The sequence below is a fragment of the Mauremys mutica genome, chromosome 15 (assembly GCF_020497125.1).
Source record: "Mauremys mutica isolate MM-2020 ecotype Southern chromosome 15, ASM2049712v1, whole genome shotgun sequence".
Classification (NCBI taxonomy): Eukaryota; Metazoa; Chordata; order Testudines; family Geoemydidae; genus Mauremys; species Mauremys mutica.
This window is the reverse complement of record NC_059086.1, coordinates 31,331,387-31,400,350: the sequence shown is the minus strand read 5'-3', so window position 1 is coordinate 31,400,350 and position 68,964 is coordinate 31,331,387. Positions and strand designations below refer to the sequence as shown.

General features: G+C 54.8%; 4 protein-coding genes across 5 annotated transcripts; 2 read left to right on the top strand and 2 right to left on the bottom strand.

The window, feature by feature from the left end:
* The first annotated feature begins 4,010 nt into the window (after window positions 1-4,010).
* LOC123350543 (olfactory receptor 2D3-like) lies at window positions 4,011-4,964 on the top strand. The gene has a single exon (XM_044989174.1). The coding sequence runs from the start codon at window positions 4,011-4,013 to the stop codon at window positions 4,962-4,964; it is 954 nt and encodes a 317-aa protein (XP_044845109.1).
* A 5,848-nt stretch (window positions 4,965-10,812) lies between these two features.
* THAP7 (THAP domain containing 7) lies at window positions 10,813-16,272 on the bottom strand. Its single transcript, XM_044989303.1, has 5 exons — window positions 16,144-16,272; window positions 14,990-15,069; window positions 14,224-14,379; window positions 12,256-12,393; window positions 10,813-11,706 (listed from the first exon to the last, which is right to left on the bottom strand). The coding sequence occupies exons 2-5, from the start codon at window positions 15,067-15,069 to the stop codon at window positions 11,073-11,075; spliced, it is 1,008 nt and encodes a 335-aa protein (XP_044845238.1). The 5' UTR covers window positions 16,144-16,272; the 3' UTR covers window positions 10,813-11,072.
* A 9,800-nt stretch (window positions 16,273-26,072) lies between these two features.
* On the bottom strand, window positions 26,073-35,997 carry LOC123349980 (epididymal sperm-binding protein 1-like). Its single transcript, XM_044988316.1, has 9 exons — window positions 35,931-35,997; window positions 34,658-34,876; window positions 33,572-33,736; window positions 32,703-32,858; window positions 31,700-31,864; window positions 30,135-30,299; window positions 28,476-28,640; window positions 27,310-27,478; window positions 26,073-26,244 (listed from the first exon to the last, which is right to left on the bottom strand). Exons 1-5 carry the CDS (start codon window positions 35,995-35,997, stop codon window positions 31,719-31,721), a joined length of 753 nt encoding a protein of 250 aa, XP_044844251.1. The 3' UTR covers window positions 26,073-26,244; window positions 27,310-27,478; window positions 28,476-28,640; window positions 30,135-30,299; window positions 31,700-31,718.
* A 17,051-nt stretch (window positions 35,998-53,048) lies between these two features.
* On the top strand, window positions 53,049-54,989 carry LOC123350411 (E3 ubiquitin-protein ligase TRIM7-like). 2 transcript variants are annotated; one of them, XR_006573758.1, is made up of 3 exons: window positions 53,049-53,196; window positions 53,301-53,956; window positions 54,228-54,989. XR_006573758.1 is itself a non-coding variant. In XM_044988991.1 (2 exons), exons 1-2 carry the CDS (start codon window positions 53,073-53,075, stop codon window positions 53,816-53,818), a joined length of 642 nt encoding a protein of 213 aa, XP_044844926.1. In that variant the 5' UTR covers window positions 53,049-53,072; the 3' UTR covers window positions 53,819-54,989. The 2 variants fall into 2 exon arrangements, 1 of the variants encoding a protein (XP_044844926.1); XM_044988991.1 differs by having other exon boundaries at window positions 53,301-54,989.
* The last annotated feature ends 13,975 nt before the right edge of the window (window positions 54,990-68,964 follow it).

Genomic DNA, 68,964 nt, shown 5'->3' with positions numbered 1-68,964 from the left:
TGCTTCGAGGCGACTTGATCTGAGTCTGTAAGTATCTCCATGGGGAACAAATATTCAGTAACGGGCTCGTCAACCTAGCAGAGGAAGGGCTAACACTGTCCAATGGCTGGAAGTGGAAGCTAGACAGAAGGTGCAAATTTTTAACTGCGAGGGGAACTCACAACCGCCACCAGTTCCCAAGGTTTGGTGGTGGATTCTCCATCACTGACCATTTTTTAATCAAGATGGGCTCTTCTTCTAAATGATCAGGCCTGGGAATTATCTTGCGGGCTGTTTTCTGGTCCATGCTAGAGGGGAGATGGGATTAGATGGTTCCAACGGGTCTGGTCTGGCCTTGGAGTCTATGGACGGAGACCGAAAGAGCTTGGTAAAATGCAGGCTGGGAGAGGACGCGACTGCTCCCTATAAATATGCCAGCGGGGTGAACGGCAGGGAGGGAGAAGAGCTATTGGCCCACAGACAAATGGGGACGAGCTGGCCAGGAATAAACAGAGGCTGGAAATGAGAAGGACGGAGAACCTCCACCAGAGGGAGGTTCTGGGATAGGAGAAGTGAGGGGGCAAACAACCAAACTGGTTTGAAGGTGGAGCGTGATAAATTCACCGAACAGGACACTAGGACCGTCGGCTATCGCAGGGGCTGGACTCGCCCCAGGAGCTCCTATCCTACATGAGCCGTGCTGCCGAGCCTCCTGCTGTCTGGGGTTTCTCTCAAAGGCCCAGGCACTGGGGTCGGGCAGTCACAGGAGACGCTTGGCTTTCGTTTAAATAAAAGAGTTGGCTTCGGACCCTCCTAGTTGAGGAGTGAAGCTGGGAATTGTGGCCCAAGCACAAACCTTGGAGGGAAAAAAACGACTCGCCGGTGGTTCCTTTGATAAAACCAATCTCCTGGGTTGAAAGCCCACCGGGGGATCGTTCTGAGGTCTGGCTCGTGAGTTTTGCCTGCCTGGCGTGTGTGAGACTGAGGAGATGCAATAAAAGGTGCATTCATAACCTGGGTTACATAGAAATGCAGCCAGGACACTCGGCTAAACAGGGTGCTTGGTCCTGCCACAAGTGCAGAGGACTGGACTTGATGACCTCTCGAGGTCCCTTCCAGTCCTACAATTCTATATGTGTGCATGAGCGATAGATAGCTCAGTGGTTTGAGCATTAGCCTGCTCAACCCAAGGTTGTGAGTTCCACCCTTGAGGGGGCCATTTAGGGATCTGGGGCAAAAATCTGTCTAGGGATTGGTCCTACTTTGAGCAGCAGGTTGGACTAAAACCTTCTGAGGTCCCTTCCAACCCTGATATTCTATGATCATTGTTACTGCAAAAAAAATCATGCTCCTAGTATGTTACCCCCAGGGACCATAGGCTTGAACTCTGGTCATGCCTGCCCTGTCTTCACTAGCCCATGCTGGCTAAACCAATCTAGGAACACCCCTGCAGTGTAGATGTATCCTAGGGTGGCTGGAGTTTGATCAGAGCTACTAACCTGTGTTAAAAGCCAAGTGGCTGCATCTTCATTGTTATTTTAACCTGAGTAAAGTTTGTGGGGCAGAAACTCATCAAGCTCTGCTTTGGTTTCTTGCCTTCACCTCTTCCTCTTGCGAGGCTGCTCCAAAACCTGCCTGCTGACGGGGAGAAACCTGCTTCTGGTTTCCAGCCTCAAGTGGCTCCCGGTCAGTGTATCCTCATTTGCCCTTGGGCCACATCGTCCTTCACAGATTCATAGACTCATAGACTTTAAGGTCAGAAGGGACCATTATGATCATCTAGTCTGACCTCCTGCACAATGCAGGCCACAGAATCTCACCCACCCACTCCTGTAAAAAACCCCTAACCTATGTCTGAGCTATTGAAGTCCTCAAATCGTGGTTTAAAGACTTTAGGTACAGAGAATCCTCCAGCAAGTGACCCATGCCCCATCCTGCAGAGGAAGGTGAAAAACCTCTAGGGCTTCTGCCAATCTGCCCTGGAGGAAAATTCCTTCCCGACCCCAAATATGGTGATCACCTAAACCCTGAGCATGTGGACAAGACTCACCAGCCAGCACCCAGGAAAGAATTCTCTGTAATAACTCAGATCCCACCCCCATCTAACATCCCATCACAGACCACTGGGCATACTTACCTGCTGATAATAAAAAATCAATTGCCAAATTAATTGCCAAAATTAGGCTATCCCATCTTACCATCCCTTCCATAAACTTATCAAGCTTAGTCTTGAAGCCAGATATGTCTTTTGCCCCCACTGCTCCCCTTGGAAGGCTATTCCAGAACTTCAGTCCTCTAATGGTTAGAATCCTTCGTCTAATTTCAAGTCTAAAATTCCTAGATTCATAGATCCCAAGGCCAGAAGGGACCAATGTGATCATCTAGTCTGACCCCCTGTATAACTCAGGCCAGAGAACGGCCCCGAAAGAATTTCAGGGAAACATCCAGTTTGAAAATTGCTAGTGATGGAGAATCCACCAGGCCCTTGGCGAGTTGTTCCGATGGTTAATTACTCTCCCTATTCCAAATGGACGTCTTGTTTCAAGTCTGAATTTGTCTAGCTTCAACTTGCAGCCATTGGACGGGGTTAGATCGTTGTCTGCTAGATTGAAGAGCCCGTTATGAAATATTTGTTCCCTGTGTAGACACTTATAGACTGGGATCAAGTCCCCCCTGGACCTTCTCTTTGAGTTCCTGGAGTTTATCACTCTCAGGCAGGTTTTCTAATCCTTGAATCATTCTCCTGGCTCGTCTCTGACCCCCTCTCTGATTTATCAGCCTCCTTCTCGAATGGTGGGCACCAGAACTGGACACCGGATCCCAGCGGTGGTCGCCCCAGGGCCAGATCCAGGGGTAAAATAACCTCTCTGCGCCTACTTGAGATTGCTCTTTGCGCACCCCAGGATTGCACTGGCTCCTCTGGCCATACTGGGAGCTCGTGTTCAGCTGATTAGGCGCCATGACTCCCCCAAATCTTTGTCAGCATCCCTGCTCCCCAGGAGAGAGCCCCCCACCCTGTGCGTACAATACAGCCTTGTTTCTTTGTTCCTGGACGTCTGCATTGACATTTAGCCATATGAAAAATTCCATATCAGTAGCTTGTCCCCGTCTGGGCGTTCACCTCGCGGATGGATTGATAGACCAATCGGAGCCCCTCTCAGCCTGCATTACAGCCTAAACGGGCCCCGTTCTGCCACTTCCTTCTCGGGAGATCATGGCACCGTCCCCTGCTCATCTCAGCTCCTGTCCGGTCGGAATCCTCCTTCTCAAACGCGGGGGAGTTGGACACAGTATTACAGATGAGGCCTTACCGGTGTCTTGTCCAATCGTTGGAGGCTTCTGAACATCCCGTCCTCAGCTTCCGCACAGGGCTCCATGACCAGCAAATAGCTCTGGGCAGGCAGGGGAGGTGGGATCTGGGATGGGGCACAGGAGCTGGTTATACAGGGACCACTCAGCTGGTGCTGAGCTGCAGCCACCTCTGGGGTGGAGCGCAGGGGCTCTTTAACACCATAAAGCAACGCTACGGCAAGAGTTTGGGACAAGAAGTGATGGAGAAACCAGCCGAGAGTGCAGAGGGCTTGGCTAGGAATCTGGGCTGTGTGTGGGAGTGGGGGTGGGGGACGGGATGTTCCAGGGGATCTTTAATGACCCGGAAGTTTAAAAAGATTTGACAAAGATATTTCGCAAGTGCAGGATAAGGAAGGAGGGTGGGAAGAGTGGGAGACTAGCTAATAGCCCAGTGAGTAGGGCATTTTCCTGTGTGGGGGGCACCCCATGTACAGATCCCTGCTTGGAGTCACCCCTGACAGCAATGGGTGCAGGGCTGGATTCTGATCTCAGTCCCCCTGCGGTCAATCCGGAGTCACCCCTGAAATTCAGATTGACCCCAGGGGGCTGAGATCAGAATCCAGCCCTGCTCTCCGTGCAGTCAGGTGTGACTCTGGATTGACCCCAGTGTAGCCCAGCCCGTTGAGTCCGCCTCACAACCCGGCCTATGTTATCTCCCTGTTCTCTCTCCTTGCAGGTGGATGGAGGCGATGGGGGATGAGAACCGCACCTCGGTCTCCGAGTTCATCCTGGTGGGTCTGTCTGGCCGGCTGCGGACGCAGCGCCTCCTATTCGCGGCCATCCTGGCCACTTACCTGGCCACCCTGGCAGGCAACCTGCTGATCGTAGGCCTGGTGCGGGCCGACTCGTGCCTCCACACCCCCATGTACTTTTTCCTCAGCCACCTCTCCTTCCTGGAGATCTGCTACACCAGCTGCACCATCCCCCAGGCTCTGGCCCACCTCCTGACCCGCAGCAAATCCATCCCCTTCGCTCGCTGCGCCGCCCAGATGTACCTCGCCCTCTCGCTCGGGAGCACCGAGGCCATCCTGCTGGCCGCCATGGCCTACGACCGCTTCGTCGCCGTGTGCTGGCCGCTGCGCTACGCCGCCGTCATGGGGCGGGGCCGTTGCTGGGCGCTGGCCTTGTCCTCCTGGGCTGCGGGGTTCCTCCTCTCAGTGGTCAACGTGGCCTGCACTCTGCGGCTGCCCTTCTGCGGGCCCAACTGGGTCAACCACTTCTTCTGCGAGCTGCCGGTGGTGCTGGAGCTGGCCTGCGCCGACACGCGCCTCACCGAGGCCGTGGTCTTCGGGGCGGCTGTGTTCATCCTGCTGCTCCCGCTGGCCGTCATCTTGGCCTCCTATGGCCTCATCCTGGCCTCTGTGCTGCAGGGACAGGTGGCCGCTGGGCGACGCAAAGCGTTTTCCACCTGTGCCTCCCACCTGGCTGTGGTGGCCATCTTCTACGGCACCGTCATCTCCATGTACATGAGGCCCCGCTCCGGCGCCGCCCCCGACCGGGACAAGCACATCGCTGTTTTCTATATTGTGGTTACGCCGGCCCTCAACCCACTCATCTACACCCTGAGGAACAAGGAGGTCAAGGGGGCCATGGCCAAGCTGATGCACAGGGCCGGATTGACCAAGAAGTCCTAAGTGTGGCCAATAGGCCACGCTACCCAAATGTGGACCTAAAATGAGGAGGCACTTGGGACATGTTGTGAGGTGAGAGCTGGTTGGGAAACAAGGGCATTTCCTCAGAACATTTCTGTCTTAATTTTCTGCAGTGGGGGGAAAAAAAGGATTAAATTTTTTTTTGCCTAAATTTTCCACAGAAAATGTCAACAGAACTGAATTTTTAAATTTTTTGTCTGAAGTTTCCACAGAACATGTTGGCAAGAGAGAAAATTTGTCTTTTTTCCCTAAATTTTCCACAGAACACATAGATGGAACCATAAATATTCCTTTTCATCTACACTTTCCACAGAAAATTTCAGTGAAAGAGAAAATTTTTGTTCCTATCTAAACTTTCCACAGAAAACATCAATTGAACAGAAATTTTTCATTTTCCCCTTAATTTTCCAGAGACAATAGCATTTGAAGTGAAAAATTTTCAATTTTGGTTACATTTCCCACAGAAAATATTGATGAAACCGAAGTGTTCTGTTTTCAGCTAAATTTGTCCTCAGAAAGTTACCTTGAAAGTGGATTTTTTTTGTTTTCTCTGACTTTTCCACAGAAAATTTCAATTTTGCTTGGTGAAAATTTTAATACTGGAAACTGTCAGCCAAATGGTGAAAAAATTTTCACCAAATGATGAAAATTTTTGGCTAAAACCCCTATTCAATTCTGAAATGCCATCATGTTGCCTTGTGTGTCCATTCTCCTCTATAGGTTTGGCTCTCTCGTTGGACTACATCTCCCATGAGGCACTGTGGTCTCTCCTCTTGGAGACAGAGGTGGTGCATCATGGGAATGCTATGCTGTAGTTCATTGGGGAGATGTAGTCCAAATGGAGAGCCCAGTCTATAGAGGAGAATGGGGACATGAGACAACCAAACTACAATTCCCATAAGCCATCACTGCAGCTTATGGGACTCACTGAATCAAAATATTCCATTTTCCAAGCAGTCATGTTTTTGCTGAAAAAAATTACATTTCACCAACAGGCTCTTTTGGTGAAAAAAAAAAGTTTCAGAGGAAAAAAACCCAACAAGTTTCTGTCTAAAAAAATCACTCGATGAAAAACTTTCTCCCAGCCCTAGTGCGACGCTGAAACACCGCGAGCCATAGGCGAAAGGTCCCCTTCTTTGCAAACAGCTGTCACCTGAGACCAAACACATCGTTAAGGATATTAATCCAGAAAGTGTTATGAGATAAGTACCTTCAGAACACTCATAATTTGTCAAGATTCAAAATCGTTGCGAGATGCATGTACAGGTGACATTTAAGGGATAATGTTTTGATCTTGACCATATGCTTTACGGACTTGGAGAAGAAATTAGACCTCAGGAGGATAATGTCTCGGTGACGGCCCGGGGAGTTGTCCCCCTCCTGCTCCCCCTCCTTAGCCAGTGATGCAATGCAAGACTTAGTCGTTTAGCCTTGCACAATATTAAGATTTTAAACAGGAAATCACTGGAGGTCAGTGCAAACTATCGAATGAAACCACCGGAAGGTTAAAAAAAGGAACACTGCCACGAGGCAGAGGTTTGCCCTGCTGGTGAATAGGATCAAAAGGCTGTTTTCGGCATACCACAGAGGGAAATGCACTCTGGATGCATTCACAGAGGAAATCCCCAGGCAGCTCTGCAACAGACTGAACTTTTATTTGCACGGAGGGTGTTGGGGGGAAACTTACTTTATTAGCAAGGAAAGGAAACTAGCTATCAGACCCTTCACGCCCTGTGATTTTGCTGTGTGGTGTAACTGTTTCCACCACTTCCTCGCATTCCTAGCTAAATCTTTACTTCTTCCTAAATAAACCCGCCTCTGTTGCATTGTCAGTGCTGTGTGGTTTACAGGAGCGGCGGCTGAAGGCAAAACTGGGGCAGGCCTGGGGGCAGAGGATCTGGAATTTCTATGAGTAGCCTGTGCCAGGGGCTGGATATCAGAGGGCAAAGGGACTCAGGGTGCTCCTGTTATCATGCAAAGTGAAATCGGGGTGGGCACTGCCCAGAGGAGAGTCCTTGGGTGGTGGAAGGGCTGGTGGAGTCGAGATGAAACCCGGCTACCATGAACTATCCCCTTTTGCTAGAGTTGGGTCACAGTGCTGGGCACCCCGAGACCTATCACAGATGTGCCCCCTTCGGTGTAGATAACCCCCAGGGCCAGGACCCGGACCCCTCCATTCCGGATCAAAAGAGTTCCCATCAGTGACATGGTGTCATATGGATGCAACTTTAGGACCTTGAACTGAGGGACAGTTGTCTGACCAAGCCTTCACAGGAGCAGCCTGGGGCCCCGAGCTCGCTGTCCCCGATTCCCAGCTCGGCTCTGTGGGAATTCTTGGATGCTGGGAAACGCGAGCTGGGTCTCTCAGCTGGCAGATGGTGCTGAGAGCTGGGTTTGAGTGCCAGCCCAGCCCCTCAATCTCTCTGTGCCTCGCTTTCTCCTCTAGAACGGGGATGCTGATGCTCCCACGCCTCTGCCTGGTGCATGTCAACTGGGGCAGAGACCATCCCTCACATGGCGTCTGTGCAGCTCCGTGTAACGCTCCTGCTCATCCAGCGAGGGCTAAGCCAGGGCAAGGTCCTGGGGTGGCTCTGGGTTCTCGGTTGCTCTACTGACATCGCTCTGGATCCGACTGCCCCCGCCCTGTCCAGTTCATCAGCCTGGGCTGCCGAGTGATGGTGACCTAAAAGGAGCTACGGCCGACTGACCCTCTGCTGGGGGTCTGCTCAGTTGACTCCTGCTGGGGCCAATGGGGCTGGATCCCCAGGTAAAGACGCCAACCTTGCTCTGAGACATTGAGGGATGTTTTGGGAAAAACTAGGAGGCTGCTTGGATCTCTCCCCCACCCCGAGAAACCAGGACCTCTCCCACCCATCCATGGCCTGGGGAGAGGGGGTGTCTGGGTTCTCCCTGGTTGTGCCTGACCCACACCCCAAACAGGAAAGGGAGGTTCAGCCCCAGGAAAGATGACCCCCTATGGTACCTACTAGGGAGCTTAATGACCTAGGCCAGTCCCAGGCCTGGACTGCTCTCCAGGTACGTTCCTCCTGGTTGTCTACCTTCTCCATCTCTCATGCTGGGGCACTCCGGGTGATGCTGTCCAACTGAGGCAGTTACAATGCCCCAAGGAGCCAGTGATTCAGGTGGGGAATCCAGCAGGGCCCCCCAACCCATTCAAAACTGCCGGGGCTCGCCCCCCCCCAAGCCTCCCTGCACAGGCCACCCCCGTGCCACAGAGAAGGCCGCTGCAGCCGTGGCACTATTTGCTGCGCTTGCTGGGCCTCAGGGGTGGTGAGCAATGGGGGGCATGTTTTATAGACACACAGAGAACACGTCGGTGCTTGTGACAGTTGATTTAGGCCTGAATTCATCATTTCATAATTCCATGTAAAAAAATCCCACGGCTGGTGTCAACCGGCCCCGATTCAGTAGGGCCAGATCCACAGCTGGTGTAACCCAACACCGCTCCGTTTGCTAGGGGGATTGACACCAGCTGGTTATCAAGTCCCCCCCGTACTCCATCTTCGCTGCCATGTGGCCCGTTTTATCTCCCAGCTGGGAGCTCAGCTGCGCATTCGCAGCAGTTCTGGTGCTTGGCCTGTCAGAGGGCAGGGGACGATCACACAGGTGGCATCACCCCCCCAGCCAGCTCCCACCATGCCAACAGCAGGCCCCTGGCAGCCAGCTTGGGGAGCGTGGAGGGGTCAAGTAGCAGAGCCTGGGCAAGCTGGGATTCTGGTCCGGTGACACTAAGGGAACCCCAAAGTCATGGGGGGATGGATGCAGGGGGAAAATCGTAGGCATGGAGCTGAGGTGCTCATGGCCATAGGGCACACGTACAGGGGCACTGCCTGCCCTGGGACCGACCCCGCAGCTCCCCCAGGGGCAACGGGCACACGCACACCAGGGGCACTGCCTGCCCTGGAACCGACCCCACAGCTCCCCCGGGGGCAATGGGCACACGCACACCAGGGGCAGCTCCCCCGGGGGCAACGAGCACACGCACACCAGGGGCAGCTCCCCCGGGGGCAACGGGCACACGCACACCAGGGGCACTGCCTGCCCTGGGACCGACCCCACAGCTCCCCCGGGGGCAATGGGCACACGCACATCAGGGGCAGCTCCCCCAGGGGCAACGGGCACACAATCAGGGGCACTGCCTGCCCCCTGACTGACCCCGCAGCTCCCGCAGGGGCAATGGGCACACGCACACCAGGGGCACTGCCAGTGATGAGCTGCCAAAATCTTAACAACGGGTTCCCTATAAAAAGTTCTGATTTAACAACGGGTTCCGTATAAAAAGTTCTGATTTAACAACGGGTTCCCTATAAAAAGTTCTGATTTAAGGGATGTGCGACAGCATGTATTTTTTGTACCAATAGGGTTACCATACGTCCATATTTTCCCAGGAGGTGATTAAGAACCGAAAAGCCTGACATGTCCAGGAAAATACAGATGTATTTTAACCCTACCTAAAGTTCTTTTTTAAAAAGATGGGGCTGAACTAGAAATGAGCTCCGTTTCACATGTGTGGGTGGTGATCAGGGACAGTCTCAATTTTTGGGTCTTTTTCTTATATAGGCTCCTATTACCCCTCACCCCGTCCCGATTTTTCACACTTGCTGTCTGGTCACTCTAGGCTGTGCACATGTGTGGGTCCCAGCTGCTCCCTGCCCCCCCTCATTAAAGCAGGTGTGCAGGGTTACTGCCCTGGGAACTGCAGGGCACCAGTGGATGTGGGGCTGGCTGCAGATAGGGGCATGGGGCAGGGCTAGCTGGAGGCAGGGAGTGACACGGGCTGGCTGTGGGCAGGTGATGCAGACGGGCGGGCTGCGGGTGGCTGTGGGCAGGGGGTGGCTGCGGGCGGCTGTGGGCAGAGGCTGGCTGCAGGCAGGGGGTGGCTGTGGCAGGGGCTGCAGGCAGAGGCTGGCTGCGGGCAGAGGGTGGCTGGGGGCAGGGGCTGGCAGGGGGCGGCTGTGGGCAGGGGGTGGGGCAGAGGGCGGCTGTGGGCAGGGGCTGGCTGCGGGTGGCTGTGGCAGGGGCTGGCTGCGGGCAGGGGGCGGCTGTGGGCAGGGGCTGGCTGGGGGCAGGGGCTGGGGGCGGCTGTGGATGGCTGGGGGCAGGGGGTGGGGCAGGGGATGGCTGGGGGCAGGGGGTGGCTGCGGGCAGGGGAGGGGTGCAGATACTCACACGGGGGGGGCTGGGGGCAGGGGGGGGCAGGGGGTGGGGCAGGGGGTGGCTGGGGGCAGGGGCTGGCTGGGGGTGGCTGGGGGCAGGGGGGGCTGGGAGCAGGGAAGGCGGGGGAGGGGCGCAGATACTCACACGGGGGGGGGGGCTGGGAGCAGCAGGACGCAGCCGGGGACTCACCAGGCAGCAGCAGGAGCCCCAGAGCCAGAGATCCAAAGAGCAGCAGCAGCAACCGGGCCAGGAGACAGCTCACATGGCTCTCGCAGCACAGCGCAGCGCCCCCCGGCGGCCGGGAGGAAGAATTACAGGCTTCCCAGGCAGAGCCCATCAAAGCTTCCCTCGCAGGGAAGCTAGTTAACAAGCGGTTCTAAAACCGCTTCTAAATTTAACAACGGGTTCGCGCGAACCGGTGCGAACCCGCTCCAGCTCATCCCTGGGCACTGCCCACCCTGGGACCAACCCCACAGCTCCCCCAGGGGCAATGGGCACAGGCACACCAGGGGCACTGCCTGCCCTGGGACTGACCCCGCAGTGCCCCGGGGGCAACGGGCACACGCTTACTGGGGGCACTGCCCGCCCTGGGACTGACCCCGCGGCCACACTCCCACCAGGCTGTGCACACTCCGGGATCATCACCCCCACATAAAACAAGATCTTTATTTACAACCCCCATCAATCCGCCTCCCTGGCACAGAGGTGGAGGTCAGGGCGGGAGCGGGGGGGCAGAGAAGTGCTGTTGCACGGTTTGCGTCTGCAGCCCTGGCCTGCCACCTTTCGTGGGCAGGGAGTGAGCTCAGCCCGTGGCCGAGCCAGAGCCCAGGGCTTCGTGCCTGGGCAGAGGCCCGAGTCCCATGCAGTTCCCCCCGCCCTACACACAGACGGCCCCTGAGCGCAGTGCCAGGCTCACTCCAGGTCGCGCAGCAGCTGCAGCTCAAAGACCTGGAGGTGCTCCTTGAGCTGGCGCCGCATGTCTGGGGCCGCCCGCCGCTCCCGCTGCAGCTCGCAGATGCGCAGCCGCAGCCGCTGTTCTCGCCGCTTGCAGGCCTGCAGCTGCCGCTGGACCCGGTCCAGGGCCTCCAGGGCGGCCTCCGCGCGCCGCTTCCACAGCAGGGCACTGCCCACCTGGTAGCTGTGCTCGCTCTGGATGTAGGCGCCGGCCGGGGGTGGCAGGCGCAGCATGTAGAGCGATGGGGAGACGGGGCGGGGTGGCTCTGGGGCGGGCGATGTGGGGGCCTCTGAGGGGGCCTCTGTCTCTGGGAGCGTGGGGGCCTCTGTCTCTGGGAGCGCCGGCGTGGCCGTGGCCGCCTCCTGCCCCGTGGCCACGGCTGGGTACTCCAGGAGGATGTCCGACAGGCTGGCCAGGATGACGTCATGCTGATCCTCTAGCTCCGCCCCCTGGGGGAGGGGCCCGGGCAGGCTGCGGTGCTCAGTGGCGGGGGCGGCCGCGGGCGTGGCCAGCTCAGACTCCTCCTCCTCTGGGAAGCACGAGATCTCCGCATTGGCCGGGGCGTCCTGCTCCCCTTGGCCTGGATCGCGTCTGAGGGGAAAGAGCCCATCCCACAATGCACTGCAGGGGGCAGGCACAGCAGGGCCCCAGAGCAATAGACCATCCCAACCCCCCTCGGCCTCTGACCCCCCCCAATCCAAACCTTGGGCAGCCCCAGCCCCTCCCACCTATACCCTGACCCCGCCCCCAAGATAACCCCACCCCAACCTAGCCTGGGGTCAACATACAGGGACAGCCCCAGCTCCTTCCTCCTGCCAGATCCTGACCCCGCCCCCTCAAATCTAGCCCAGGAGATAACATGCGGGGCTGCCCCACCCACTCCAGACCTTGACCCCGCTCCCAGCCCCCCAGATCTGGTCTCCAATGCACACAGCCCAGCAGAACCAGTTCCAGCTCCTCACCCTGACCCACTGGCCCTGGCACGGCTGGGCCCCCAGCAGTCTCATGGGGGCAGACCGGGCCCTTCTGATCCACAACCCAGCCTGCACAGCCCCTTGCTCCATGTGCTCTGCCTTGGCACATCCCAGCCCCTCACCCCACGACCCAGCCCAGCAGACCATCTACAGGGCAGGCACTCACCTCCACCTCCTCCAGGCCCTGGCAGCCTTCGGGTCATCACCCTTCTGCCGGGGAGCCCTCACCTTTGCTGCCCGGCGCGCTTTGGAGAAGGACTCGAAGACGGTGGGGACGGCCCCCTCCTTGAGCCGGTGGTAGCCACTGTGGAGAGACATCGGCAGGCACGAGCTGCCCCCGGCCCAGCTGGCTTGGGGAGAACCCCATCGCCCTGGGAGGAAGCTCTCCCGGCACAGGGACTCTTGGATGGGAACGCTGTTCCACTAGCTTAGCTGGGCGTCTCTTTGCTGGCCTGGGAATATTTTTAAATGGCTCTTTGCCCTGTAGGAACCACTAGGCCAAGATGAGGCTCTGACTTTGGCACATACGGTTTTCAGTTTATCAGTCGGTCTGTCTTAGGCCGGGGCTACACTATGGGCGGCGCAGCAGCAGCTGTAATGCCGTAGCACTGGAGCATAGACGCTTCCTGTGTTGATGGAGATGCGGGTAATCCACCTCCCCGAGAGAATTCTTCTGTCGACCTAGCCATGTCCGCACCGGGGCGTAGGGTGGCTTAACTATGGCACCCAAAGGTGTGAATTTTTCACACCCCTGAGCCATGTAGCTAGTAAGTGTAGACCAGGGCTTAATTTGTGGTCACCTGCACGTGGGCTTCAAAATAAGCAGCAGTCTGACATTTTTACCCTCTCTCTCACAAATCCCTTAGTCTCTGAACCACATCATGTTTTATTCAGGTGCTTAAGGCCTCGATTGGATCCCATGATTGGATCCACACAGCCAGCCCTGGGGGTTCCACATTCATAGATTTTTAAGGCCAGAAGATCATCTACTCTGACCTCCCATCTAGCACCGGCCAGAGCATTTCAGCCATTCTCCCCTGCCCTGAGCCCCGTGACGCAGGGCGTTATATTCACAACTCACCCGGTTAACTTCCCGGTGCAGATGAGCTCTTTGTCCTATCAGGCACCTGTGGGATGACTTTACTTACATGGGTAAGTGGTTGCGGGTATGTTTAACCTACCTTACAATAACCCCCCACTACTTTTATGTTCTCAAAAACATTAACGTAAAACCTCCACCCCCTGCATTCTTTCGCTCGCTAGCAAGACCTTGCATCGAGAGAACTGCTGTAACAAACCAGAACTGTGTTTCAACAGAATTCATTGCAAAATGGGGCCAAGGAACTGTGACGAACAGGCCTTAATTAAACTCTAGGTCTCAGGAGACACACTGTCCGTCAGTCCTCACAGGGAGAGGAAGATGGGATGTGGATGCATGGGGGGGGGGGGAAAGAGAGGAGAGAATGGACCAGCTCACTTTCACGGGACAATGGGGGTGTCTAGACTAGGGGAAACTATTCAGATCAGTCCATCCTCACGGGCAGTGTAAGGGCATCTGGACTAGTGGGACCATACAGACCAGTTCACCTTCCTGGATAGAGGGGCTGTGTCTGGACTGGAAGGTGGGGGAACCGTATGGCCCAGTCCATCCTCACAGGGAGGGGAGGGTGAGTGCATCTGACCTAGGGGGACTTGTACAGACCAGTCTATCTTCACTAGGGGGGCATCTGGACTAGAGGGAACCACATGGACCAGTCCATCTTTGGGGGTACATGCCAGGACTAGGGGGCACTGCATGGACCAGTCCATCTTCCCAGGGGTAGGAGGGGGTATGTCAGAATTAGGGGAACCGTATGGACCAGTCCATCCTTCCAGAGGGCAGATGAAGAGGGTTCAGGGCAGGGCTCCACATGGTCCAATCCATCCTCCCGGAGGAGAGAGGACCTGAACCAGGTATTTATGTGACTGGTGGCGCTGTTCTTCTCCACCCCCCACCCAAGCTGGGATGCCAGGGGCAGCTACTGGCACAGTTATGGAGACCTGGTGAAAAAGCTCATCTCCCAAGCTAGCGCCACCCAGCTTCGGGGCACAGAGCAGGGCATCCCTGGGTGTCGGCTCAGCCTCCTGCACCCACCTGATCCCCACCATCTCGAAGCAGCTCTTCTCGAAGTGCTTGGAGCAGAAGTAGATGTAGTCAGAGGCTGGATTCCAGGGGCCCTGGCCGCTCGGGTCCTTGCGCTGACAGTTCTCCAGCCACACGCTGCGCCGCGGGTTGTCCTTCTTGGGCAGCCTGCGAGGACAGAGATGGCACCGTTCAGCTCCCGGGAGAGGCATGGGCCGGGGCAGGGGTTCAACCACCACAAGGAGGGGCAAAGGCAGATCCGAGAACAACCTCCCCCCAGGAGTTTTCAACCCAGAGATGCTAATGTCCCCTAGGTATGGAGAAGAAAAAACAACACCACCTCCAAATGATCCACTGGAGATGGGACGTAGGACCAGCCAGATTGGATCAGACCAAAGGTCTCTCTAGCCAGCATCCTGTCTCTGACAGAACCCAGCTGCTTTAGAGGAAGAGGCAAGACACTCCCTAGTGGACAGCTCTGGAATAACCTGCCTATAAGGGAAAGTTGGTCCTAACTCCTCAGCAATTCCTTGATCACGTCAGGTCTCAGCTGTGGTTTTGGAGCAACAAGCTTTGATTATAACGACTGAGTCCTTGTGGCAGGAAGTTACGCAGGCTGGCTGTGCTGGGAAAGTATTTCCTTTCTGCTGGCGTTAAACTTACTGCCGTTCAGGGTACCTGGATGTCCCCTTGCACCTTCCCCTCAGGGAGGGGAGGGTGGAAGGGCTGGTTGTAGGGGAAGGTTGTGGGGAGGGAGCAGGGCCAGGATAGTTCTTACCGATGGAAGGAGATGCCTCGATTGCGGGTCTCGCGGGTGTCCCGGGTGCAGCAGCCGGTAGCAGAGCAGTGACGGGGCATCTGTGGGGAGAGAGACAGAGATGGGGAGGCCCTGAGAATTACCCGCCCCCACACACACACCAGAGCTACACCCCAGCCAGTGGCTCTCAGCCTTACCCACCTGACCACTAAAGCCTGGACACTCTCCTGCCCGCATCAACAGCTACCCCATCACCCTCCTATAACCTGGACACCCTCCCCTCACCCCCACCATAGCCAGGACACCCTCCCCTCCCCAATCCACGCCCTCCGCCCCCATAGCCAGGACACCCTCCCTTCCCCAATCCACGCCCTCCGCCCCCAATGCCAGGACACCCTCCCTTCCCCAATCCACGCCCTCCGCCCCCATAGCCAGGACACCCTCCCTTCCCCAATCCACGCCCTCCGCCCCCATAGCCAGGACACCCTCCCTTCCCCAATCCACGCCCTCCGCCCCCATAGCCAGGACACCCTCCCCTCCCCAATCCACGCCCTCCGCCCCCATAGCCAGGACCCCCTCCCCTCCCCAATCCACGCCCTCCGCCCCCATAGCCAGGACACCCTCCCCTCCCCAATCCACGCCCTCCGCCCCCATAGCCAGGACACCTGCCCCTCCCCTATGAACATTTCCACCACACGTTGGATCTCTCAGCTTCCCCATAGGTGACACCCCCCCCATAACCAGGGCCCAGCAATAGGGGGGGTTTCCACCCCCACCCCCTGTTTGTGCCTCCCCAGCTTTGAACCCCAGGACTCTGCGCACCAGCTGCGGACGGGGGAGGCCGGCGGGGGGGGCAGGAACCAGGTGCCGGGGGGGGGCCGATCCCAGGGCGGGGATCCGGGGGGGAACGAGCCGTGGCGGGGGGGCAGCCGGGGGAAGGGGGGGCTGAGCCGGGGGGGGCAGGGAACCCCCGTGCGGGGAGGGGGAGTTGGGGGGGGCGGTGACGTGGGGGTATCTCCGGGAGGGTCCCCGGGGGGGGTCGGTGACGCGGCGAGGGAGTCCCCGGGGCTCCCGTGACGTAGCTGTGACGCGGAGGGTACCAAGGGGGGGGGCAAGGCGGGAGCCGGTGACGCGGCGCGCGGGGGGGGGGTCCCCGGGGCCGTTTCCGGTCTCACCTCCCCGCTCCCATCACTCCACAGACGCTGCGGTCCTGGGTCTGGCGCAGGCGCAGGCGCAGCGGGGCCTCTCGCCGTGTTCTCGCGAGAGCTGGAAAGAGCCCGAGCCCCGCGACAACCTCGCGAGAGCCCCGGCGGCCAATCGGATTCCGACCCATGCCCCGCCCCCACCCCATGGAGACAAGCCCCGCCCACCAAAGCTCCGCCCCTTCTCCGTAGCCCGCCACAAGCTCCGCCCCACCCTCAAAGTCTGCCACAGGCCCCGCTCCACAGAGCCCCGCCCCTTCCCCTCAGAGCCCCGCCCCTTCCCCATATCACCTGCCACAGGCCCCGCCCCTCAAAGCCCCGCCCCTTCCCCATATCACCCCATATCACCTGCCACAGGCCCCTCCCCTCAGAGCCCCGCCCCTTTTCTCACCCCCACCCCACACCTCCAGCAGGGTGGTGCTGACCCCCAGTGGCCTGGGCAGCCCTGAGGTGGCTCCTTCTCCGGTGATGGGGGGAGAGGTCCCAGGGGCTCTGCCTGGTGCCCTCCCAGCCCCATGGCCGTGGATCCGGTTTCAGGCTGCCCAGGCCGCAAGGTTTGCGACATGGCACATCCAGGCCGCGAGGACGGTGATCCGGCGCCTGGTGGAGACGGAGGCTCCCAGCTCGTCCCCCTGCTAGTGTTTGCTAAAATGCAAATCGTTCGTTCCCTGCAACTTCCTGCCCTGGCCTCTCGAGGGCCCTGCTCACCGCCGGCATGCAGCTGAGCTGAGCCCATCTTCCCTTGCTTGGGCCAGGTCTGTTGAAGGGCTTCAGCCCAGCCAGGGCTGGCTGGCTTTGGAGGCATCACATCAGGGGCGCTGGAATGAGGGCAATCAGGGGGCCATGACCCCCCCTTTTTACTGGCCCTAAGGGCAAGTGAGGGGGCAGAGAAGAGCAATCGGGGGGCGGTGTGAGGGCAGAGCCTTGGGAGGAAAAGGTGGCACGGGGGCAGATCCTCAGGGGAAGGGGCAGGGTGGAGGCTTGGGGGTGAAAGGGTGGCACAGGGGTGGGACCTCAGGGGAAGGGGTAGTGCAGGGGGGCGTGGCCACAGTTCAGGTGCCAGTGGGCCCTCCCCCACTTTTAGGAAGCTTCCGCTGCTCCTGCATCACATCCTACAGGGGAATTCACAACCTTACAATGTCGTGATGACATTTCACCATGAGATTATTGCCCAGCCAGTCTGATCCAAAATGAGCCACCTTCCCCGTGGGCAGTGGACTGCACTTAACCACGCTCAGACAACACAGGGAAGGTGTGGATATCCCCTCCACAAACAGGAATGCAAAGACTCACCAGACTGTGACAAGAACATAACAGAAGAATGACCACACTGGGTCAGACCATGGTCCATCTAGCCCAGTATCCTGTCTTCCAACAGTGGCCAGTGCCAGCTGCTTCAGAGGGATTAACAGAACAGGGAAACAAAACATTTCACTTTTATAGAAATGAAGCTTTTTAATTTTCTAGAAACAAAACTTTTGGCTTGAGCCCCAATTGTTTTGTTGCTGAAAATTTCATTTTGTGGGAAATTTCAAAATTTGATGTTTTGTTCCAGAAACAAATTTCAAAATTGTGGAATTTCCCATGACTTGAAAATCCAAGTCCGTGCATAGCTTATCTGGGAGACCTGAGACCAGAATCTATCTACAGCCCCACCTAAGCACCCCCTGATCCTTATAACGCCTCCTTGTCATGCAGGGTCATTACCCACATATTACAGACAGGGAACAGGGGTGCATCTACACGCAAAAAAAAAAATTGCAGAAAGTCTCAGAGCCCAGATCTACCGATTCAGGCTCATGGGTCTCAAAACAGCAGTGTAGATATTTCCGCTTGCTCTGGCTCTGAGACCCAGCGAGGTGGGTTGGTCTGGGAGCTCTGGTGGGAATGTCTTCACTGCCCCCACATGTTTTCAACCCTGCAGGGCAAGCCTGATTCCATAGTCCAATGCTCTGAGATTTGCTGTTGTGGGGTTACTTTTTTTTTGCAATGTAGATGTACCCAGAGGCACAGAGAGGGTAGGTTGAGGCTGCAATATGGAGGTGTGATTACAGCGCACGGAGATATACCTGAGCTAACTAACTAGATTGGGTAGATCCGCCCATCCTGCAATCATTCCTCGCCCCGGCAGAATAGACATACCCTGGGTGATTGGCACAAAGGCACATGGAAAAAGCAGGGGATTAAAACCTAGACACCCACATGCTAGAAATCTAACCACTGGGCCATCTAGCCTGCCAGCCGAGCAGGGTGTGTCTACACCACACACCCAACCCAGACTCTGACTCAGGTTTGAGACTAAGGCCCACTTCTGTCCACACACAAAGCAGTCTGACTCAGCACAGAATTTTGCAATGTGGACGCAGCCCAAGTGGCAGCCCCGAGGCAGAAGGGCTGTGTGGCGCAGAGTGGGCGTGCTAGCATGGCTGCGAGACCCGGGTACAGCAACTGTCACAGAGCTGGGCTGAATGCGCAGTATGGACGTACCCGGTGCTTCATTTGTGATGAAAGAGGTGCCGGGGCTCAAGCAATTTTTTTTTACTTTCATAACTGATGCGGCAAAGCCCAGAGGTGCCGGGGCTCTGACAAGGAAGTCCCCACCCTGACTGCAAAACTGTCTGGTAAAGTTTTGAATGTATTTACTGAAATGCCAGTTCAGGAAGCTCTTTGAAATATTCTGAATTTAAGAAAGCTGTTTTATAAAGGTTTCAAATTACTCCTGAAGTATATGGGTTGAGATTTAGAAATCCTAAAAGGGGGGAATACAGGGGTGCGGACCGTCACGTCCACCTACGCTCTGTGTGCTGAGGAGGCTGTCTGGGGTAGGACCAGGCTCTTGTCTGAATGTGGCAGGCCCGATCCTAAACCCATTGCAGACTTCCTGGGCTTTGGATTAGGGGACCAGCATGCCACCGCCCTGGCCTGATACTGATTCACCCCAGCAGGGCTCTCGGCCATTGGGGAAGAGGTACAGTCTTTACCTTCAGCTCCAGATCCGTGCAGGGTCCAGGCGTGCACAGATCTGTGTCGGTGTCTGAAAAGACCATCCCATTCCTGGCGCAGACGTCACTGGAGTGCCTCGCCGAGGCTGGATGGAGCAGGGGCTCTGGAAATCTCTGCCTCTTACAACACCAGCCCCTTGCGAGAAGACACAGCTCTAGGCTGGAGAAGGATGTAATTGCTTTGTAGGGGCAGCCGCGTTTCCAAAGCTTTGAAATATCCTAGCACCTCTGGGATCTATTGGAAGGCACTGTCCCCACCCCAGGAAACAATTACCACCCCTTCCCTGCTCCCAGTTCACTCTGCATGTCTGCCAGTCTGAAACGCTTACTGGTGCCTTGGCCAAAGCTCGGGAGAGCATCACCCAGGATCAATCCTGAGCCAGCCCCTGACTGCAGTGGGGTCAGGGCTGGATTCTGATCTCGCCTTCCCCAGAGTCAATCTGGAGTCACACCTGACCAAAATGAAGTTGTTCTGGATTGGTTTAAGTGTGAACAGAATCCAGTCCATATTCTTTAGAAATAATCTCTGGTGCTGGAGATGGAGGCTTGTATCTCCTCATTTTCCATTCATCTTAATCCCTTCCTCTGTTTCCTCAATAAATTTAATCAAATACTCACTGTAAATGTCAAATAAAGTCAGTGACATCATACCGCCTTATCTCACTCCTCTCTAGATCTCTATCAGATTTTCATTTTCATCTCCCGTTCTAATTGCCTTCTGATTCCAGCATAATTGTTTTATTACTCGGAATTCGTATCCATCAATCCCTACAGATCTGAATATATTGAGCAGTTTGTAGTGGTAGCTTCTGTCAAAAGCTTTTTGGAAGTCAATGAAACACAAGTATATTGTTTTCACCTTTTCAACTGATCTTTCTAATGTGCGCATCACAGTTGCACAGTGGCATTTATGGTGCCTTTTCCACATTCGAAATCATCTTGTTGTTTGCTTAGTTCCTGATCAGGCTTTCCCTGTACTCGGTTCTGAACAACTTGCAAAAGTATCTGAGGCACTAGGCTGCTTGTTCTGTAGTTGTTATAGTCCATAGCGTTGGTCTTTTCTGAGATTTGGATACACGTTGACGTTATAAAATCCTCTGGGAACTCTGCTGTCTCAAACATGTTCTTCATTAACACTGAGAGGCCTCTGGAGCCTTCAGCCCCTTTGCTTTAAGTCAGCTGGTTTTCCATCACAACCTACTGCTTTTCCATTCAGACGTCTTTTTATTGCTATCATGCTGTCTTCATCCGTTATTGACAGGCACTTATTTGATTGATCTGTAGTTGAAGTTTTTCAGGCCTATCATCACCATATAATTCATTCCTATATTCTCTCCATCTCTCCTTCTTGTCTTTGGGGCCTGGTTCCCATTTCTCCATAAGGGTCGTATTGGTCACTTTCCCAGGGCCGGAGCAAGGAAGTTTCGCGCCCTAGGTGAAACTTCCACCTTGCGCCCCCCTGCCCCAGCCCTGTAGCAGCTCCCTGCCCCCCCCCGTCCTGAGGGCCCCCCCACAACAGCTCCCCCCCTGCTCTGAGGCGCCCCCCGGCAGTTCACCCCCCCGCCCTCTGCTCCGCATCCTCCCCGAGCACGCCGCGCCCGCTCTAATTCTCCCGCCTCCCAGGCTTGTGGTGCCAAACAGCTGATTGGCGCCGCAAGCCTGGGAGGCCGGAGAAGTGGAGCAGCGACCGCGCTCCGGGAGGAACCGCTGTAAAAATAAACTGGGGGCACCGCTTTTTGGCGCCCCCAAATCTTGGCACCCTAGGCAACCGCCTAGTTTGCCTTAATGGTAGCACCGGCCCTGCACTTTCCTTCTCTAATCAAACCTTTTGAGACATCTCACTTTGTTTATTTTCTTTATCCAGTTCTTCAAATCATTTGCATTTCTCATTCAGCCGTTAAGACTTTGCCGATCTGCATTTATTATTTATCATTTTAGCTAGTCTTTGGCATTCGTTTTCTGTGGTCCGTGTGCTTTTACTTTCCTTCTTTCATCTAGCAGAGCAATGATTTTGTCTATTTCCAGGGGCGGGGTTAGTAGCTAGTAACTTCTTGCCTACATGTTTCTCTGCAGGTTCTTTGATAGCATCTCTGAGATGTCCCCAAGTTAATTGGTCCTTGTTTTCATGAATGCACACATTACATGCGTTAAAAACTGGCTAACGGACAGGTCTCAAAATGTGATTGTAAATGAGGAAACATCCGCAAGCAAGGTTGTTTCCAGTGAGGTCCTGCAGGAATCAGTTGTTGGCCCTGTGCTACTTAACATTTTTATCAGCAAGCTGTGGGAAAACATAAAATCATCATCACTGACGAAGTTTGCAGATGACACAGCGATTGGGGGACTGGTAAATGATGACTGATGTAACTGACACAGAGCTACCTGGATTGGTTGGCAAACTGGGTGCAAGTAAACGATACACATTCGAATATGGCCAAATGTAAAGTCGTCCATCTAGGAACAAAGAACGTTGGCCGTACCTACAGGCTGGGGGACTCTCTCCTGGGAAGCAGCGACTCTGAGAAAGATTTGAGGGTCACGGTGGATAATCAATTGAACATGAGCTCCTAGTGTGATGCTATGGGCAAAAAGGGCTACCGTGGTCCTGGGATGAGCAAATTAGGAATCTCGAGTAGGAGCAGAGAGGTTATTTTACCTCTGCATTTGGCAGTCCATAGCGTTGTTCTTTTCTGAGATCTGAATACACATTGAAGTTCTAAAATCCTCTGGCAGGTCCCCTGTCTCAAGCATGTTCTTCATTAACTCTGAGAGGCCTCTGCTGCTGGGATCCTGTGTCCAGTTCTGTTGCCCACATTGAAGAAGGATTTCGATACATTGGAGAGGGGTCAGAGACGAGCCATGGGAACAATAGAAGGGTTATAAAACCTGCCGCAGAACAATGCAACCAAGGAGCTCGATCTGTTTAGTTTAACAAGGAGAAGGTTAAAGGATGACTTGATCACAGGCTTGTGGAGCCAACAGGGAAACAGAAATTTGTCTTCATTCCAGCAGAGAAAGGCCTAACACGATTCAGTGGCTGGAAGTTGAAGCTAGGCAAATTCATATTGGCAATAAGATATACATTATTGACAGTGAGGGTAATTAACCATCAGAACAATTTACCAAGTGCTGGGCGGGCGAATTCTCTGCCACTGGTCGTTTGGAAAGCTTGACGGGCCATTTCTCCAAACGATCTGCTCTTGGTCAAACGGGAATTAATTCAGGGACATTCTAAAGCCTGTGTCACACTTAAGCTCGGTACCAATGTGGACACAAGAATAAATGGATATAAACTGGACACTAGGAAGTTTAGACTTGAAATTAGACAAAGGTTTCTAACCATTAGAGGAGTGAAGTTCTGGAACAGCCTTCCAAGGGGAGTAGTGGGGGCAAAAGACATATCTGGCTTCCAGACTAAGTTTGATAAGTTTATGGAGGGGATGTTTTGATGGGATAGCCTAATTTTGGCAATTAATTGATCTTTGATTATTAGCAGGTAAATATGCCCAGTGGTCTGTGATGGGATGTTAGATGGAGGTGGGATCTGAGTCACTACAGAGAATTCTTTCCTGGGTGCTGGCTGGTGAGTCTTGCCCACACGCTCAGGGTTTAACTGATCACCAGATTTGGGGTAGGGAAGGAATTTTCCTCCAGGGCAGATTGGCAGAGGCCCTGGAGGTTTTTCACCTTCCTCTGCAGCGTGGGGCACGGGTCACTTGCTGGAGGATTCTCTGCAGCTTGAGGTCTTGAAACCACGATTTGAGGACTTCAATAACTCAGACATAGGTTAGGGGTTTGTTACAGGAGTGGGTGGGTAAGATTCTGTGGCCTGCGTTGTGCAGGAGGTCAGACTAGATGATCATAATGGTCCCTTCTGACCTTAAAGTCTATGAGTCTATGAGTGCAGAGTAGATGATCACAATGGGCCAGGGCCGCCCAGATGGGGGGGCAAGTGGGGCAATTTGCCCCAAGCCCCACAGGGGCCCCCACGAGAATATAGTATTCTATAGTATTGCAACTTTTTTAATGGAAGCGGCCCTCAAAATTGCTTTGTCCCAGGCCCTGAATCCTCTGGGCGGCCCTGCAATGGTCCCCTCTTACTTTATAGTCTCCAATTCTGCAGGCACTCGAGACCCATGTCCAGGGCTGGATTAAGGGCTGGGCACTATGGGCCTGGATGTACAGAGGGATTTAACTGTTGCAGCGCTGCCCGGAAGATCACAGGAACGCACTGTGATTCACAAAGCCCGAGCACCGCGCCTAGGTGGCTGCACAACGAATGCAGGGAGAAAGGCGCTGGAGAATAAGAGCGGCCAGAGCCAGCACACTAGGCGGGGAGCTGCCTCAGCTAGCCAATGGGAGCTGCTGATCAGAGGGGGCGTGTGCTAAGCCCCCACCCTTCTCTCAGAGGGAGGGGCCTAAGTCCAGTGAGCAGGGAGGTGCCCTTTTCTGCTTGGATCCACAACCAGGAGCTTTCGCTGGAGCTCGGTACCTCTGGTGTTTCGGCCAGCAGCGGCCCTCTCCTAACTATGAGCCCAGAGGTTGGAGAACTCCCCTGGAAGCCATGTTCCCATTCGCCCCTGCAACAATGTCTTGGTCCCATGAGGCATTGCAAGCCCTTCCCAAAATGCCCTGCGGCGAGTTGCACTGTGGGAGAGCTTTACGGGAGCTCCTCCTTGCACGAACTTGCCCGAGATTCCTGAGCCAGTGGGCGGCCTTTGCACATGCCCACCGCATCGGGCCCCGCAAGGCTGTGAACAGCTCTTGGGGACAGGCCTCCTGGCGTAGGGGGCTGCAGAGCGCAGGCCCAAAGGCAGAAACATGGGCACCGAAGGAAATTTTTGCTGCCAAAAAGCCCTGGTGGAATGTGGTCTCACCCCAGCCATGACCCGTCTGTGACACGGTGCCACCCAACTCCCACACTGACCGGGATATTGCAGCATCACCCGAAAACAAATCAAACCACCTTCACCTCACTCTCAGCCACCCCACACTTTTTTTCCAATTAATTTCATTGTTGTCTATCTGCTGCCTGCGTCTCCTCACAATCCCCCGGGCACGACCATTATCGATGCCCAGCGGAGCCACTTCGCGCTTCCTTGTTAACAAGCCCCGGTGGAATTTGCTTTGGTTACCCACCGTTAACGAGACAGCCGAGGTGCACGTCTTCCCCCAAGGGGAGGGAGTTGTGGGTCTGCTTTTAGACTCTACATTGGGCCTGGCATCAGTGCGGTCAGATGTGGCCTCTGGGTTTGGCTGGTGTTTTGGTGCCCACCCTCCAGACATCTCAGCCCTGGGTTTCAGCACTCAGGATGCCAATTAAAGCAAAGAGATTAACCCTCTCTTTCAATTTTGAATCCCTCCACTGGCTGCCCCTTCTCTAGCACATCAGACTTATGTGGTTTTCATTTTCAAGGCCCTTCCTGGCGTATTCCCCACTCCACCGTGGGCCAATACCACCATGCTGACTGCTGACAATAACTACTGGGCTAATGTGATCCTGGGACGTGTAAACATGGGAATCTCGAGGAGGAGCAGAGCGGTTACGTGCCCTCTGCATTTGGCCCTGGGGCGACCGCTTCTGGGATCCTGTGTCCAGTCCTGGTGGCCACCATTCAAAGAAGGACACGGAGAAGTTGGAAAGGGCTCAGAGAAGAGCTGTGAACATGGCGAAAGGGTTGGAAAACTTGGACTCCAGGAGCTGAGTTTGTTTATTTTAACTCAGAGGAGGTGGAGGGGGAAGGATCAGTACCTACCCGAGGAACAAATATTAAATAATGGACTTGCCAGTCTAGCCGACAAAGCTCTAACAAGATCCAATGGCCAGAAGTTGAATTAAACGAATTCAGACTGGAAATAAGGCGCACATTATTTACCAGGGGATTTTTATATCAAACCTGAATGTTTTTCTAAAAGATCTGCTCTAGCTCAGACAGGAATTGTCTTGGGGAAGTTCTCTGGCCTGTGTTATACAGGAGGTCGGACTAGATGATCACAATGGCCCCTTCTGGCCTTCGAATCTATGAACATTTGGACTTAAACCAGCTGCAGCTGCATTGGAGTCAATAGGGCCGGATCCCCAGCTGGTGTCAATCAGCCATTGCTCCATCATAATAAATGGGGACAGCCCCCAGCTGGTGTGAATTACCCATCACTCCATTGGAGTCAGTGGGGCAGGCCCCCAGCGGGTGTGAATCAGCCATCGCTCCATTGAAGTCAATGGGGCAGGCCCCCAGTGGGTGTGAATCAGCCACCGCTCCATTGGAGTCAATGGGGCAGGCCCCCAGCTGGTGTCAGTGGCTGCTGTTCCATTACTGCAATCAAATCAGCATCACTCTATCACTTAAATACTGACCCACACCCACTGAGACCAGCAGGGGATCTGGCCCCTTGCCATTCACAGGCACGGAAATGATCAGTTAAGGCACCTAAAGATTCATGACAGGACCTGAGCGCTGCTGAAAACTCAGATTGTTTGTTATTGTCACGTTAGAAATAAGAGGTGAAAACCTGACCAGAGCTTTGCCATTGATGTCAATGGACCCATGACTTCACCCAACCTCATGAAGAACATGGAGCCATTTCCACTGAGCATTTTGGGTCATTTCCCTCCAACGAGTCAACCATGAACAATGGAAGCATGACAAGATTCAGAGAAAGCACTGGAGAAATGTGGGGTAATCTGTCTCCCAGGATGTTCCCTTCTTGGCCACTAAGAGTGATCATCTTCAACCCTGAAGCATGAGGATTTATAACCCTTCCAATAAGCCATGTTCATTGGGAAGTGTCCAATATGCATCAGAGCCCCAGGGAAATTGGTCATTTATTGCCCTCTGCCTGGACACAGAACTCGCAGATGCCGTGTTTCAGAAGATGCTTTATTTGAATTTACTAAAATCAACTAGAGAAATGAGCATATTTGGATTTGGATTCAAGGGTGATTATGCCACTGGCATCTGTTGATCAAAAGCGATCTTTGTTGGGAGAGCAGAGGTGTCCAGAGCGGGGCTCATTCCTTTAATTTAATTTTGAATGTCATCGTTCTGCGTCCTCCCAGCTCTGAGGCTGTCACCTGAAAAGGACAGAAGTACAGACCTTCAGCGCCACTTCATTAGCTAGGCAGTGGGACAGCAGAAAAGGATCTAGGGGACAGGGTGGATCTCAAATTGAATATGAGTCGACAGCATGGTGAGGTTGTGAAAAAGGCAAATATAATTCTGAGGTGTATTAACGGGAGCATTGTATGTCAGACATAGGAGGTCATTGTCCTGCTTTAGTTGGAATTGGTGAGGTCTCAGCTGGAGGACAGTGTCCAGTTTCGGGTACTGCACTTGAAGAAAGATGCTGGCAAATTGCAGAGAGTCCAGAGAAGAGCAACCAAAATGATCAGAGGTTTAGAAAACCTGACCTAGGAGGGGAGGTTGAAAAACTTGGGCAGGTTGAGTCTTGAGAAGAGAAGGCTGAGGGGGGAACCCGATAACAGTCTTCCAATATGCAAAAGGTTGCTAGAAAGAGGATGGAGAACAATTGTTCTCCACAGCCACCAAGGGACAGACAAGGAGGAATTGGCTGAGATTGCAGGTAGGGAGAGTTAGGTTAGATACTAGGAAAAACTTGCTAGCTCTACGGATAGTTCGGCTCTGGAGCAGGATACCTAGGGGAGGTTGTGGCATAGTAGTCATTGGAACAGGTTGGAAAAAAACCTGTCAGGGGTGGTTTAGGTATATTTGGTCCTGCCTCAGCATGGGGCGGGGGGAGAGGGGCTCTTCAGGTCCCTTCCAGCCCTATATCACTATGATTCCATAGTTGGGTACTTGGTGGATGTGTATGGAGATGGTTGGATGGGTGATTGTGGATAGGGATGTATGAGTGGGTGGATGGATACGTATGGGGATGGATGGATGGGTGTGTATGGGGATGGATGGATGGACACAGAGTCACTGAGATTGGGGCCCCATCACGCCGGGCGCTGCCCAGACATAAAGTCACAGTGATCGGGGTCCACTTGCACCGGGTGCTGCAGATGATCCCTGTCTGGAAGAGCTCCCAGTGTAAATAGACAAAAGAAGCAGGATCACACACCTCTGGTCCAGATGGGGATGCTATAAACAGAGACCATCCCGTCGCCCTGTCTTACCTGTCTCAGGCAGGGCAGTAGCTCCACTGATGGTCCTGGTCGTAGTTGTCTGTGGTGGAACACCAGAACTTCCCGCTGGCCTCTGCCAGGTTGGTGCAGGTGTGGAATTTAAACTTCTTGTAGATGAAGGGGAAGACACAGGGCTTGCCATGGGAGGGGCGGTCGTAGTCTGAAGACCAAACACACCGACAGCGGGTGAGCACTGTGGCCAGAATCACGGGTAACGCATAGCAAATGCAGGTGGCATCGGACCATGAGCAAACACTTCGTTAGATGGTTCCCCACACATCTTAGGGCTAGGGGAGAGAGCGCGGTCCCGTGACAGGGGTGCCAGGCTGAGCAATGAGAGACCTGGGTGCTGTGCCTGGCTCTGCTGGGTGACCTTTAGCAAGGCACGGCCCAGCTCCATGCCTCAGTTTCCCCACTTCTGCAACATGGGGCTAACCACCCAAGATGCTGTTGGGGGTTGTGCATACAGAATGTGTTAGGTGGTTTGTGGGTCCGTGGGGAAGTGCATTTAGCCAGTTTATACCCACACAGGTGATTAGACACAGCCACACCCCAGATGCGTTTTCGGGGTACATCCTCGGTGGTTATTATGTGCATTAGTCAAGACCTCTAGATACTCATGTGAGATCTGGGGCTTCTTTTGCTGAGATCGGGGCACTGAGTTCCACCCAGACACAGTCACTGAGACTGGGGCCCCATCGCACTGGGGGCTGCCCAGACAAAGTCACCATGATTGGGGCCCCATCAGCCTGGGAGTTGCCCAGACACAGAGTCACCGAGATCGGGGCCCCATCAGGCTGGGCGTTGCCCAGACACAGAGTCACTGAGATCAGGGTTGTGCCAGGTGCTACCCAGACAGACAGAGACGGACAATCTCTGTCTCAAAGTGCTGCCAATCTAAACAGCCAATAGAAGGAGCCCCACAGCTCTAGGGCGATTTGGGGGATGGTTTTAAGAACTGCTGAACAGCTGCTACCCATGAACTTCAGCTTGCTCAGCGTTTCCTAAGGGGCAGGGGGTGGGGACCAAAAAACCAACAAATCACTTCCTAACTGACTCACCCAAGGAGTCTATGACAGAGCCAGGAATTGAATCAGGCCTCGATGAGCCAAACACCTTAACCGCAAGGCTCAACTTCCTCCTGCCTCCTGCCTTACCTGGCGTGGAGCAGTAAGTCCACTTCTTGTCCACGTCGTAATTCCTGGTGGTGCTGCACCACAGTTTTTCTGAGCTGTCCCCGTCACTGATGCAGGTGTAGTGTATTTGTTTGTTATAGATGAAGGGGAACACACAGCTCTTTCCTGGTGCGTTCCCACCCAGGACTAGGGAGGCAAAGGGAGGTGGTTATAGACATCGCCAACACGCCCACCTACCTACGGACTAACGGCTCCCGCATCCCACTATGACCCGGCCACCCATCACCAACAGCCAAGAAATCTCAGGTAGGCTTTCAGGGATTCATAGATTCCATGACCAGATGGGTCCACTGGGATCATCTAGTCTGACCTCCTGTGGAACACAGGCCAGTGAATGTCCTCTGGTTCTCTCTGTGTTGAACCCAATAACTTGGGTTTCACTAATGTATCTTCTAGAATGGCGTCCAATCTGGATTTGAAGACATCATCATGGCTAAAGCATCTTCCAGGAAGGCCAACAGAACCTGGCTTCCCAAAACCCACTGACTCTATCACTTCTGGATCTGATCCTATGGCTGCTCCTAGACCCTGGCCTTGAACCTTTCCTGAAGGAATCCTTAGAGGCTCATTCAGGTTCTGGGAAGGGCATGTTGCAAGCCAGGATCCCACCCATCAATCAGGTAGACTCCCACTGTCCAACTCCCATTGGTATCCAAGTGTCACAACTTCTTATTGGCTCAGGGGCACAGCAGAGAGGTGATGTGATCTTACAGATGATCCGGAGGCTCCTGGACAGCTCGGTAAATAGAGGTGGGTGAAACTTTTCAGATGAAATGTTTTTGGCGAAAAGTACAGATTCAGTGAAACCAAAATATATTGTGAATGCATGTCAGTTGTGTGGGATTGTTCATGTCGAAAAAACAACCAAAAACATTCAGAAAAAGTTGATTCTTCAATCTGAAACAACTTCTGCTTTCAGAATTTCCTTCTATTTTATTAAAACCGAAGTTTAGATAGTTTAAAAAATGTTCAAAATTTAAATGAAATGTTCTGCTCAACCCAAAGGGATTTCCCCCCCCATATTGTCAATCAATGAAAATTAAAAAAAAAATCATTTTCAGGATTCCCCTGAAAATAATTTTGTTTCCTGATTTTTTTAATTCACCAAAAGTTTTAAAGAAAATTTCAATTCCAGGATCCACCCAAAATGGTTTTCTCCTCCCAATCTTTCAAATCACAGAAAATTTCCAACATGTTTGTTTCTGGGATCCTCCCAAAACACATTGTCCCCCAATATTTTTTGATTAATTGAAAACTGTGGAATATTTTCTGGATAACCCAGGACAAATATTTTTGTAATTTTTTGACTCACTGAAAATTTCAGACATTTCATTTTTGGCATCCACGCAAAACCATTTTCCTGACTTTGCAATGCAATGACAATTTAAAAAAAAAGAAGAACTTTCACGATCCACCTGAAATGATTCCCCCACTCCCCGGGTTTTTGATTCACTGACAATTTCAAAAAAATTCATTTTCATGGCAACCCCCCGGCAAGTTTCCCTCTGATTTTTCAGAATCACCAGCAAACCACAAATTAGTTATTTGCCCAGCTGTACAGGTAAAACCAGAGTCAGATCTACCCCAGAAAGAACATACGAAGGAAACTGGATACATTACTGGTGTCAGGGCAGTAGCTCCACAGCTTATTCCGGTCGTAGTTATGGCCTGTAGCACACCAGAAATGTCCCATCTTGTCTCCAGCATTGGTGCAGGTGTAAAATAGCTGTTTTTTGTAGACGAAAGGAAACGTGCAGCGTTGGCCATTGGAGTTCCCCCCGTAGGCTGCAAAGGCAACGAGCAAAGCAGAGTGAACAGCTGGAAATGTTTAATGATGAATTATTACTGATTTAATGTTCAGTGATTTAGATAATGGCATAGAAACAATGAGGAGATTGGACTCCTCGTTGTTTTGACTCCTCGTTGTTTTTGTGGATACAGACTAACACTCCTCTGATACTTGACATAATGGCATAGAGAGAACACTGATAAAGTTTGTGGATGATACCAAGCTGGGAGGGGTTGCAAGTGCTTTGGAGGACAGGATTAAAATTCAAAATGATCTGGACAAAGTGGAGAAATGGTCTGAGGAAAAGAGGACGAAATTCAATAAGGACAAATGCAAAGTGCTCCACTTAGGAAGGAACAATCAGTTGCACACATACAAATTGGGAAATGACTGCCTAGGAAGGAGTACTGCAGAAAGGGGTCTGGGGGTCAGAGTGAATCACAAGCTAAATATGAGTCAACAGTGTAACACTGCTGCAAAAAAAGCAAACATCCTTCTGGGATGTATTGGCAGGAGTGTTATAAGCAAGACATGAGAAGTAATTCTTCCGCTCTACTCCACACAAATTAGGCCTCAACTGGAGTATTGTGTCCAGTTCTGGGTGCCACATTTCAGGAAAGATGTGGACAAATTGGAGAAAGTCCAGAGAAAAGCAACAAAAGTGATTAAAGGTCTAGAAAACATGAGCTGTGAGAGAAGATTGAAAGAATTGGGTTTGTTTAGTCTGGAGAAGAGACGACTGAGAGGGGACAGGATAACAGTTTTCAAGTACATAAAAGGATGTTACAAGGAGGAACCTCTGAGGATAGGACAAGAAACAATGGGCTGAAATTGCAGCAAGGGCAGTTTAGGTTGGACATTATGAAAAACTTCCTAACTGTCAGGGTGGTTAAGCACTGGAATAAATTGCCCAGGGAGGTTGTGGAATCTCCATCATTGGAGATTTTTAAGACCAGGTTGGACAAACCCCTGTCAGCGATGGTCTAGATGGTGCTTGGTCCTGCCATGAGTGCAGGGGACTGGACTAGATGACCTCTCGAGGTCCCTTCCAGTCCTAGGATTCTATGAAAGCGAAAGAGTTTTCTTAGCAAAAAAGGGGTGTCTCATCTCACTGCTGCAGTGAAAGCCGAAGATAATTTTTAACAGTGAGTGAATGGCGTTGTGCCTAGTAGCACGGGATCATCCTGGGGGCCCATCTGACGACTGCATCAGAAGGAGGTGCTAGGGAATTTGGCTGCACAGGGGAAACCATTTGTAGCACGCAGCCCCTCCAGCGAGCTCATTTGGCCTGCAAGACCGGGTGACAGTGCTCTCTGTGCTAGAGCTCCATGTGCCGGCTCGTCCTCCATAAACCTCTGTGCTGACACAGAGCGCTCTGGTCACAGCCGGGACTCACCCTCGCTCAAGCAGAAGCGCTAGAGACGGTCTTTGTCGTAGTTGGGAGTGGTAGCACACCAAGGCCGTCCCATCTTGTCATCGACTGCCGTACAGCTGTGGTAGGTCGTGCCCTTATAGATGAAAGGGAAGACGCAAGGGGCGCTCTCCGAACTCCCCCCCACCGCTGGTGGAGAAAGGCAAGTGAGGAAAGGGTTAAAAAGGGGCAGAAGGCAGGATGCAGGGTAGGCGATTTGCTGGGGGGACTGGGGGTGAATTTGCTCAACAAAACTATTTTTAAGTGGAAAAAATGCCGATTCATGGGAACTGAAAGCGTTTCAACATTTTGCTAGTTTTGATGCATTTCCCGACTTGAAAAGATGTTGAGGGAAAGAAGCATGGAAATGTTTAGACATGTTTGAAATTAAAAATAAATAAATGCTGGGTTCCCGGTTGGGAGCGTCTTTTCGTTTTGAAATTTAAGCTAATTAGAGAGAAAAAAAAGTTAAGAAAAAGGAAAAAAGGTGGAAATGAAAACAATGTTTCAAAATGATCAAAATGAAACGTTTCATCTGAGCCAAATTGAAAGAGAGTTTGGGTTTTCAGTTCATGAATATTTTCAAGGTTTCATTTTTGCCCGTCCAATCGAAGACGGGAAAAATGTTGAACTCCCAAAAATATTTCTAGGGTAGGAAAAAGACTCCCTCCCAGATCCAATGTCTCAATCTGCTGCCCAGACACAATCACCGAGATCAGGGCCTCGTCGTGCCAGGTGCTGCCCAGACACAGAGTCGCTGAGATTGGGGCCCCGTCAGGCCGGGCGCTGCCCAGACACAGAATCACTGAGATTGGGGCCCCATCGCGCTGGGCGCTGCCCAGACACAGAGTCGCCGAGATCGGGGCCCCATCAGGCCGGGCGCTGCCCAGACACAGAGTCGCCGAGGTCGGGGCCCCGTTGCGCTGGGTGCTGCCCATACCAGCTGCAAAGTGCACCCACCCCTTGTGTCTCTCCTGGCCCCACGTACCTGCCGTGCCGCAGTACCTCCATTTATGGTCCGCATCGTAGTTCCTCGTGGTGGCACACCAGGGCCGCTTGCTGTCATCCATGGTGCAAGCCGTGTGCCTCCTGCCTTTGTACCAGAACGGGAATGTACAGGGCTCCTCCGAGTTCCCGCCAAGCACTGGGAGAGATCAGGCAGGGGAGGGAGATGGGACGTGGGAGACACGGGAAACAGAGAGCATGCTGGGAAATGTGGCACACACTCAAACCAGAATCGCCCCAAGTTGAGGCTGTGTCCAGGTAAATAAAACCCTGAGCCCCCCAGCAGCCTGGCCACTGCCCCCCAACCACTGGGAGCCAGGGAGCTCTGTGCACTGCCCCTGCCCGCAGGTACTGTCCCCGCAACTCTGATTGGCTGCAGCTCCTGGCCAATGGGAGCTGCGGAATTGGTGCTTGGGGCTGCACCTGTGGGTGGAGGCAGCGTGTGTAACCCCCTGGCTTCCCCCTTGCCTAAGAGCCGGTGGGACATGCTGGCCGCTTGCTGGGAGCCGCACAGAGCCAGGCAAGGAGCCTGTCTTAGCCCTGCTGTGCTGCCAACCGGACTTTTAACGGCTACGGCTCGGTCAGCGGTGCTGATGGAGCCACAAGGGTGTTCTGGTGACAAACTGGACACTTGGAAACCCTAGGGGGAGCCCAGGGCCGGGCTGGCAGGGGTTGCAGGTAGGGAGTGAGGGATATTGGTGGACCCGGTGGGGGAGCCCAGGGCGGGGCTGGCAGGGGGCTGCGGGTTAGGATGAGGGTCCCTTGCTGAGCTGGGTTTATGGGGGAACCCTGGGCCCATCTGTGTCCCTGTGCCCATGGCCCCTGGCCGGGGAGCCCCCGGAGGCACCGTACATGTGTCAGGGCAGGAGCTCCAGCGCCCGTCCGTGTCGTAGTTCGCCGTGGTGGAGCACCAGGGCTGGACCCCGTGGCTCTGCTCCGTGGTGCAGGTGTGGAAAGTGCGGCCCCCATACGCGAAGGGGAAGAAGCAGGGCTCGCCACCTGCGTTCCCGCCGTAGGCTGGGGGAGACAGAGACAGGCACTGTCACGGGGTGGGGTGCCCTGGGGGCAGCGCAGACGGGTGCGGATCCCTCACCCCACCCTGTGCTGGTTCAGACGCTCAATAAACCCTCCTGTTTTACGCTGGCTGAGGGTCTCTCCGGGCTAGAGACCAGGGTGGCATTATTCCTTCGGGGAGCAGAGGCCCGGGGAGGGTCCAGAGCGAGTGGACTCCCTGAGGGGGCCCAGGGTGAGAGACAGACGTGCCAAGGCTCAGAGAGGTGCGGCTCCAGGAGGTGGAGGGGCTTAACCCCCGAGAGAGAGGACCCCCGAGAAGGGCTGTCGCACTGAACGGGGCACCCCCCAGGGACCGTACGGGGCCAAGAGTGGGCACGATCTGTGAGTCCGTGACAAAGGGTCTGACCCATAGACAGACAGATAGACAGGTGGCAGGGGTGTACTGGGCTAGACAGACAAACAGAGAAGGGGCATATGGGGTTAGAGAGAGAGACAGGGGGTGTATGGGGTTAAACAGAAGACAGAGGGGGGTGTATGGGGCTAGACAGTCAGATGAGGAGTGTACGGGGTTAGACAGACAGACGGACTGTGTGGCTTTGCCCTGCTCAGCCCTGGAGGCATCGCTGGGGCGGGTGCCAGGAAGACGGTGGCTGAGTGCCAGGACATGGGCCAGACCTGCCAGCTCCGGGCGTGTGGGATCACAAGTAGGGAATACAACAGTCGTCTGTGCTGCCCGGTGCTGCCCCTTGTCCCCATCCCATCCCCCGGCTTCTTCCCCACCCCCATCCTGCCCCCTGGCTGCCCCCCATCCTGCCCCCTGGCTGCCCCCCATCCCCATCCCATCCCCTGGCTGCCCCCTTCCCACCCCACAGCTGCCCCCCGTCCCCTGGTTGCCTCCATCCCTGTCCCACCCTGGGCGCTCACCCTCCTTGGAGCAGAACTTGTAGGCCCTGTCCCGGTCGTAGTTGGTGGTGGTGGCGCACCAGACGCTGGACCAGATGCTGGACCAGATGCTGTCCTCGGTTGTGCAGGCCGTGTAGACCTTGCCCCTGTAGGTGAAGGGGAAGACGCAGGGGGCAGGGTCTGCGCCTGGCCATGAACAAGTGGCAGAGATCAGAAACGGGGAGAACGGAGATCCCTGGGCTGGGGATCAGGACGCCTGGGTTCTAGCCACAGCTCAGGGAGGGAAGGGGGCATTGTGGTTTGAGCAGGGGGGCTGGGAGCCAGGACTCCTGGGTTCTCTCCCTGGCTCGGGGAGGAGAGGGGCAGGGGGTCTAGTGGTCAGAGCAGAGCGGACTGAGAAACTCCTGCTGTCCATCTCCGACCCCCTGCCAGGCTGGTATGTCAAGCACCACTTCACAAAACACACTGTGCTAGTCCACACAACGACAGCGTGTCCCACTGCACTACACACGCACACTACACCACAGCCCCCAGGCCACGACACTAATCAACAACACGCTGCTCCACAACACACAGTGTGTATTACACTCCACAACACAACAAAACAGTCCCCTGAACAGTACTGTACGGCTCCATCGCACAAAACAGTCTGTTACACTTCACACCACACAGCTCCACAATGACAGACTGCTCCTCAGCACACGCTCTCCTACACTGCTCTGCAACACAGACTCTACTCCACAACACAACAGCCTGCTCCAGCTCCACAACACAACATGTGCTCCACAACACAACACACAGCTACACAACATGCATTCTACTACACAACACAACAGCACACTGTTCCACAACACGCACTCTACTACACAACACAACAGGCGCTCCGCAACACAACACACTGCTACACAACATGCATTCTACTACACAAGACAACACAACAGCACACTGTTCCACAACACGCACTCTGTTACACAATACAACAGGCGCTCCGCAACACAACACACTGCTCCACAACATGCATTCTACTACACAAAACAACAGCCTGTTGCACAACACAACACACTGTTCCACAACACGAACTTACTCCACTACACAACGTATACCACTCCCCAAACATGCACTCCACTGCACTACAACGCCCTGCTCTACAACATGTACATTACTACACAACACAACAGCACACTGCTCCACAACACGCACTCTACTAAACACCAGCAGCCTGCTGCACAGCCACACACTCTACCACACTACACACCAACACACACCGACCCGAGACAGCCCCTGCCTCCCTTACCCTGGGTCCCCACGCAGAGCAGTGCCAGGGCCCAGACCAGGACGTACGTGGCTGCGGGTGAAGCCATTGTCCCGTCCCCGCTGCCCCAGCCCTGGAGCCCCAGCCCCATATATACAGCCTCCCTTGGGGCTCCTCCCCTTGGCCGCCCCCAGGGGATTGCCAGATGTCTTGCCACCTCACCACCCTGCCACACCAATGGCAAATCATCAGCCCTCTGCTTCCTGAAACCCGAGCCCCCCTGCCCACACCTCACTCCTTGGCCAGACTGTCTCATTGTCCCCCACAAAGCCACCCACAAAGCCCAGGGGCCCAGATCCTGACAGAGGGATTCAAAACCAGTGGAAATTAGGTGCTTAAATACCTGCGTGGCTTTGGAGAAGTGGGAGATTCAATCCCTCCTGGATATGGTGGGCCGGGAATTTTTGCCACGACTTTCCAGCTGGAAAGGCAGCTCTGGTGCAGGTGAAACGGTGCGTGGGGGAAAGTGGCTTTTGCCCCATTGCTTGTCTTGAAAAAGGAACGTTTGAAATTCTTGAAAGGAGCCATCAGGAAATTCCAGGACAGTTTTGGGGAATTTTCACTTTTGCAACACAGAAAGAATCACGCAAAATTAAAGGTGCACCCAGCCCCTACTGCGTTCTGTAATTTATGGGTAGCCCCAACTGTCTCGGTCTGGAGATTTTGGACACAGAAAAGTTCTGGCTTGGAATGGCTTTTTGTTTCGAAATTTGTTAATTGGTAAGGGGAGAAAAAAAGTAGATAATAAAAAAACAGGTCAAAACTGAAAAAAAATTAATTCAAACATATTGCAATGATTGATTCATATGGAGTTTGTCTTTTATTTTTGGTGCATGACAATTTTTGAGGTTTTGACTTTTCGTGGTGGCAAATTTTTGAGATTTCACTTTTCCGTGTCAGAAAAATGCCAAGATTTCCACTTGTGATGATCAAATTTAAGATTTCAGTACTTCAGGATGGGAATATTTTGAGATTTTCACTTTTTGTCAAAAGAACATAAGAGCGGCCCTACTGGGTCAGACCAAAGGTCCATCTAACCCAGTGTCCTGTCCTCTGACAGTGGCCAGTGCCAGGTGCCCCAGAGGGAATGAACAGAACAGGTATCCATCAAGTGATCCATCCCCTGTCGCCCATTCCCAGCTTTTGGCAAACAGAGGCTAGGGGCACCATCCCTGCCCATCTTGGCTAATAGCCATTGATGGACCTGTCCTCCATGAATTTATCTAGTTCTTTTTTGAACCCTGTTATGGTCTTGGCCTTCACAACGTCCTCTGGCAAAGAGTTCCACAGGTTGACTGTGCATTGTGTGAAGAAATACTCCCTTTTGTTTGTTTTAAATCTGCTGCCTATTAATTTCATTTGGTGACCTCTAGTTCTTGTGTTATAAGTAGTGTTGCCGGCACAGAGGGCCGAGGACAGCAACAGTGGGGGTTCGTTGCCCGGTGTGCGCCGCACTAATTAACACACCAGGGTGGAGAAGCAAACCAAGTTTATTTGAGCCCAAATAAGGTGCCAGGGAGACATAGCAATCTCAAATCCTGCACACAGATACAAGCCGTTTTTCTCTTCTTATACATGATTTCAGCTAAGCATTCCCCATTACCCCCCACACTCCTGCCCCTTACCCCCCCTGCTTCCCCCTCCCGTCTATTCCCATGTAGCAAATACACTTTGCAATAGCAATTACATTAAGCAGTTAAGTCATATTTGGCAAAAACCACTTTAGCTCGTTAGTAACTCTTCTGTGAACAGTTATCTTGTCTCACTGTTATTCTGCCTTCCCGTCCTCCTCTTCAGCCAGGTGCAAGCAGGCCTTATAATTGCCTCCTGGCATCAGTGTTGCACTGATAACTAGCTGAGGTCGATTAAAGTTTAGCTTGAGGCCCTCTAGGCATGCGTAGAATGACTTTGGTTCATTCAGGCCTAATACAGATGCCTGATGCCACCAACAGTAGTAAACAACACGTCCTTATCTACTTCCTCCACACCAGTCATGATTTATAGACCTCAATCAGATCTCCCCTTAGCCGTCTCTTTTCCAAGCTGAAAAGTCCCAGTCTTATTAATCTCTCCTTATACAGAAGCCGTTCCATACCCCTCATCATTTTCGCTGCCCTTTTCTGAACCTTTTCCAATTCCAGTGTATCTTTTCTGAGATGGGGCAACCATACTTGCATGCAATATTCAAGGTGTACACATACCATGGCTTTATATAGGGGCAACATAATGTTTTCTGTCCTATTTTCTATCCCTTTCTTAATTATTCCCAGCATTCTGTTCGCTTTTTTGACTGCTGCTGCACATTGGATGGATGTTTTCAGAGAACTATCCACAATGACTCCAAGATCTCTTTCTTGAGTGGTAACAGCTAATTTAGACCCCATCATTTTATACGTATAGTTGGGGTTATGCTTTCCAATGTGCATTACTTTGCATTTATCAACATTGCATTTCATCTGCCTTTTGGTTGCCCAGTCACCCAGTTTTGAGAGAGCCTTTTGTAGCTCTTCTCAGTCTGCCTGGGACTTAGCTATCTTGAGTAATTTTGTATCATCTGCAAATTTTGCCACTGCACTGTTTACCCCCTTTTCCAGATCATTTATGAATATGTTGAATAGGACTGGTCCCAGAACAGACCTCTGGGGGACACCACTATTTACCTCTCTCCATTCTGAAAACTGACCATTTAGACCTACCCTTTGTTTCCTATCTTTTAACCAGTTACCAATCCATGAGAGCACCTTCCCTCTTATCCCGTGGCAGCTTACTTTGTGTAATAGCCTTTGGTGAGGGACCTTGTCAAAGGCTTTCTGAAAATCTAAGTACACTATATCCACTGGATCCCCTTGGTCCACATGCTTGTTGACCCCCTCAAAGAATTCTAGTAGATTAGTGAGGCATGATTTCCCATTACTAAAACCATGTTGACTCTTCCTCAACAAATTATATTAATCTCTATGTCTGACAATATTGTTCTTTATTATAGTTTCAACCAGTTTGCCTGGTACTGAAGTTAGGCTTACCGGCCTGTAATTGCCAGGATCACCTCTGGAGCCTGTTTCAAAAATTGGCATCACATTAGCTATCCTCCTGTCATCTGGTACAGAAGCTGATTTAAATGATAGGTTACAGACTACAGTTAGTAGTTCTGCAGTTTCACATTTGAGTTCCTTCAGAACTCTTGGGTGAACACCATCTGGGTCCGGTGACTTATTGCTGTTTAATTTACCAGTTTTTTCCAAAACCTCCTCTAACGATACCGCAATCTGGGACAGTTCCTCAGATCTGTCACCTAAAAAGAATGTCTCAGGTTTGGGAATCTCCCTCACATCCTCAGCCGTGAAGACCGATGCAAAGAATTCATTTAGTTTCTCTGCAATGGCCTTATTGTCCTTGAGTGATACTGTAGCACCTCGATCGTCCAGTGGCTCCATTGGTTGTTTGGCAGCTTCCTGCTTCTGATGTACTTAAAATTTTTTTGCTATTACTTTTTGAGTCTTTGACTAGCTGTTCCTTAGATTCTTTTTTGGCCTTCCTAAGTGTATTTTTACACTTCATTTGTCAGAGTTTATGCTCCTTTCTATTTTCCTCACTAGGATTTAGCTTCCACTTTTTAAAGGATGCCTTTTTGTCTCTCACCGCTTCTTTTCCTTTGTTGTTTAGCCACGGTGGCTCTTTTTTGGTTCTTTCACTGTGTTTTTTAATTTGGGGGCTACATTTCAGTTGAGCCTCTACTATGGTGTCTTTAAAAAGTTTCCACGCAGCTTGCAGGGATTTCACTTTTGGCACTGTAGCCTTTAATTTCTGTTTAACTAACCTCCTCATTTTTGTGCAGTTCCCCTTTCTGAAATTAAATGCTACATTGTTGGGCCGTGATGAGAAATAATTGAGATTTCGCCTTTCTGTGTCAGAAAAATGACTTTATGATGGGAAAATTGAGAAATTGACTTGTTGGGTTGGGAAAATCTTCGAGATATTGACTTTTTGTGACAGAAAATATTTGAGATTTCACCTTTCAATGTGAGAACATTTTTGAGGTTTCGACTTTTTGGGACTGAAGATTTTTCAAGATTTCAGTTTTCTGACATGGCGAGTTTGCAGGATGAAGTATTGGGGGGATTTTAACTTTTCAGGATGGGAAATTTTGTCAAAATATCAACAATTTTCCCAGCGCAGGAAATCCCACCTCCACTCCTGCACTGTGTATATATAACAACCACTCATCCCCACCCTCCGCCTGGTCCTCAACAATTTAATATCGAGCCATGCCCTTCTCCCCAGCGAACTATAGAAGCAAGCATGGTTAGCTTTCAGCTGTAGTAGGTTGTTATCCTCTCTCCAGCTCTTGATGGGAAAATGCCACCTGCTGTCCATGCCCCTGGATGAAAGGGGCAGCTCCTGAAAATTAACCAATGCTGCTTTCAGCATCTCTGGCAATCAGTTTAACCCCAGGTGCCACTCCTTCCTGGATCATGTCCCTTTCACAGGCTCCCAGCCAGAATTTGGGTCCCTGGTGCGGTTGGCACCATTCCAAGGCAAACAGGATGTTTCTGAGGAACACGAGCACTGCCTAGGTCTGTTTACATGCCCAGGTGACCGTGACCGGATAATCCCTGAGTATATTTACTTTCCACCGAGCAAACAGGCTCCAGCGGCTGGTGCTTAGGAGGAAAGTGTCTGTGACAGTGAACTCATCACAGTGTCAGGTCCTGCCACCAAGGGCTGGGAAAAACAGTGGGAGAGGGCTGCGGGTAGGGATTGAGGAGCACCGATGGAGTTGGGGGAGAGGGAGGAGACCAGGATCAGGTTGTGGGGGAGGCTACAAGATAGACCGAGAGGCATTGCAACAGCTGGGGGTGTGGGGAGTGGGGCTGGGATAGCAGGGGCTGTGGGTTAGGATTGAAGGGCACTGGTAAAGCTGGGGGGGAGGGAGCTGCCCAGACCCAGAGTCTCCGAGATCGGGGCCCCGTCAGGCCGGGCGCTGCCCAGACACAGAGTCGCCGAGATCGGGGCCCTGTCAGGCCGGGCACTGCCCAGACACAGAGTCGCCGAGATCGGGGCCCTGTCAGGCCGGGCACTGCCCAGACCCAGAGTCTCCGAGATCGGGGCCCCGTCAGGCCGGGCGCTGCCCAGACACAGAGTCGCCGAGATCGGGGCCCTGTCAGGCCGGGCGCTGCCCAGACACAGAGTCTCCGAGATCGGGGCCCCGTCGGGCCAGGCGCTGCCCAGACACAGAGTCGCTGAGATCGGGGCCCCGTCGGGCCGGGCGCTGCCCAGACCCAGAGTCACCGAGATCGGGGCCCCTTCACACCACGTGCTGCCCAGACCCAGAGTCGCCGAGATCGGGGCCCCGTCGGGCCGGGCGCTGCCCAGACACAGAGTCACCGAGATCGGGGCCCCGTCGGGCCGGGCGCTGCCCAGACACAAAAAGTTCACAGTTTTAATGGGCAGCACGTAGGGTGAAGGGAAAACTCTCCTCCCCCTGCTTCAGTTGAAGAACAGGGGCTATGGGGACGTGGAGGGACCTGTCCAGGTCTGGTGGTGCTGGGTACATCGGAAACCAAGAAGCCAATTGTTCCTGTGGGGGAAACTGAGGCACACTACAGCCTCGATCCTCAAAGGCGCTTACGTACCTAAATCCCATTGGTTTCCATGCAATCCAGGTGCCTAATTCCCTTTGGGGATCTGCAGCCAGGTAAGCTGCTCATGGTCACCCAGTGACTTGCTAGAAAGTAGAATCAGCTCTCTCAAAGCCCACCCACATAGGGGGAGCACTGCTGGGGCTGATGGGATATACGTACCCCCCCACCCTGAAGAACCTGACAGAGAACCCAGCTGGATCCATCTGAGAGGGATGGGGGTGACGAAGTGGGGATTCTCTGTAATATTTTGTATGAATATCCTGTCTGCCTCAGTTTCCCCTGTATGTAGGTGGTGGGAAAAGGTTGGTTACTCTCTGCAGAGACCCTGAGACCCAGGTGTGCCAGACGCCTGGCTGGCTGGGGCCTGGGCCCCACGGCCATGGAGAGTCCACAAAGACAATGGTCAGGCCGACTGCCTGGACATTTGGTACCTAGCAACTAAGGACCATGGCTGGCCCATCCCGCTGCAGGAAGCCGGCCGGGTTTGCCCGGGAAGACCAAAGGACTGAGGAGGGGCCAGGTGGGGGCTGTTGAGTGTGGGGCGGCTGGAAGATGAACTGGGACAAAAGGGGGTGAAGACGGACCAGGCTGTAACTTTCTGGCCCCCGCGTTAGCCAAGGACGCTCTATGCTGTGCTCCAGCAGGCTGAGAAACCCGACTGTCTTTGCCCTGCTGGCGGAGGGTCACTGCAGCGGCTGGATTTGGGGGTGCACACGGCTCCCTGTGGGGGTACACCTCTCCCTCAGGTGCCCATCTCAGGGTGAAGCAGGGGGGCTGGTGGCTCCAAGGTTCAGTCCAAGGAGGCGGAGAAGCCACACAGCTTCCCCTAGGGATGCAGCGAGGAAGGGGCTTCCCCGAGCTCTGGACCTGTGGCTCCGTGATCAGGGACTGTTGGCATTCGAGCCAGGGCGTTTTGCTCTTTTCTTGGTAGGTTTTTTCTTGGGCGTTAACGTGCAGGAACTTTCCCACCAAGGGCGGCCAAATCTCACTGCCAAAACACCCTCTCTTACCCTGCAAACGGCCCTGTTGGGTTTGGTTCAGCTGCGTCTCCTTCTCCGCGGGGTTATTTGCTCATATCCAGGGCCGGATTTACCTTCTGTGGGCCTGACTCCAAACATATTTGTGGGGCCCCATGGAGGCAATGGCGCATGGCACGGGGGAGGGGGGTCCCCACAGCGAGGGGCCAGCCAGGGGCAATGGGGCACGGCATGGCAGGGGCAGCCCCGCTCCGCCCAGCCCAGCGTGAGGGCACTATTTACAGCAGCTGCCAGATGCACACTCAATCCATCCCCTGTGCTGCCAGCATGCCCCTTCCCTCGGGGGTGGGCCCATGCCCTGCCACACAGCCCCCCTCGCCCAACACAAACACCCCCGACTCCCTATGGCCAGAGGCCCCTGGACCCGCTATGCCCAGCGCCCCCCCCAGACCCTGCCACAAATGCACAGCGCCCTGCAAACCACCCCTGCCCAGAGCTCCACCACAACTTCCCAGCACCCCCCCACAGAACCCGCACTCCCTAGTGCCCCAACACACACAGATCCTCCCTGCCCCCTCACAGCCCAGCCCCCCCCGGCCCCCTCAGACTCCCCAGAGACTCCCTCCCCCACGCCCTGCCTCCCGGACGCATTCACCGGCCCTACTGGGAGGCGACCAGGGCTGGTCCCAGGGTCAGGAATTGCTCCGGCCCTTTGGGAGTGGCGCAATCAGCCAGGCCAGGACCTGCCCCGGCTGGGCTCCCTCAGGACCCACTTGCCTGGAGGGGCCCAGCCAACCCCCCCCCGCATCCCTCCCCACCAGGCTGAGACTGGCCAGGCTTCTGCACCAGTCCCAGGTGGCTCAGCTCCGGGGAGAGAGGTGGGGCCCCACAGCTGGTGGGAAGCAGAGACTGCCCAGAGCCGGCGATGCACTGGGGTCTGGCCAGGGGGCAGAGAGGAGCCGACGGGTGGGGCCAGGGGGTGGAGAGGAGCCCTGGGCCGGCTGGCGGGCAGGCCGAGAGGAGCAAGTGGTGGGCGGGGTGGGGGGAGTCAGCAGGCTGGTGGGGTCTCGGGGCGCAGTACAAGTGGAGCAGGCCGGGACCCCTTCTGAGCATGGGCCTGGCTCCATGGCACCACTGGTGCCATTGTAAACCCAGGACTGCTCATATCCGGGGTGTGTGTGTGTGTGTGTGTGACAAATCCACTGGCCCCCACACAAGGGCGCCTGCCAGGGTTTTTCCCACGGAAAGGAGTTGCTAAACTTGATTTCTAGAGCTAATGCTGGAGAATGGCTGTTTTCCAGATTTGAGCAGTGAATCCAGCCATCTGTCCAGCCAGCCCCTGCCTCACTCACCACCTTGGGGCTGAAATCTCTGGGAGCTATGAATCAATCAATCAATCAACCAATCAATCTTTCCCTGCCTCACTAACCTCCTCCCCTCTGTAATGGATGGCTTGTGGGTGAACCACCAATCAATCAATCAATCAATCAATCAATCAATCAATCCCCTCCATCAATAACCCCCTTGGGTCTATAATCTATGGCTTCTGTATGAGCTGCCAATCAATCGATCAATGAACCAATCCATCCCCCAGTCATTCCCCCCCGCTCCGGCCCTGTGATCTCACTAGCCCACTCCAGGCTCTGTGGGGAGCCTGACTTCGGCCCTTGAATATCTGATTTCTGTTCCTCCCAAATCTACCCCCCTCCGACGCAGGGTGGTGTCACCCAGTGGCTACAGCCCCGGCTGTTCATCCCAAGGTTCTACCAGCTCATCACAAAGGAGGCTGGGCTGGTGATGCCCATTTGACAGATGGGGAAACTGAGGCAGGGAGTGGGGCTCTGCCGGGGGGCACTCAGCGGGCACCCAGCAGACGCCAGGGTGGGTCTTCATGTGACCCTGGAGGATCCTGTAGCCCTCATGTGGGCAGAAATGAGGAGAGGGAGCGAGTGCCCTGGCAAGGGGCGGGCAGTGGGGTTGCCCCTCTCTGAGCCATCTTCAGCTTCCATCCAGGGGGCAGTGTGACCTAGAAGCTAGAGCCCGGTTCTTAGGATTCCTGGGTTCTATTCCCTGCTGTGCCCAGGCCCTTCCGCTTTCTCTGCCTCAGTTTCCCTCTCTGCACAATGGGGTGAGCAGCCTGTGACGTTATTGACACAACCTGTGACCATATAGCTCATTGTTGCAACCACTGTTATATATTTGCAGCAAATATTGTAAAAAGGTTGTCTTGTGAGGTGTCCATGGAAAGGTTATGATTTACTGGGTATGATTATGCTGTCTGTATGGGTGTATCATTTTTGTAGTTGAAGTTATGAATATTGGCTATGTACGTGTATCTCAATGTGTTTTGATTCTAAATAGCCTCAGTGAAGCATTTGGTCAGTTTCTTGAGAAGGGACTATTCTCTGTAAGTGCCCAGTCAAGAAACACTTAGCTGACAATGGACTTTGGGAGAGGCCAATCCACATCTGAGCTTTCCTGGGAACATTCAATCTGACATGTAGACAATGGCCTCGGCCTGCAGACTGAGTCATGCATGGACATGTGACTTGCCCATGCGACTCCAGACTCCATCTTGCTGCTGTGATTTTCCACAGTAAGGACAAAGGGGTGTCCTTCCACCTGGAAGAGACTATAAAAGGCAGCTGCCTTATCTCCCTTTTGTCTTCAATCCTGCTTCTTACTTCTGGAGGGACTTTGCTTCAAACTGAAGTTCTGAACAAAGGACTGAATGACCCATCCCAGTGGGGGATGTTCCAAAGGCTTGATATGAACCAGCAGTTTATTCCATCACTGCTACAAGCCTGAACCAGGAACTTTGCCATTACTGTATGTGATTGAGTCCATTTAACCAATTCTAGCTCATCTAGATCTTTTTCCTTTTATGAATAAACCTTTAGATTCTAAAGGATTGGCCACAGCGTGATTTGTGGGGAAGATCTGATTTGTATATTGACCTGGGTCTGGGGCTTGGTCCTTTGAGATTGAGAGAACTTTTTTCTTTTATTGGGGTGTTGGTTTTCATAACCATTCGTCCCCAGGACGAGTGGCACTGGTGGTGATACTGGGAAACTGGAGAGTCTAAGGGAATTGCTTGTGTAACTTCTGGATAACCAGTGGGGTAAACCAAAGTCCTCTCTGTTTGGCTGGTTTGGTTTGCAAAGGAAGCCCAGCCTTGGGCTATAACTGCCCTACTTTACACAAGTTGTCCTGAATTGGTACGCTCTTTTAGAAATCATAGAATATCAGGGTTTGAAGGGACCTCAGGAGGTTCTAGTTCAATCTCCTGCTCAAAGCAGGACTAATCCCCAGACAGATTTTTGCCCCAGATCCCTAAATGGCCCCCTCAAGGATTGAACTCATAACCCTGGGTTTAGGAAATCAATGCTCAGAAGTGTCCCACCAAGGGCATCATCGTTACACCCCTCCCCTATGCTGGGGGTGCTGTGGACTGGGAGAACTGGGGGGTGCTGTTCCATATATCCTGGTGAAGGGGGGGAATGGGATGTCCCAGACCCACAGGGGGGCTGGTTTGGGGCAGGGGGGTTGGGCTGGAGCAGGGGAATGCCCCATTCCCTGGGAGGTGTGAGGCATGGCCGGGTCTTGGATCTGGGGGGCAGACGATGACAGCAGAATGTGGGGGGAAGGGCAGGGGAGTGGGTATGGCAAGGGATGGGGGCCAGTAACCCGGTGGTGGTGGTGACAGGGCAGGGGGCTTGAGGCTCTGAGGTTTGGTCCAAGCAGGTGGTGAAGCCACGTGGCTTCCCCTAGGGACACAGCGAGGAAGGGGCCTCCCCGAGCTCAGGACATGTGGCTCTGTGACCCGGGACTGTTGGCATTCGAGCCAGGATGTTTTGCATTTTTCCTGGTAGGTTTTTTCTTGGGTGTTAACATGCAGGAACTTTCCCACCGCGGGTGGCCAAATCTCACTGCCAAACCCTCCCCGTCCCCCTGCAAAGGGCCCTCTTGGGTTTGGTTCAACCGAGGCTCCTTCTCCGTGGGGTTATTTGCTCAAATCTCGGGGGGAGGGGGGGAGAGTCACAAATCCACTGGCCCCCCCCACAAGGGCGCCTGTCAGGGTTTTTCCCATGGAAAAAATTGTCCTCAATTTAATTTCTAGAGCTAATGTTAGAGAGCTGCTGTTTTCCAGATGTGAGCAGTGAATCCAGCCATCTGTCCATCTAGCCATCTATCCAGGCCCTGTCTCAATTATCACCTTGGACCTGAAATCTTTTGAGTTCTGTGGGAGCTGTCAATCAATCAATCAATTCCCCAGTCAATCCCCCGCTTGGCCCTGTGATGTCACCAGCCCGCTCCAGGCTCTGGGGGGAGCCCGACTTTAGCCCTTGAACATCCGATTTCTTTTCCTCCCGCCCCCACCCCAAGACACAGGGTGGTGTCCCCCAGTGGCTAGAGCCCGGCCCAGGACTCCTGGGTTCTGTCCCTGCAGCGGGCGCTCCCACGGTGCTGCCCTGTTTGTCCTGAGATTCCCCAAGTGCTTCACAAAGGAGACTGGGCTGCTGATAGCCATTTGATGGATGGGGAAACTGAGGCAGGGAGCGGGATTCTGCCTCAGGGGATGCAAGGGGCGCCCAGCAGAAATGGGGTTAGGCTGGGTGTCGAGGTGGCTCTGGCGTCTCCTTGAGCCCCACGGAGGGTGGACAATGGGCCCCTCATGCTGGCTGAGACACGGAGAGGGACCGAGCGCTCTGGCGGGCACCAGGGCTTCCCAGCTCTGAGCCATCTTTAGCTGCCATCCAGGGGGCAGCATGGCCTAGCGGCTAAAGCCTGGTGCTCAGGACTCCTGGGTTCTATTCCCCGCTGTGCCAGGCCCTTCTGCTATCTCTGCCTCAGTTTCCCTCTCTGCACAATGGGGTGAATGGCCCTGAGTTCCCCTTGCTCTGGGGGCACTACACATGGGGAGAGCTGGGGGGGGGCGGGGGGTTGCTGTTCCAGATGTGGCTGACACCCTGGGGAGGGGATGGGTTGTCCCAGCCCCCCTAGCAGGGCCGGCTCAGGGTAGGGGGCTGGGCAGGAGCTGGGGAAGGCCCTGCTCACTGGGGGCGTCAGGTGGGGATGGGCCCTGTCACCTCCCCTACTGCCTTGGATCGGGGTGCAGGGGGTGCCAGCAGAATGGGGGATGGGGGAAGGACAGGGGGTCGGTGTGGCAAGGGATGGGGGCAGGAGGAGATGGGGGATGAGGTGGGGGCATGTGGGGGCAGCAGGGATGCCAGGGGAATAGGGGATATGGGGGGGCAATGGGGAGATGGGGCTGGGATGGGGGGGCTGGCACCCCTCCCAGGCGACAGAATCAAAGCAGAGGCCTGAACTACGGGGAAAAGCCAGGTTGCGATCGCCCTGTATCCCCCATTTCCCCCCATGTTCCCTGTGCCGCTCCCTGCCCAGCTCCCCCCGTGAGTCTCCACACGCAGACGGGCTGGCTCTGGCCTCCCCTGCGCCATGGGGATGCTCCGCAGCAGCCCTGGGCTAAGGGAGGGCTGGAGCCCGGGGCGGGGAGGGGGGGACTTTGTCCTTCCTTCCTCCGCCTCAAGCACTTTCGCTTTCACTGTCGGGGCTGGTGAGTGGGGCCGGGCTGGGGCAATGCTCGGGGATGGGGGAGGCGGGGGGAGGCTCCCCTCAACCTGCATCCTCAGGCGCCTTCCCCTCCCCTCTGCCCCCCCTGCTCTCTCCTGGCCCCCCTCCAGGGCTTAATTTGGGCCAGGGCTGAGCCCCGGCGCCTCTGGGCTTCCTAACCCCGGTGCCTCTGGGCTTGTCACTTCCTAACCCCCCTGGGCCTGGCCCTGGCCTGTCTGGTATGAAAGCTAAAATATTGCTTGAGCTCCGGCAGCTCTTCACCCCTCATGAAGTGCTGCCCCCGTCCCCTCGCATCCCGTCCCATCCTCGCCCCCCTTCTCTTCCCATCTGCCCCCTGATCCTCTCCCGTCTCCTTCCCCCTCTGACCTTCTCCCTCCCTCTGTCTTCCCCTCCTGCCCCCTCTCCTTTCCCCTCCCCCATCTCCTCTTCTTCTCCTGTCCCTTCCCCTCCTCCCTTCCCCCATGCTGTCCCCTCCCCTCCTCTCCTCCCCGACCCCCTTCTCTTCCCATCTGCCCCCTAATCCTCTCCCGTCTCCTTCCCCCTCTGACCTTCTCCCTCCCTCCGTCTTCCCCTCCTGCCCCCTCTCCCTCCTCCTCCCCCTTCTCTTCTTCTCCTGTCCCCTCCCCTCCTCTCCTCCCCTCGCCTGACCCCTTTCTCTTCCCATCTGTCCCCCTGATCCTCTCTCGTCCCCTTCCCCCTCTCACCCCCCTCCCTCTCCCTCTCCCTCCCCCCCGAGACCCTCTTCCTCTCCACCCCTCCCCTCCTGACCCCCATCTGACCCCCTCTTCCTCACCTTCCCCCGAGACCCTCTTCCTCTCCACTCCTCCCCTCCTGACCCCCATCTGATAACCCCCCCTTCTTCTCTGACTCTTGCCCCCCCTCCTTCTGCTGCCCCCCCCACAGCCGCCCCTGGGCTCTGGGGGGAGCAGGTGGGCAGGGGACTGAGAGCCACAGCAGCTGGGCCTGGGACCTTTCAGCTGCCTTCTGACTTCCCCACGGGGGTGACGCCAATTCCCAGCAGCCGAGCGGCTGGAGCCCGGGTGCCGACCCAAGGGGGCACCAGGGGCCTGGCGGTTCAAGCCGGGTTCAAGCAGTTCAAGCTCCCTGTGCCCAAAGCAGAGGGTGGGGATGAAACTGAGGCAAGGGACCAGCTCGGGGGCAGCTGCAGGGATGCACGGTGAGGAGCCCAGATTTGGGGTCCGGTCTCAGTTCTGCCATGGGGTGTGCGTGGTGCGGGGCGGGGAGATGTGGCATTGTGTCTGTGTCAGGTGCTTAATAACGCCCCATACCCCCTGGGTCTTCCCTTCAGCAGCTCTTGAAGTGCTCTGCAAAGGAAATCGGGATCATTAACCCCATGGCACAGGTAGGGAAACTGAGGCACGGTGGGGGGAAGTGACTTGACCAAAGTCCCCTACCAACAGAGCCGGACAGAGGACCCAGGTTTCCTGCATCCCAGTTCGGGTCTCTAGCCACTGTCTGAGCACCTCTGGGGATTTATTGAGCCTCACAACACCTGTGAAGGAGGGATGGTCCCGGTGCCCCGGCACCCCCCCAAGCCGGAACGGCTACGCAGCCATGTTCTAACCCCGCAGCCCGAGCCCCGTGAGCCCAAGGCCGCTGGCACCGCTCAGCCGCGCGTGTTTTATTACAGCCAAGGGACTGATTTGTAAAGGGATGGAGGTGCCTAAAGCCGCAGATGGGCACCTAGTGGGATGGCTGTAGACACCGGATGCCCAACTCCCATTGATTTCCACGGGGGGTTCGGCACCGCAGGCCATTTGGCCAAAATGAGACCCGTTTGTCGAAATATTTTGATGTTGACAAAATCGTCATTTCCCTGGCCAAATTTCCAGCCAGCCCTAGCTTGGTGCACAACCAGCAGCCACTTGGTACCAATCAGCAGGCTGCATGGCCTAGTGGGCGGAGCTAGGCCGTGGCTAAGGGCCGTCAGGACTCCTGGGTTCTATCCCTGGCTCTGGGAGGGGAGTGGGGTCTAGTGCCTAGATTGGGCTGGGAGTCAGGACTCCTGGGTTCTATCCTGACCTTGTGCAAGTCACTTCCCCCTTTCTGTGCCTCAGTTTCCCAATTGATAAAATGGCGCTAATAATACTGCCCTCCTTCGTAAAGGGCTTTGAGTCCGACAGATGGGCAGCAATAGTGATTCGTATTATCACGGCACAGGACACTTTCCTGCTGAGGTCTGGGACGCCAGCCCGGGGCAGAGATGGCAGAGAGCGCGTGCTGCAAGCTCGTAGAGTATTTGAACGATCTAGAGGCGCGGGAGTTCAAGATGTTCAAGTTTCACCTGGAGAGCTATCCCCTGGAAGACGGCTACAAGCGCATCCCCCGCTCCAAGACAGAGGCGGCCGACACGATGGACATAGCTCGAGCCATGGTCCAGGCTTACCAGGAGCCCAGGGCTCTGCAAATGGCTGTGAAGATATTGGACGGCATTAGCCGGAAGGATCTGTCACTAAGGATCCAAATGGACATGCCAGAGGGTGAGTAGATGGAGGAGATCTCCCTCGTTTCCCCCCCTAGTCTGGTTCATTCCTTGCTGGAGCTTTTTGATAAATGGGGGGGGGGGGGTTGTCACTCCCTGGCGTGCCTCAGTTTCCCCCAGTTCAACAAGGGTGGCCTAGGGGCTAGCGCACAGAGCTGGCGCTCAGCCGACCAGGGTTCCACACCAAGCTCTGCTGCTGGGTGATCCCAGATAAATCACAACCCCTCCCCCTCTCCCTGCCTCAGTTTCCCCATCTGAAAAATGGCCGGAAGGGACGTTGGCCTCCCCTCTAAAGTGCTTTGCCTCTATGGATGGAAAGCACTAAGGCACGGAGAGGCTGCAGCTACATCTCGGCTACTGAACCTCATGTAGACGCCACGGCCGCTCTGTCCCACTGCAAGGGCTGCCCCTCTCCCGCTGGGGTAGAAACGCCTTCTAGCTCGGTGGAAGGGGTTTTCCTGTCCTCTCTCCAAGAGGCGGTAGCGAGGTCGACGGAGGAATCTGTCGACCTAGCCGCAGTGACGCTGGGGATGAGGGTGACCCATCTCCGGCACTCGGGGCATGACATTTTTCACCACCTGATACCATAGCTGATACTATTGGGGTCCCTGGGCTGGAGCCCGGAGTAGAGGGTGGGCCTGGGCTCCACCCTCTTTGCCCCCCTGCTTAATCACTCAGACTGGGAGACAACAGAGACTGTGCAAGGGAGGGAAGCTTCTCCTCACTTCCCTCGCTGGCTTATGATGAAAATGGCTCAGTCGATGGTGACCCTTGTCTCTAGAGAGAGAAGGGTTAAGATGAGCCTCTGAGGCTAGTGAAATCCGCCAGGAAACACGGGACCCACAGAGACAAGGACAGAGCTTTGTCACTATATATATATAATACACACACACACACAGAGTATAAGTTTTAAACAAACAATTTCATACTATTCCCAGCAATGCTGATTGTGAAGCTTGGTTGAGGTGGTGAAGTCAGAGGGTGGGATATTTCCCAGGGAGCCTTGCTGCTAAATATCAGAGGGGTAGCCGTGTTAGTCTGGATCTGTAAAAGCAGCAAAGAATCCTGTGGCACCTTGTAGACTAACAGACGTTTTGTAGCATGAGCTTTCGTGGGTGAAGACTTGCATCCGAAGAAGTGGGTATTCGCCCATGAAAGCTCATGCTGCAAAACGTCTGTTAGTCTATAAGGTGCCACAGGATTCTTTGCTGCTTTTGCTGCTAAATGATGAACTAGCACTCAGCTGAGCCCTCCAGGGTTAACACATTGTTAATGTAGCCTCATACCCTACAAGGCAGCATGACTGGAGGGAGGGGAGACAGCATGGCAGAGAGAGACAGAGACACACACCCTGTGTGTGTGTGAGAGAGACGCGTGTTGCCCCTTTAAATACACCGACCCCACTCTAAGTACATTGCCTTTTTAAGTAGATCAGCAAGTTGAGACAGCAGCTGCTGCCAGCAAACTCCCTCCGTCCTGAGCCCTGTCGTGTCCCCCCCCTGCTCTGTGGAGATGGGGTACAGGAGCGGGGAGAGGGGGACACCCTGACATCAGCACCCCTCTTTCCCCCCACCCCCTGCAGAGGGCAGGAGCAGCACACGGCAGTGTGGGGAGGGACAGCTGAACTGCCGGCAATTGATCGCCTGCTGGGTGGCTGCTGCACAGAGAACTTAGGGGAGCAGGGAGCTGATGGGGGGGCTGCCGGCCCACCCTGGTTCCAAGCCCCCACCAGCTTGCTCCAACAGGCTGCTCTTCCTGCAAGCAGCAGACAAATCAGTCGACTCGCAAACAACGTTATGAGGGAGCATTGCACAACTTTAAACAGAGCGTGTTCCCTAATTGATCAGCAAGGTAACAACGTTAACCAGGACAACTTTAAGTGAGGAGTTACTGTATTGTCTGACCTCCCTTTACCCCCCAAAAACTATTTCCTGCAACTCTGAAAAATTTAAATCCATGAAAACAGAAAAAAGAGAGGCTTAAAACCCATCATGTGGCAGAACTGTGAAAATGTTGGTCGATCAAAATAGAACAAAATGCTTAAAACCCGAAATTTCCAGCACCTGTGAAAATTTCAGTCAACAAAAATAGAAAAAAAAGCTTCAAAATAGACATAGATATTTATCCCTCAAAATTATAAACCCATAAAAATTGACTGCTGCCCATGCTGGCTGTAGGTGTAGTTCGTTGTTCATGTATAAAACGAGAGAGGGAGAAGACAGTGCAACATTCAGGGTTTGATTCCTCCCTCTGTAGAGATTGCCTGTCCTCACTAGAGCACCCCCTATTGGGAAGCGATGTATCTACAATGGGGCTGACCCCGGGAGTTTCTAGCCTGAGCTCCCACCAGCCTGCCTCCATTTGTCCCTTTCAGAGGCAGTTTCTCCCATGGGTAATTATTTCTCTCATGTGTCTCGTAGTTTTCCGTCAGACGCCAGAGCCGGCTGGCACAAGCGAGGACGGCGAAAAGGACCAGCAGGAGGAGCTGATCTCGGATATGTGCGATCGATTTTTCGGAACCAAGAAGAAAGGTCAGTGACTGTCGAATACCAGCCCAGGGCGCGGTGAGATTTCACAGCGGCCGTTGTGCTGCATGCCGAGATCTCACCCTAACTCTCTGCTTCTCTCTCCCCAGTGGAGGTGAAGCTGGATCCCAACACCGCGTTCCCCACTCTGCTGATCTCCCAAGACCAGAAAAGCGTGAGGCTCGGGGACCGTCCCCAGTACCTTCCCAGCAACTCCGAGCGTTTTGATTTCCGGCCCTGTGTGTTGGGCGCCCCGGGCATCACTAGGGGGCAGCTGGACTGGGTAGTGGATGTGGGTGCCGGGAAAGGCTGGATCGTCGGCGCCGCCCGGGAGTCGGTGGAGAGGAAGGGGCATCTCTACATAACGGCCGAGCAGGGGTTCTGGGGTCTGGAGTTAAACAATGGGGAGTACCAGGCGCTCAGCACCCCTAAGACGACACTTTTCCTAAGGGCGTCTCTGCGCAGGATCAAGGTGCATCTAGACTACATCCTTGGACAACTCTCCTTCTACAACAACGACACCATGGAGCACATCTTCACCTTCAACTACCCCTTCTCCGAGAAGATGTTCCCCTTCTTCTTGACCTGGGACACGGACATCCCACTCCAGCTCTGCCCATGTGACTGAGAGCGCCTCCCCACCTCACGTTTTGCAAGAGCAGGGATGTTATTCTCCGGTGCCTGGCCAAAATTCCAGCCCTGGGAATGACCCGCTGCCACCTGCCTATGTACTTCCACTTTCACTTTCACGTGCTGTCCGGATCGGGTGTGTAGCCTCCTCGGACTGTCTCACGTGACTTTGTCAGATGATATTTTGTGTTTCTTGACGTCTCCAGCTCTCGGAGCCAAGTTTTTTTTGTGGGAATCTGCGCTTTCATTTAAAAAAAAAAAGGAACTAGTTTTCTAGCCCTTTGGGTTGCGGAGAAAACCTGTGACAACCTGACCCTAGAAAGGTCAAAACCCAGAAGGCATATGTGAAAAAAACCCTTCAAGGTTTATTACCGTATTTGTAAAATCTTGTGATTTTTTTTTTCAAGCCAATCCAATTCAGAGGGACTTTCAAGCCAGCAAACTCACCAGTACCGCTGGGAACCTCATGGACTTTGAAGTCTGTGTGTGTATGTGATTGCTTTACCATTTAACAGCTCTCTTCTTCTTCTTTCTTTTTTCTTGATAATAAACCTTTAGTTTTAGACACTGAAGGACTGGCTGGCAGGGTGGTATGTTGGGTAAGATCCAAACCTCGGGTGACATGGCCGAGCCTTTAGGGTCAGAAGAACAGTTTGTAGAGTGAGCAGAGTTTTTAAATAACTTCTCCCTGTACAGGACCCAGGTTCTGATTGGGAGCCAGAGACAGGAATGCAGTAAAGGGGGCTGTGTGGTTCCTCTTTTTGCTTCTTGATAACCAGGAGGGGGGATCAGAAGCACAGTTTGTGACTGGTTGGGAGATTTAACGTCAGCGTTACCCACCTGTCCTGGGAGGATCTGCTCTCCCTTTTGCAGCCTGCCCTGACCTTGGCATTTCCAGTGAGGGCTGCCCCAGGCACGCTGGGTCACACAACGTTTTTGCTTTCTACATTTTTAAAAAAAAAATTTCTTGAGAAAATGGAACATTTTGGGTTTTCAGCCAAAATTTTCAGGTTTGGTAACTATGGGGCTGAACGTTTTTGACAAAAAGTTTTGGTTTTCTGAAGAAATATTAAAAAAAAAATCTCCAGGAGAACTGACGCTTTCTGCTACTGTTTTTGTTTGGTTTAAAAACCCAATTTTCCATTGAAATAAAGTTTTGGTGGGAAACATTTGACCTGTCCTGATTCCTGCCTAGAGAGGAACTGAGTTTGTAATGGAACAAAAAATCTGTACCCCTCTATCTATCTAATGGGCCCCCCCAGCCCAGTGTCTCTGCTGCCCAACCGTGCCCCATAGGATCACACCCCTGGGCCCATCTAGCCAGTATCCTCTCCACAGGTCAGACCCACAGGCCCTCGCAGCCGCTGTCTTGTACCCAGCAGTCGCCAGTAGCTGCTACGTCTCTGTCAGGGGCTGGAAACCTGCTGCTCTCAGGCTGGCAGCACCGGGCAGGGCCAGATTGTGTCTGGTACAACAACACCCGGCTCCTCCCCAGCACTTTTCACCCCCAGATCTCACAGTGCTTCATAGAGGGAGGCAGGGCATCAGCCCCATTTTACAGAGGGGGAAACGGAGGCAAAGAAAGAGGCACAGAGAGTCAGTCAAGGTCCCCCAGAAAATCACGGCCATACCAGGAATGGCAGCTAGGTCTCCTGAGTCCCAGCCCCAGCGCTCTCCCCACTAGGCCACCCGGCCACCCAGGGGATGTCAGCCTGGCTCAGTGCCTTGGAGAGTTGATGGGCTAGTGGCTACAGCAGAGGATGGAGATCCACTAGAGATGAGGTTTACAACAGCAGGGCTGGGAGCCAGGACTCCTGGGTTCTCTCCCCAGCACTGGGAGGGGAGTGGGGTCCAGTGGTTAGACTGGGGGGGAGGGGCTGGAAGTCAGAGGTGCTGGAGGCTCCTCAGACACAGTGAGAAAAAGCCCCTGGCCTAAAGCCAAGCCCTGACTGTCTAACCAGACACCAGCTGCAGGAAGGATGATTATCCCCCATTCGTACAAGGGGAAATGGAGGCACAGGCAGGGTAAGTGACACCTGAGGGTCCCCTGGGGGCTTCGATCCCCCCTCCCTTGTCCCCAGATCTCCAGTGACTGGGAACCCCCCAGTGACTCCATCCCTGCTCCTCGGATGGGCGTCCCCTCTGCTGGGCCCAGGGCTCAGGGCAGAGTCTTGCTCTGAGGGTCCCGCTGGGGTCCGAGCCCCCCTGAGTGTCCAGCTGGCTGTGGGGCTGGGAGCAGGGACACTGAGCTGGGCCCCTCACCTGCTACCACCAGCTGCACGGGGGCGCTGGGCTCCGACCAGTCAGGGGTTTGTGATGTGGTGTGATACCGGCAGGTGTAACTCCCTCCATCGCCCCGTCCCACACTGGTGATGGGAAATTCAGCCTCATTCCCAGATGGGTCCCGCGTCTTTATATGGGCTCCAGTTTTACTCAGAACAAACCTGAGGCCTGGCTGCCCACCCACACACCGGAAGGTGACGTTTCCCCCCGGCTTAGTCACCCCTGGGGGCTCACGGACAGGGAGGGTTTGGGAAACTTTGTCTCTGGATTAAGAAAGAACCCGGAGGTCAGTGGGGCAGGTGCCAGCCCTGCCCTGTTGGTGTCTGTCTGTGAGTCCTGCCCCACCCAGCCCCTGGGTGTCCAGAGACCACCCCGTCCTCACAGCCCCTACGAATCACACAGCAGGGTGAGCAGGGCATTTCCGATCTGCCGCCCCCGCAAACCACACCCGTCAGAATCTGATCTCAGCCCCCCGGGGTTAATCTGGAGTCACCCCTGATCGCACTGCCGCAGGGCTGGGTTCTGATCTCAGCCCCCCGTGGGTCAATCCGGAGTCACCCCTGACTGCACTGGGGGCAGGGCTGGGTTCTGATCTCAGCCCCCCAGGGTCAATCCGGAGTCATCCCTGACTACACTGGGGGCAGGGCCAGGTTCCGATCTCAGCCCCACTAGGTAAATTCAGGGGAATTGATTAGAGTTTGTAGGGGGAAGGGTCAGGGTTCAGCTCCTCTTTTCCCCTCCCTGGTCCTTAACACTAAAGTTTCCCCAGCCCCAGAGATACTCACGTCCCAACACCCTGCTCTGCCCGGCCAGCCAGCAGCCTGGAAAGGAGATGAGTCGTTAGGGACCAGATCCCAGAGCACTTGGATCCTACATCCTGGTCTCAGACCCCCCCCCCATGGACACATGCCCTGGCTATCTCCGATACTCACCGAGGAAGAGGATGAGAGCAGATGCCGTAATGGGGCAGTGAGGGGCCCCTCGACCAGCTCCACCGAGCCGCACATAAGGAACTCAGCTGGTGGCTCCAGCTACATGAAGTCGACAATGTCTCCTCTCTTCCTGCGTCCATCACACCTTGTCTCTAATCTGCTGGCGAAATCTAGTGCAGTTAAAGTAAGAAGAGGTCTTTGCAAAACCCAGGAAACTCTGAGACCGTCAGTTTGGCCAATCATTATGCAGGTTTCACCTGGTCTGTGTCTTTTTTGGGAGTGGGGAGAGGTCACCCTCAGTGTACCCTGCAGCCTTCTGGAGGGTCCACTGGGCTGGGAGCCAGGAGACCAAATGCCTCATCTTCAATCTTCGACTGACCACTATTTCCATGAAAATTCTGCCTCCTTTTCAATCTCGGTTCACGTGGTGGGTGACCCATGTAGGTAAAATGAATACATGCTCATGCAATTAAAGGATGGTGTCGTAATGCAGGTGCATGAGAGGGCAGAGTTAAGGTTTGTCAGGAAACTGTAACTGTGGCATTTCCTGGTGCTGGAGGGTTTGACTCTGAAACCTTCCTGCTCAGCCTGCCAACCTGCCCATGTGTGGCATCACCCTCACAGCCTCCCTCCCCATGGTCCATCCCCCCTCACACCCTATCCGCTGCCTCGTTTCCCCTCTAATGCTTCCCCGCCCTCAGTTAAGATGGCCGCCATCTCCCAGAGCCCCTGGTGGGCTTGGTGCCAGGCTGCCCTTGGGGAAATGGCACCTACCTGGGCTGCAGGGGGGCGGGGGCTGTGGGGAGCAGGGGAATATGGGGGGGTGAGAGAACAAACATGGGGTGAGCATTAGGGGGCTGGGGGGACAATGGTTCCCCCCTCGTGAGCGTTTCAGTGTGTATCTGCCCCATGGCCATGGGGGGGCATCGCCTGCCCCTCGCTCCCTCCCCACCCGGCCAGAGGTGCCCCAGCTCAGCCAGAGTTTTGGCAGGAAAACAATCCCCCGTATCTGCCGACCCCGACTGTGTGAGAGGAGCCCTTTCCCCACCCTTGCCCATCCCCATCCAACCTCTGCCCCCCCCAACCCCATCCCATTTCCTTTCTGCCCCGTCCTGTCTCCCCTCAAACCTCTTTCCCACCCCCCCAGCACTGACCTCGGCCCATCTTCCCCCCGCCCTTTCCCCACTCCAACCTCTATCCCCATTTCCCCTCAACCCCCTGTCCTGCCCCGCTGTGACCTCCACGACCATAGCGTGTCTCCCCTCCAACTCCCGTCATGTCTCTCCCCTGACACTCACCCACCCCCTTGCTGTCTCCCCTCAAATTCCTGCCCCCCACTCCCTCCCTGACCTCAGCCCGTCTCCCCTCTAATCCTCCCCCTCCCCTTGGCCTGTTCCCCAAACTCCCCCATCCCGGCTGCTCTTTGCAGAGGGTCTCCCAGGCCCAGAGGGCTCAGGGGGGTGGGAAACTCTCTCCCTCGCCAGCGTTACACAGGCTGGGGGCCGGGGATCATTTCAAACCGAGCCCCTGGTTATACTCGGCTCCTGGGCAAACCCCCAGCAGCAGCCGCTCACAGGCAAAGCTTTCGGGTTAACCCCCCGGCCAAGGAATCACACCCGGCCTGTCTATTGAAACGGGGGCTGAGCAACCGCAGCCAACAGCCGGAGTCAGCCCGGCTCCAAGTCTCGCTCCTTCGGGAGTCACTGGAGCAGAGCCGCTTGTGTCCAGAACAGCTGGGCTTTGGTGGGAGGAACCGGTTCATTTCACTCTCTGGTTGGACGGGCAAGGCGGCCGCTGACCCTGCTCCTAGTGTAAGCGGGGGAAGGGTCCCACTACTGTGGGGAACTTTCCTGGTTTATACCCACCCCAGTGGGATTGGCTGGTGAAAGGATCTGAGTCCTCGCTCCCACTCCCTTTACCCAGAGGCCTGCCTGACCTCGAGGGCTCCCCTTCCTCCCTCCCGTGCGGCAGAGTCCTCGTAACCCCGGCAAGGCTGGGTCCCAGATCCCTGGGCACTCAACCCCCAGTCTTGTCGTGGTCACTTAGGACAGGTCACTTCCCTGACCCACTGATCACTACATAGAGTTCAGAGCACATACAATTTATTACACAGCAACTCATAAAAAATAAGTAAAAATGAGGAAGGTGAAAGGAGACTAGTTACCCCGCCCTGTGGGTATGGGGACACCATGAACAGCCGCCTCTGCATGGGAAAGGAAAGTCACAGTCTGTTCCTCACACCTCCCAGGCCTCCTGCCCAGGCCCTGGCCGTGCTGCAGCGATCCCACAGGGTGACAATCTGTACCTCAAGATAGCTCCCTGGAGCCCCCGCATTCACCACTGTGACGGAATTATGATGGGTTGGGTACAAAGTTGCCTTGTGAGACATCATTTTAAAAGTTTTGATCTGTTAAACATGAATATCCTGTTGGATTGTATGTGCTATCCTGGTACGGGAAGTTACGAAGCATTGCTGTGTGTGCTACTGAAATGTGTTGTGAGGTTGGGAGATGCCCACAGCCAACCTCTCAACTGCAACAAAGGACCAGCCAGCCAGTGTCAATGGCTCATCCACACCCATCCAGGAGAGAATCCACTATCCCAGTGACAGTGTACAATGGAGATTGCTGGACGACTGGGGACTGCCTGATCCCTGGGTCACAGCAAAGATCTTTCTAGCAAGCTGGCAGAAAATATAACAGAGGGGAAGTGACATCATCCCTCAGCTTTTCTTCCCCCCACTTGGAGGAACATCTGGAGGACAAAGACTTGGAACTGGGGAAGGGTGGTCCCAGGCTAGTCCAGTCTGTGTACTGAGGATCTGTAACTGGCTTGTACCATCTGTCAGGGGGTGACGCTGCCTGATTCAAATCCTGTTTCATTTGTAGAACTCAGACTGCGAATATATCTTTATTTCTTAAGTAACCACCTCCTATCTCTGTGCCTGAAACTTATAATCCCTTAAAATCTCTCCTTCTGGAGTTAATAAATCGGTTTTATATTTGACCTAAAACAGTGTGTTTTGGTTGAAGTGCTTGGGAAATCTTAGCTCGGGACCTTTCTCTGGTACTGGGGTAGGGCCCAGAAACCCAGTAAGTGTCAGTGAGGGGCCAACACTCCCCTTACGTTAGCGAACGGAGAGAGGGGAGGTGGGGGAGAGACAGGACGGAAACGGGGGCGAAATCCGGGTTCTGGGGATGGTATTGGGCGCTGGACGCGGGTTAGTGACAAGCGGCTGCGTTGGCTGCAAGGCGACCCCGACCCCAGCTGCTCGGACCGTGGATGGTGACTATCCGGGCAGGGCCGGCCCCGCATTGGGTCTGTTCCCCTTAGGCAGGGCAGGTGGGAGGGTGCCATACACCCGACTGCAGCATCCGATGGAAAGCCAGGAGCGTGAGCTCGGAGAGGAGGAAAAAGACAGCCAGGAGGAAAACAGCACAACCAGGGAAGGGGAAAGGATCTCCAGGGCCTTTGGGGCGCTGCTAATCAGCTATCCGCGCTGGGGGCTGGGGGCTGCAGGGCACGGCAATGGGACGACTTCCAGTTCGCAGAGGGGAAAACAAAGGTCCTTAAGCAAGAGCCAGGCCGGCCGGCTCCAACCTCGCAGGGTGAAAGTCCTTTAGACGCGTTGAGACGGGCTGCAGCGCTGGGGAGTCCGGGGATGAGCTGGGGGAAGATGAAGATGAGACAAGCTGAGCCGGGATGCAAGGTGGGACGGGAGAGGAGAGAGAGAGTTGGGTCCATGGTGGGGTTTTTACCAATGTCTCCTTTTAACAAACCCATCGAGGGGGAAAGTGGGCAGCCTAGTCCCGCCCCCTCATTATTTTGCCCCCAGTTAGGCCCAAAATCCCTCCCACCAATTTGGGGCTATTAACTCCTGGTTCCAGCTTCTGCTTTCTGCCAGCGCGATGTCGGCAGTCATGAGGCTGTAGCCAGCGGGGTTTTTGGGTCAGACCAACCCAGCTGGTTCTCTCAGCGGGTTACAACGTTGAGCGTCGTCCCCAGTTTCCCCTGGTTCTCGGGGCCTTGGCACAGCTGGGGAACTTGCCCGTGGGTTTTACGTGTGAGCTCGCAGCCGGGCCGCTTCGCAGACTCAGCAGCACAACAGTGCGAACGACCCCCAGGCGGCTCAGGCTGGGGGGTCGAGCCAACGTCCTCTCCAACGTGGCTGTGTCCTGGAGGCCATGGATATGGGGGGTGCTGCCCACAAGCCGTGGCCCCTAGGGTGCCCCGTGTCCCCATGGCTCCAGCCACCTTGTAGGGCCCGGAGCTCTCCCCAAGGGCACCCTGTGGCACAGGCTCCCCATCCCGCTGCCATTAGCCATTTCCACCACCCCCAGATGGAGGCCCTGACACAGCTCCTCCCCCAGCCCCATGCTGAGCCGGGCCCATCCAGACCCCTGGGTGCCGCTCAGTGGGGCCGGCTCAGCACTGGTCCTTCTGGCTCTGTCCTGACAACGCGGCATCATGTCGCTCGGGGTGACGGTGACCCCACTGCCCTTACCCCACGCTGGGGCAGCCAGGCTGGAGTGGGGGGATCGTGTGTGTGGGGGTCACCTCACCTAGCATCTGCCCCATCTCCATCCTGGGGCAGCCTTGGCCAGGATCAGCGCCAGAGCCAGCAGGACCCCGGCACCCAGGGCCAGACGGATGATGTTGCCATGGGTGTAATCTGGGGGTGACAAAGGCAGAGGGGTCGTCAGCAGCTGATCTCAGGGGGTGGGGCCAGGGGTCACCATCCAGTCAGATGAACAGGGCCCCCCACCCCCTTTCTGCTCCCCACAGCAGAAAATCACCACAGCCCCATATGCCCATCCACTCCCTCTAGCTAATCTATCTGCACCCACCCCGCTCTCTCCTGGGGCACCATAACGGGGGTGGGGGCTGGGAGGGGGCAGAGAGGAGCGAGTGGGGGGCAGGGTCTTGGTGGGAGGAGGCAGCACAGAAAGGGGTCCTTGGGGAAGAGACGATGGGGGGGGCAGGATTTTAGGGAAAGGGGTGGCATGAGGTCGGGGCCTCAGGACCAGTGCGATGCTGGAGGGTGGGGCCGTGGTTCAGGGACTTGTGCCCCCCCCCCCTCGACATACACACTTTTAGGTCGCTTCTGCTGCTCCTGCCTGTGTCTATCCATCTATCCACCCCCCCCCCCACACACACAGACACCCCTCTATATCCACCCATCCACAGCGACTGGAGACTGCTCTAGGTGGACACTGGCTCTGACCCAGGCTGACTGGTCCCAGTGTCTGTCTGTCTGTCTAAGGCATTTCCAGCCCCTCCCCATCCCCAGTACTATGGCACTAGCCAGGCCTGGCCATACCAGCTCTGGCCAATGGGCCCATCTAACCCGGTATCCCGCCTCCCATGCTGGCCGCCCCTGGCTGCTTTGCAGGGAGCTCCAGGGTACCCCCCATGACCACTGAAAGCCCCAGCTGCCCCCAGATAGGGTCACCAACTGTCTAATCACCAAAATGGAAACACCCTTGTGCTGGGAGATCATTGGGAGAACCACGCCCCTCTGAAGCAATCAGCCGTGGTAGACGTAATGGTGCTGTCATCGCAACAGCCACTGTTAGGTTCCAGAGTCAACAATGTGTCACTCTGAATGTGTGGGTTCAGGTGTGAACTGACAGGTTCCAGGGTTAACGCCCTGCTGGGCAGCACCCCTGCGAAAGGGGATCCCTGCTTCTGAGCCGTTCCCCCAGCCTGTCTGCAGTCGCAGCCAGACAGACCGGATACACGGGACCATGATCCCCGGCTCTTCGTCCCCATTCTCCCAGGGGGATACGCACCGAGCTGTGCCCCACATGGGTGGCTTTGTGGTGCCAGGGGGCAGCACAGCATCCCAGTCGGTGGGGCCCAAGGGGTGGGGCTGTGCATTGAGAGGAAGCTCTGCCAGGCCCTGCCCCCACCAAGCCAATCTGGCAGCTGTCCAGTGACCACCCCCCAGCATATGAAATGAGCCAGAGGGGTCTCAGTGCAGATGGGACATTTGCCATGGGGATCTGCCCCTGTCCCACGCAGCCAGCCCTTCGTGGCTCCTTCGGAAGCACAAACCTGTTTCTGGGGGTGCTGATGGTGATTTCCTGCCCCCAGTCCTGGTACCTGGCCCCGCGCTGACTGGGTGGGTGGGAGTCGGCGCCGTTCCCGGCTGAGTTGGGTCAGTTCCCCCTGTGGGAATAGAATCAGTGACTGTCAGGAGCAGAGGAAGGGGTGCTGAGAAAGCTGGAGCCCTGGTGTCTGGGGTTAGTTATACGAGGAAACTCTCCTCCCGCCAACCGGCAATGGGGGGCTTTTCCCTGGGCTGAGGGAGAGGACGGGACCCAGGGATTCAGGCTGGCACCTGATGTATTACTGGCACGCGAAACCTTAAATTAGAGTGAATAAATAAAGACTCGACACAGCACTTCTGAAAGGTTGCCTACCCCTGATCCAGACAATGGAGACCGCTCGACCCACCGCTAGCAAAAGATCGTCCCAGTAAGCTGGAAGAAGCTATAAAGAGGGGAAGTGACAACATCCCTTGGCCACACTCCCCCCCAAAACTCAACACCTGGAAACACGTCTGGAGGACAAAGACTTTGAGCTGGGGAGGGTGGTCCAGGCCAGAAGGCAGTTCCAGTCTGTGTACTGAAGATCTGTGATCTCTGTGTACCAGCTACCAGGGGGAGACGCTGCTTGATTCAAATCCTGGTTAGTTTGTAGCACTCAGACTATCAGTTTATTTTTGTTTCTTAAATAACTGACTCCGATCTCTACACTAGCTAGTTATAATCACTTCAACTCCATCTCTCTGTAGTTAATAAATCTGGTTTCTATTTGATCTCAAACAGTGTGTTTTGGCTGAAGTGCCTGGGAAATCTCAGCTCAGGTTGCAAAGGCTGGTGTGTGTCCTCTCCCCAGCGAGGGAGGGCCGGACTGGGTAATGAACAGACACTGCTCAGGCTTCTGACCAGTGCAGGACGGTACCAGGCTGGGGATCTGGGAGGGACTTGGCTGGCGTGTCCCTATTAATGGTCCGTGAGAGGCTGGGAGATCGTTCATGTCACTCCGGTGGGTGTGTCCCAGGCTGAGGATGGCTGGGTAAGTGCAGGACCTGCCAGAGTTTGTAGCTTGACATCAGCATCACAGTTGCGAGGGAAACCCCAGGTTGGTGGGACAGAGAGTCCAGCGGTTTCATAGACCCAGCCTGGGAACCCTGTCACAGAGCGGAGATACTGAGCTGGCCCCTCACCTGCTACCACCAGCTCCACGGGGTCACTGGGATGCGACCAGACGGGTGGGTCTGATTTGGTGCCATATTGGCAGCTGTAGCTCCCTGTGTCTCTCCGGCTCACGTTGTCGATGGTAAACTCAGCCATGCCCCCAGCAGTCTCTGCCCAGCGCCGTACGTCCAGGTTTCCAAGTTTATACATGATGACTGTCGCATTCTGGCATCGGCACTCACACCGGATGATCACAGTTCCCCCCAGGGCGACTCCTCTGCTGGTGCGCAGGGAGATGGAGGGTTTGGGGGAGCTGAGCTCTGCCATGAGAAGGAGACAGGCCGTAAGACAGACCCTGGCACAGTCACTGTGCCCCATCCTCACCATATGGCCCCAGACATGGGGCCCCTGAGAGAAAATCCAGCCAGAGAAACCTCTTCGAGATCCCAGAGATTGCTGGGAGCTACGACCAACACTGCCTGAGGACCTAAACTCAGAGGGGAGAGGGAAGCAGGAAGCGGGATAGCTCAGTGGTTTAAGCATTAGCCTGCTAAACCCAAGGTTGTTAGTTCAATCCTTGAGGAGGCCATTTAGGGAACTGGGGTAAAAATCTGGGGATGGGTCCCGCTTTGAGCTGGGGCTTGGACTAGATGATCTCCTGAGGTCCCTTCCAACCCTGATATTCTATGATTCACTCTCTGTACCTGTCTATCCACTTAATATTCTCCCTGAGCTGGGATGCCTGGGTTCTATCCCTGGCACTGGGAGGGGAGTGGTATCTAGTGGTTAGAGGGGGGCTGAGAGTCAAAGGTGCTGGGAGCTGCACAGGCACAGTGAGAAAAGTTTCCCCCACCCTAAAGCCAAGCCTAACCCTTTAAACAGACAGGAGGTGTAGGGAGGATGATTCATACAAGAGGAAATGGAGACACAGACAAGGAAGTGACACCACACAAGGATCTCTGGGGGCAGGGATTCTCTCCTCCCCCCACTCCCTGTGTCAGCCCTGAATCTACAGCAGCTGGGAGTCCCCACTCCCTGGGCCCCTCACCTGCTACAACTATCCGCACGTAATCACGGGGATCCATGGTCGGCTCTGAGCTGGAGTGAGATCTGCAGCTGTAGAACCCTCCGTCTCCATGTCCGGCGATGGAGATGGTGAATTCACCCCCGGCCCCAGCATCCAGCTCCCTGATTTGGATTCCATCTTTATACAGAAATAACCTCCTGGCCTCGCACCGACACTGACAGCGGATGGTGACGGCTCCCCCCAGGGCGATCACCCCGCTGGGGCTGACGGAGATGGAGAGTCCGGGCGCAGGGAGCTCTGCATTCACACACAAACAGGAGTGAGATGGGGAAGACAGAAACCCCTCCCTGTGTCTCTGTAACCTGCCCTCAGCGCCCGGCTCCAGGGACAGCGCCAGGGTAACAGACCCCTCACTGCATCCACAGGGAACCTGTGCGCCGGGCTCTGATCTCAGCCCCTCAGGGTCAATCTCGACTGAGTTTTGGGGGAAGGTTTAGGGCTCATTGTTCTTTTCCCCTCTACCTTCCGCTGCCTCCTCCCCCACCCCCATTGTTAACACTTAGCCTTGAGCAGCACAGATACTCACTTCCGGACACCTCGCTCCACAGGACCAGCCAGCAGCCTGGGGAGGAGACGGCTTGTTAGCAACTGGATCCTACACTCTGGCCTCAAATCCCCACCATGGGCTCATGCCCTGGTCTCAGACACCCCCCCCCCCATGGACACACGCCCTGGCTGTCTGCAATACTCACCAAGGAAGAGGACGATGAGAGCAGATACCATGATGGGGCAGTGAGGGGCCTCTCAGTGCTGCCACCAGCACTCCAGTGCCCAGCTCCACCAAGCCCCAAATAAAGAACTCAGCTGGTGGCTGCAGCTAGAGGAAGTTGACGATGTCTCGGCTCTTCCTGGGTCCATCACACCTTGTCTCTAATCTGCAGGCGAAATCTAACGCAGCCAACGTAAGCAGCAGGCCCTGCAAAATGGAGGAAACCCTGAGACCTTCAGCATGGCCAAGCATGATGCAGCTCGCAGCTTGTTCGTGTCTGAGGGGAGCGGGGACAGGTCACCCTGGGAACCAGGAGACCTCAGAGTCTAGTCTTCACTCTTCAGCTGATCACAATTTCCATGCAGATTCCCCGCGCCCATCCTGTCCTTTCTTACATTCTGGAATCAAAGCTCACTGGTGACCCATGTAGGTAAAATTAATACATGCTCATGCAATTAAAGGATGGTGTCGTAATGCATGTGCGTGAGGGGGCAGAGTTAAGGTTGTTCAGGAAACCGTAACTGAGGCATTTCCTGGTGCTGGAGGGTTTGACTCTGTAGCCTTCCCGCTCAGCCTGCAAACCTGCCTGCATGCATGCAACACCGGCCGTGGCACCGTGTGAAGAGGGGGCACAATGAGGAGCACCTGGGTTTGCTGCCTCTTGCAACATAATTGAGCAGTGATGGCGGCTTTACACTGTAACGCCTAGTTCTAAGGGGCTTTTCTCAGTGTGTGAATTAATTAAACCAGGTTTAAAGGAAAACTGGAGTAAGAGAAATTTCCTCCCATGCCCCCAGCTGGGAGATACCTAGGGACCTTCCAATGCCCCTGCAGAGACCCTGCTCCCAAGCTGGAGGAGACACTGTCAGTGGTTATGTGACCAGGCCCCTAGAGAGGGAGGTGACACAGGCTTTGTTTATATGCCATTGGCTAGAGGTCAGGAAGGTTTGAATCTGTTCTGAGCTCTGGCAGGGGAGAGGGGACTAGTGGTTAGAGCTGGGCCCAGGACTTCTGGTGCCCCCCTGGTGCTCGCACTCAGCACAGGGCCAGGCCAGGGCTGCATGAAACGTGCTTCAGCTTCCTGGTCAATGGGTCCCCATGAGCGTCCTTCAATCAGCCCCCTCATGCCAGGGCCTCAACCCCCCTGCTCACCAGCCCCCCAGGAGCCTTTGCCCCCAGCCCCCTAAGCAGGAGGGAGATTGACAGCAGATTCATTGTGAAGCAGGGTCATTCCTCCCCATGGCCTGACCTCCCCACCTGGCCCAACTCTGTTTTAATTTAATAATTGGAGATATACCAATCTCCTAGAGCTGGAAGGGACCTTGAAAGGTCATTGAGTCCAGCCCCCTGCCTTCACTAGCAGGACCAAGTACTGATTTTTGCCCCAGATCCCTAAATGGCCCCTTAAGGATTGAACTCACAACCCTGGGTTTAGTAGGCCAATGCTCAAACCACTGAGCTATCCCTCCCCTCTAGTCTCTCAGCTTAGCCTGTGTCACCCCACACCTCTCCTCCTCCCATTCTGCCCCCTGGCCTGTGTCCCCTCACAGACCACTGGCCCCTTCCCGCCCCACCCCCCAGCATCTCCCACCTGTCCCCCGTCACAGCCGGCCTCCCACTAGCCATGGCCACCATCTCCCTTTGCTCCCTGAGGGAAAGGACCCCAGCTGCCCTCAGTTAACATGGCTGCCCCATCGCCCCCTGCAGCCCTCGCAAGGCTGCTATGCTGCCCCTAGGCTAAGATGGTCGACACCTCAGCCTGGGGGTGGGGAACAATCCTGCCCCTGGACTCTCTATAGGGGCAGGGAGGAGTGACTGTGGGTTTGGGGGCATTACGGGGCACTGAATGTGGGGCAGGAGGGATGTGGGGGAGGGACTGAGGGGACAGAAAAATGGGGGACCCTGAGGTTGAGGGGGCTGGAGCTGGGGAGGGGGCTGAGCAGGGGGCAATGAAAGGGGAGGCTGCTGGGGGTAGAAATGGGAGCCCAGGGGGAGCTTGGGGGCACCGGCTCCCCCCTCGCTCCTCACCCCCCCCCAAAATCCTGCCCCCTGGCTCTGACCTTCTGAGGGGAGCCTGGCTGCTCTCTAACTCCATCCTGGCTCTTCTCTCCTCAGCCCCCCTCCCGACACTTCCCAACCTACTTCCCTCAAACTCTTAGCTCCCCACATCCGGTTTCCCCCAAACATCCACCATGGGGGGGCCCAGAAGCACCAGAGGCTAAATTGCTCTGCACCCTGTTGTGTTCATGGAGATGCAATAAAGGGCCCAAGGTGTGAACACGCCCCAGCCCCTGCCCCACACTGAACAGGGGGTGGGGCTGGCTTGCCTCCGCCAACTGGGGGGTCTTGGGATGGTTCCTCCCCATCAAGCTTGGAGCGAGGCCGCTCTGCTTCTTGACAGGGACATGCAAGGATTTGCTGTGATGTCACCTTAGTTAAACAACAAACATCTGCAGTGTCACAGACCCTGTAGCTGAGTTGCTCCTGGTGCCACTGACAAAACTGAACGAGTGGCTTTTCCTGATCCAGGTTTTAAAAACAACACAATTTAGCAACTGCTAATCCTGGATTGAAAAGTAAGCCCTTTCCCAGTGCTAACATTATAGGCTATGGCCTAACGCCGATTGTGATAATGCTTAACACATATACTGAATGCAGAACTGATTGACGACGTCCTGTACACATTACTACACCTGATGTGGCCACCTCCCACCCTGCAGTTATTGTTTGGAAGACAGACCTTTTCCCAGGTTACTAAAGGTGACGTGGTTACATCCGCTAACTTATAGCAGAGGGTGACACTTTCATTGAGTGTGCCCTTTACAATCTGCCCCTTTTAAAGACATATTTTTTCTTCTAATCCATATATATCTAGTCCCACTCTTGCAGGGCCGGCGTTAGGCCTATTCCACCAATTCCCCCGAATTG

What these genes read in the sequence shown, in the direction of transcription:
- THAP7 (XM_044989303.1), bottom strand. Translation starts at nt 15,069, where the DNA reads ATGCCCCGTCACTGCTCTGCTACCGGCTGCTGCACCCGGGACACCCGC. An exon ending in CGAGGCATCTCCTTCCATCG is followed by an intron (nt 14,380 to 14,989) that starts GTAAGAACTATC and finishes CTGTCCTCGCAG; the next exon opens with GCTGCCCAAGAAGGACAACC. An exon ending in TTCGAGATGGTGGGGATCAG is followed by an intron (nt 12,394 to 14,223) that starts GTGGGTGCAGGA and finishes GTCTCTCCACAG; the next exon opens with TGGCTACCACCGGCTCAAGG.
- LOC123350543 (XM_044989174.1), top strand. Translation starts at nt 4,011, where the DNA reads ATGGAGGCGATGGGGGATGAGAACCGCACCTCGGTCTCCGAGTTCATC.
- LOC123350411 (XM_044988991.1), top strand. Translation starts at nt 53,073, where the DNA reads ATGTGTCTCGTAGTTTTCCGTCAGACGCCAGAGCCGGCTGGCACAAGC. An exon ending in TTTCGGAACCAAGAAGAAAG is followed by an intron (nt 53,197 to 53,300) that starts GTCAGTGACTGT and finishes CTCTCTCCCCAG; the next exon opens with TGGAGGTGAAGCTGGATCCC.
- LOC123349980 (XM_044988316.1), bottom strand. Translation starts at nt 35,997, where the DNA reads ATGGCTTCACCCGCAGCCACGTACGTCCTGGTCTGGGCCCTGGCACTG. An exon ending in GCTCTGCGTGGGGACCCAGG is followed by an intron (nt 34,877 to 35,930) that starts GTAAGGGAGGCA and finishes CCTGATCCCCAG; the next exon opens with CCCAGGGATCTCCGTTCTCC. An exon ending in GAGCTCCTGCCCTGACACAT is followed by an intron (nt 32,859 to 33,571) that starts GTACGGTGCCTC and finishes GATCTCTCCCAG; the next exon opens with TGCTTGGCGGGAACTCGGAG.